This window comes from Amblyomma maculatum, chromosome 6 (genome assembly GCF_055883805.1).
Source record: "Amblyomma maculatum isolate TAMU_Amacu chromosome 6, ASM5588380v1, whole genome shotgun sequence".
NCBI classification, from domain to species: domain Eukaryota; kingdom Metazoa; phylum Arthropoda; class Arachnida; order Ixodida; family Ixodidae; genus Amblyomma; species Amblyomma maculatum.
The window spans coordinates 104,052,033-104,124,121 of NC_139349.1; the positions used below are offsets into that span (position 1 = coordinate 104,052,033).

At 44.7% G+C, this 72,089-nt stretch overlaps 1 protein-coding gene across 2 annotated transcripts; it reads left to right on the forward strand.

Annotated features, from left to right (window-relative positions):
* The first annotated feature begins 8,508 nt into the window (after nucleotides 1-8,508).
* On the forward strand, nucleotides 8,509-45,268 carry LOC146186475 (homeobox protein Hox-B4a-like). Of its 2 annotated transcripts, none has more exons than XM_084605694.1 (2): nucleotides 8,509-9,131; nucleotides 44,703-45,268. In XM_084605694.1, exons 1-2 carry the CDS (start codon nucleotides 8,549-8,551, stop codon nucleotides 45,266-45,268), a joined length of 1,149 nt encoding a protein of 382 aa, XP_084461820.1. In that variant the 5' UTR covers nucleotides 8,509-8,548. The 2 variants fall into 2 exon arrangements, with proteins under 2 accessions (XP_084461820.1, XP_084461821.1); XM_084605695.1 differs by having other exon boundaries at nucleotides 8,509-9,107.
* Nucleotides 45,269-72,089: the final 26,821 nt, after the last annotated feature.

Sequence of the window (72,089 nt, forward strand, 5' to 3'; positions counted from 1 at the left end):
CACCCACTGCAAAAGAAGCAGTGTAAGCAAAGCTATTGTTTCCCAGTAGTACGTTCGCGCAGCTCGTCCCGGGCGTTTATATACATCAAGCACATGCAAGAATCAGAGGCCCACACAGACAGGGCTGGTGGAACTGCCTCGCGACCTTGGCCGACTGCATTCAACATCGGCGCAGTAGGCAGCAGCTCGCGCTCACCCCTCCCCCTAGCACGAGCGCTTTTTCCAGCGCTCCTTCACTGCCATTAGTTTGTGAAATATCTCGCGTTGTTCCAGAGAGCGGCCCTTCTGGAGCACGTTCGTGACAAAAAGTTCCCCCAATAGAGCCGACATTACGAAACGAAGCGATTAAGACGCGCGCACCGTAAAGTCACGTTTAGACATTAAGGGAGGGGGAAGGGGCTCTGCCGCCTTGCTTCCGAGGCCGGCGGAGAAGGTTTGCGGCTTTTCTCCTCGCCGTCATCAACCTCCGGAGAAGAAAGGCGCACATGCTGTTCACTGCCTTTCTTTCTCGCGTCCTCTCTCTTTCCGCGGTTACACACTTTCTCCCCGTGAAGGGCGCAGCAAATTGAAAGATTAGGAGAGCCGACGCCGTGTGATGACTGCACTGCGGCAACACGCGATAGAGCCTCCCAGAAAAAATAAACGTTTAAAAAAAAGTTTTCGTGAAATAAAAAAAGGCAAAGAGGAAAGAAAGCAACACTGAGAGGTAACAAAGGAAGGGAAAGAGCCAGGAAACGCGTGACATCCATGTTTTCTGCAAGAAGCACAGAATGACGAGTCAAGATCAATGTCGCACCTTGGGTGATGTCAGCGGCCATAACTGTGTCAAGACTATACACCCGAGTCCGACAGCACGTGGGGAAAGAAGGAATGATATCTCTGCAGGCAAGCATGTGGAATTGCAGGTAGCCGCTGAAGCTGAGGCGAAAGGTACCGGGCATATCCATAATGCAAGCTTATCAACTCTTTCATCTTTACGCGCCTCAGATGTTCAGATAACTGTGATTTTAGTTAGCCGTATAAGTGGCTGCAGCCCCACTGCCTTTTAAGAACACGCGCAATGCGAATGCACGCTTGAGTTTTTAAGGACAGTAAATAGAATGAATAAGGGCAGACGGCAATAATTGAAGTACTGTAATGAAATTTACTAATTTAATTACTTGTCCAGTAATATATTTTAATGAGCTCCTTTCCTGGTCTAATAATTTGGTAATGTAATGCATTAAGTTAGGGCAGTAATTACGTAGCAAAATAATTATTACCTCCCGAAGATGCTTGTACACTTCTTTCTGTAGACAGCCCTACATACGCTCCGTATAGGGTGCCTAAAGCAGAAAAGAAACGCGAAAATCCTAGGAGCGTTAAGGATAGATGAAGATAAACAGAATTGAGGAGAACTGCGCGTCTGGAGACTAGTGTCCTGTGTAGTCAGGTCATCAACTGCGTGTATCTATAATTGGCAGTCGCAACTATTCCCCAGTCAGCAAGATGTAAGGCGCCGAAGTGACATATGACGCAAGACGTAATTCAGAACTATTTAGTCTGGAGCGCACGGCGATAGGGCACAGTAGTGCCATGGTTACACTAGTTGCCACGGGATGAGTGAAAGGGGAGACATGAGGGAATACCCATAGAGTGAACACAATTGCTTAGCGAAAGCTTGCGTGGTTGATTCGACCACCGAAACAATAATGAACATGCGTGCTTCGGTAGCTTCAAACATTGGACGCAGCTCTGGGCCTGTATATAGGGCACTGTCTACGCCGCTCGTTTCTGCCTTGAGCCTAAAAAAAAAGTGACGAATCTTTGACCTTGCTCTCGGTTTTGTTGCCGCCGTTTAATATTTGTAATGGGGGCGTGCTACAGGAAAGAGGAAGCGAATAGTTGCCCGGAACAGGATCTGGAAGGAAGACGAAAGAATTTGTTCGTCGCATCTGCACAGAGGATGTCGCTCTGTTCACGATATTTACCAGTTTTTCGTAAGGATGGAAACCAGAAACCAATTTAAGAGTAAGTTAATTACTCTTCAGAAGTAATTTTAATTTAATGTTATTAATTTCTGGCAGCGGTAACTAGTCGTGTTATTTATTTACACTTTCGGAATTTAAAAAAAATATATATAATTAGTAAATCAGTCAAATTCATGTTTAAAAGTAATTTTGCCATATATAGAATGAGGAAGAAGCACTTAAGAAATTATGAACTCGGGTCATTTCGGTGGATATAGAGTAATGGCGGAGCACAGAGAATTGCTGAATGGAGATCGGCTCCGAAATCAGCCTGCTGTTAATACCTATTGCCATGTCGCACCTCGTTAATACATCCCGTTCAGCCGCCAGTTACTTTAATGTAGAACCATTCTTGATTTGAGATCCGGCGAGCTGCCAATGATTATAAAAAAAGAAACACCAATACAAGTCCCACCTTTCTCAAGAATCCGTTTTATTTATGAGTCGACTGTGGAACACTGCTGTTATGAAAAATATTGGTGGAAATGGCGCAACCGTGAGATGAGTTCAGCAAAACGTGGGATGCGTTCAGCAAAACGTGGGATGCGTCCAGCTAAATCTTCCTTTTAAATGTGAGTCCTTTGCTCGCACATACATTTAAGAACATGTGGAAGAAAGCCCCTGGGTTGCATATATTGCACAATAAGTAAGCAAAGGCTACAGGTGCCCAGAGGAGAGATCTGCGGTTATATGAACTGTTACAGCGGAATTTTCAGGATATGCGAAAAATATTATGCTCACAAAGACAAAATTTCCCGTAAAAAAGCGCTTGTACAGAATTTCTGGGTAGCATCCATGGAAATCCATCTAGAATTTGCAGCAATGATAACCCCTGAATGAAACGCAAATGTTACTCATGAGTCAAATTTTTGTTATTTAATTGGTAAACAATTAAATGAGCAAGTTATAGGGCGCTGACACAAAATGACTAGAATATGCATTTTATTTATTTATTTATTTGAAGATACTGTCAGTCCCAACTGGAACCGTTACAGGAGTGGGTTGATATATACAGGATGTGTACACAATCAGACATACAATTGTAGCAAATGAAAAGGAAGATTTCGCCGCTGTCTTATACAAGCGAAATAAAAGACACAATAACAAAAACAAAGAAACAAAATCATTTTTGGCTAGTTGATAGCACTGCTATCGCAGCAAACTGTTCAAATTTTTTCATTGAAGGGTATATGTATAGAAGGTATTTATTTGACAAGCGTGAAGAAATCGTCATATACATTACCACGAGGCTAATAATACCAGAGTTGTTCATCTTTTTTTATTTTTGTTTCATTCCGGCTCTAAAACTTTCGTCACGTGATAGAATTCATAGTCGTTACAGTGAAACAAATGTTTCGGACTTAAAAGGTGCACTTACATCGAAAAGGGATGTACTCCTGTGGAAAAGGTATTCCAAACCTTACTTCAGGTTTCAGTTTTATTGAATAAGAAATACTCAGACATTGGATGCATGAAAGATGGTTACTACAAAAGGAGGTGCCAACATACATCAATTGTACAGGAAGCACACTTTTTGTAGAAAGCGAATAGTGTGTGAAAAAGAATGCGGGCCTTATGCAGGGTACGGCGATAAATAATCGACTGAGCATGTAGAATATATACAAGTAGACATTTTAACACAATGCAAAACGAGAGCACAGATGGGCATAATACAATATAAAAAAGCATTGCCAAATACTTGTTAAACACATGGTTTATATACAAACCAGCAAGCACATGAATACAATAAACATGCTTTCTCGCACTTATATTTATTGCTCTGAAAATTATATTTTGGCAAATTTAGGAAGTAAATTGCATGGTCGGACGATTGAGAATAAAGTGCACTTCTTGCTGTAATTATTAACATGGACTTTGCAAATTACATAATTTTGTTTTTCGGAAAGTGCGGCAGTATTATCATTGTTATGCTGGTAGGAGGCGAGGCTAAGGATGGTAATGTCAGCCGTGATAAATCAGAAGAACTAATTTTAGTTGTAGTAAATTTGCTATACGCAAAATATTGAGTACATATATAGAAGCTCTTTCTCTTAATTCGGTGCATGAGTTGAATCAATTCAATCGAACTTCCCGCTTTTGAAGATGACATAAAGACTTGCCAGGTATAGCTATAATATGTTAGACGTTGGTGATTAACAGTAGGTGGGAACATTCTTAATAGAATAAATGAATAGTAAGCTATAGATTACCTAAGTATTTGTTGCTCAATATAATAAGGCGTCAAAATCGGACACGTGTATCAAATATATTCTTTTCCCCATATATAAGGTGCAGAGGTTACACCTTATATTTTATTCAAAGGTGAAGTCAAGGAACGCCAAGGAACCAGGTGGGAGAACAGTGCTTTTATCCAAGCAGACTTGGTGGTAAGTCGCTTTGGTTCGAACTTGCTTTTTGCTTGGTTTTCTTTGGTTGTTTTGGCACTATAGTCCAATACATAATACAACATAATTTTCTTTGTAATTATACCTAGGTTATTCGTAGGAAAAAGAAATATAGAAGCAAAATCTCTGTATTGCAGTGAGCGATGCACACATATTAATCATTATGCACAAATATTCTTTACCAACGATCAACTCTTAATTTGAAATCTTAAGGAGGACGAGGAGGAATAAAACACATTCCCAAAGAGCTCTGATTATTTGAAATGTCTAACCGACCCAGCCATTTGAATAGGCCAAATTTCATTTCAATCGCTCGAAGATGTTCCTGTATTCATTCGGATGTATCTTCATCGATACTTTTTTTTATAGCATTCTACGTTTCTATCTTAGCTCGTCAATTGCAGTTAATAGCAAAGTCGTATCGACGCTTATGCATTTGAAGATGGAAGAAAACTAATAAAATTCCATCATGATCTTCTTACTCTGGAGCTCAAAGCAAAGCGCATTGCTATGCGAGGCTATAGATGTCATGGTGAAAAAAATAAACAGTCTTGTACTTTTCCTTTGCAGCTGTCCCTTCAGCAAGCCTATTCCTTCGGGCTATAACTTTCATGGACAGCGGCTAAGTCGACGACATGAAATGAAAGCTGCGAAGGTTAAACAGTTGTTAAGAGCAAAACCCCAGAACAGTGAATAATTATCAAGAAGAATAATTATCAAGAAGAAGAAGACAAGCTATATAGGCGAAGTAGGTCCTCGTACGTACAATTTTATTTATTTTATGAAGTCATTGGTGCATGTCTAAAACAACTGGTTTTCTTTGCAAGCAAGCCTATAAGACCAAACCCCCAAAAAAACCACCTTGTTATCAGTGACAGAATGTCGTAAGGATTAAGCCATACTGCTCTACATGCGCTGGCTTCCTATTTCTCATTGTTTAGGAAGTGAATTCGAGTTCGTTTGATCAGAACAGCAGACGGGGCATTTGGGGTACCAGAACTGCCGGCTGGAGATAAGCTGCGAATTAAAGGGTTACTTACTTATTAGCATGACTTTGAGCGCGAATATACGACCAGAAAAGAAGGCTACTTAAATTTTGCTGAACCCTCCAGGTGAAAAAATCGGCTAGCTTCGGGGTATTGTTCCTTAAAATGAAATTAACTTCCGCCCGGAGGATTTTCATAAATTCACTGAAATTAGGCCCCGAAATTATTTTCAACTTCACAGTACAACAGTATCCCGAAATGAATTTAAAGAAAAAAAAAAACTGGCATAGGTAACCAAAATCTTGTACTTTTCGCACAAGTTTGATGCATGGAACGCATTATTTTTCCCCTCTTTGTTAATTTAAGCGACAAGTGGAACTTCAAATTTATTCGCGCTCATTAAAAGTTTGACGTAGCGACTAACAGCCGAGAATGGTGTATGTCTGTTATAATGTTTGAATATTTATTATTTGCCTCTCTGCTTGAATCTGCAACATTATTTCCACTATACGAAATAAATATAAATAATGGCTTGTTACCGCACAACAACCAGGTTGTTGAATTATTTTCCGACGTTTAAAAGAGAATAAGAGATCTTACGACAACTTAGCAAGCAGTATAAAATTAATTAGATACTGTCCGAATCCTTTCTCGAACGAGAAGATTTGAGCACAGTGAAAATAAATAGAAACTATCTAAACTATTGCTACATGCCGGAATCATGGGTAAAGTTGCTTTTCTCTCTAATGCTGATATCTACTCTGACGTCTCAGCATACATCAGATGTGAACACTATATATAGCGGTAAAGATCAGCAATAAGCAACCTTTGCTCCGCAACAACGTATGTGCACTCAACGCTATTTATCAGATATATTCAATTCAATTGAGGGAAAATGAGTGCATAATATTTGTGGCTGATGCGACTTGACAAGCGTGGCGGACACGCGCAAACAAACAAAAAAGTCGCCTTAAGTGATTCCGATGATATAAATAGCGAGATAATTAGCCAATAATGCCCGATTATATTTTTACCGCTATTTTGGTTTTTGTTTTGACGTCCCAAGAACCGCGTGAACTGAGACTACTTCCGTTCCACAGATGACATCCACGTGACGTCACAAGATTGATGATTTCTCCACCTCGCGGACACCGAAGCAGTCGAGACCGAATGTATGATTCATGTCCTCTCAGATCACAATATTCGGACCGAGCAAATTGATTCTATTTTCCTCGTTTCTCCCTTCTCAGCTCGTTTGAAGATTGTATCGCGATAGCCTCAGGCGCAAGTTTTCGCCACTGCCTCAAAAAATAATACCCTTTGCACATGCTATACCGTGTCGCAAATGATGGTGTCACATACACGCTCTCCTGCGCTGCAGCATGCCAGCATCTCGTGCCTTGGAGGTGGCTTTCGTAAACACAAAATCAAAACGGGCGCGACGAGTTGGTCTTGGTATATTGCTAAAAGTTTCCCCACCCCGAGGATACGCATTTCCCATTAATTATAAAAGTAAGTGCTGCCCAGGAGAACACACTGATGTGCACAGACAAGACAATCTCACACGACTGAATGACTTCCTCTCAAGTACTATACGCCAGACGGGAGACTGCTAGATTTCTGTTTACAACTAGCGCATTAGCAACAGATGATCGACCTAGTACCATTGTTTGAAATTTAATGTAAAAAGTAAATGTCATGTTCTAACTTGGCCCATAGTACAAATTCACTTACATAGTATAAATTAACTCACCTATATATGACAGCGCCTTTATAGTACACTTTGCTTTCTTCTTTCCTAGCCCACTTCTATATTTGCGCAACCTACATTGTTATTCGTCAAAAATACACAGCCCACACATTTGAAGAGCAGTTTGTGTTACAACGCAAGCATTCCTAATCTGTTCAAGATTACAGCGAATCTCCTCATTACCCCGGCAAGTTCTGGACTTCACGCAGATACCAAGCTGTTCAACGAGGCAGCTAAGAGATTTCACAATTAATGCAGATAGTGTTAAGGAACACTGGAAATGACAACAGCTTTTCATAGGCTTTTACTGCCGATAAAGAATTCAATAATAATAATAATAATAATAATAATAATAATAATAATAATAATAATAATAATAATAATAATAATAATAATAATAATAATAATAATAATGGCCGACGTAACTGCTGAAATATTGCAATATTTCAGATAACCCCGTATATGTTTGCCGGCGCACGGTAAATATCATAGGCATAGGAACTACAGTGACGAGATAACTCTCCTGTGCTCATATTAAGTGGGAAACCGCACAGGTTCCACATTTGTCCTCTCCCCATGAGCGCGTTGAATAAGTTACAAACCGTGAAACAAGCTGCTTTTGCAACATTTTCTGGTCACTGCGTTCGAAGGAATCTCAGCTGTGTGAGCAGTGGTGGTTGATGGAAGAGAGAAAGAAGAGCTCTCTCTCTCTCTCTCTCGCTTACCGAGAAAAGAGAGGGTGGGGAGCGACGCCTTCGGCGAAGCACAGCAACCAGCATCGCTCGCGCCCGCAGCGCCAGCGCGGCCGAGCGGAGTTGCCAAACTTGTTGCCCGAGCGCGCCGCTTCGGCCGCCGTCGCTCGGGCAAGCGCCCTCCCACGAGCCCTCCTCCCCCGTTGGTTCCCTCCCTTGTCCGCCCCTTTCCCCAACAAACACTCCGGTCGCCGGCGGCAGCGCTATAGTCGGCAAGTTTGGCGCGTCCGCCCTGCCACGTGAGAGAGCGCCACTCGATCGCGACTGCTGGCGCGGGCCGCATCGGTCCGCCCGTGCCTGGATTACGCCGTGCGTGTTTGTGGACGCGTTGCCGCCGCCGCTCGGCCGACTCTGTGTGGTGTGTCCCTCGGAACCCGCGTGCGCGCCGTGCGTCGGACAGGTTAGAGCCGCGGCGTTCCGGCGGAGTCGCATGTGCGTGGACCGGCCAGCGCGGTCGCCATCCATCATCGTCGCCGCTGACGCCGGAGCGCCGCCGGGTTCAGCGCCGCGCGCGCCGCCTCCACTATTGGATGGCGTCCATCACGTGATATGCTAATCTCCGGAGGTGGGGCGGAGCCATGGCGCTGCTCGGCGACAAGCCCGAAGCAAAACTATCTCCATCATCCAATTCAGCCGGCAAAAATTAATGACCATGAGTTCGTTTTTGATGAACTCGCCGTCCTACGTGGACCCCAAGTTCCCGCCACCCGAGGAGTACTCGCAGGGAAACTACATACCGAGCCATGGAGCCGGTGACTACTACGCCGGGGCCCCGCCGCACCATCACCACCACGCGGCCGCGGCCGCGCACCCGTACGCCTCGTTCGGAGGCGCCGCGGCACCGCCGTACGCCACCGAGAACGGCGGCTACGTGTCGAGCGCGTCGCCGCACTACTACCAGCACTCATGTTCCATGACGCAGACCACGCTGAGCCCGCTGTCGCGGCCCAGCGTCGGTCTCGACCATGCGGGCGGCGGACACAGTCCACCGTACTCGGGGCCGCCCGCGCCGCTCCAGCGGTCGCCTTCGCCCCCGCCGCCGGCGACGATGCTGAGGCCTTCACCGCAATCGCCGCACGTCGTGGGGCCCATGCACAGCCCCGGAGGGACGGCCACCGCACCCACAACCGTTGCCGGCGGAGAGTGCAACCAGGCGGGCCAGCCCGTCATCTACCCGTGGATGAAGAAGGCACATGTGAACGCAGGTAAGTCACCTTCCCCGTCCAACCGTACGTGACCAGAACGCGATTTCTCGTTGGCAACTCTGTCAGCGGCCGTTATATACGTTATATGATTATACAAAAACAAAGCGCTCACGTGAACGATGACTGCTTACACGCACACGACACTGTCTGGTTCAGAAAAATGCGCGCTTTCCAGAAGTCGCGCTATGTGATGTTTTTCTTTCTGCCATCGTAACGAAGAATAAGACAGGTTACATAATGCGCTACTTGCGTGACAAACATCCGGATGGATTTCGCAACGCCTATTTAGAGCATGTGTCCAGCGTGAGCATCTGAAAATTACTGTTGGCAGCCGTGTTTTATACTACAAACGCATCAGTTTCGGTTTCGGAGGTCGTTAAGCGCGGATCCGATGGCAATACTGCTGGAGGTTATGAATGGCAATCGCGGTGCTGATGGAACACGCGAAATGTAATTAGGCCGTCATCATCTGGTGTTGTTCGCCGTGACCACGAGTGTTGTCAACTTTGAACGCGTCTGGTACAAGGAAGGCACACGATATAGGCGGCAATGTGATAACATTACTCCTGCGCCGAAGTGTAGACATAATCTGTCTATTTACTGATGCAACGCCATAGCGAAAGTTGCTTTATTGGAAACGTATAGCTTATATGTGGCAGAAATTGTTTGGCCTTCAGTGGCGGCTTTCCTGCATGCTATTTAGGCTTGTTTAATATTTGTTTACCAATACAGCTTGTAAATCAATACCTGTTTATTTACAAATTCTCTTGGCATAATCAATTTTCAGGTCGAAAATAATGTGGGTATAACGATACTGATGCCGGAGCCTTATTATATGTAGCAAAAATAAATAAAGCGATGCACTGGCAATTTATTACAAAGACGAATAAATGTGTTTATATACAAGCGTGCACGTGTAACCACTAATGATATGCAAAGTATTCCATTTATTCACCGCGGAAAGGGGAGATGGTAGTTCGCATTGCACCAGGCCTGGCGTGGTTCCACAGAGTGTAGAAATTGATGGCAGTGTTCTGCTGCGGCGTCACGGGTCGGCCGGCGCGTTTAGTCCAGCTCACGTGCGCGCCATCATTAAGACTGGGTGGCGAGCGCGATAATCGAGCCTTGAATGTCCCATGTAATCACCTGGGGGGGATCGCCGGTCCGAAAGCTTTGCGTGAACACCCGCGTCTACATCTCAGCCGAACGGTTTATTTTGTAAACTCTGTTTCCGACTCGGGCGCGCACCTGTTAATTATTCTTTTAGGTGAATTTCTACGAGAAAATTTTCTTCTGATGTCAGAAAGCAGTGATTCGTGATGCCGAAACGACAGTGCTCAATGTTTACTGCTGTAGTAAAATAACAAAGAGACTCGTCAGAAACGCGTGAATAAGGTTGCCCGCTTCCGAGCCAATCTCTTAATCCGCTGCTTTAAGTGGTCCTCAGTTCTCCGCAACTACATGCACATAGCCTCATCATTGCGCGAGGGCACCTGGTTCAATTGGAAATTAACTTGCGCGTACCCACATTGTTAAGGCTGAAAGACGATACCTACAAAAGTGTAACACTACAAACCGCAATTCAGGATTTTTAGTACTACTACTCAGACACAGGGACTGCATAATGATAGCAGCTGTAAGATTATATATATATATACATATTTTTAGAACAAGACTTCGATAATTGTCCAATGGGTACCACTGAAGATATAACTAATGTAGAAATGATTGAAAGCTTTGAACCTCTCTGCCCCCCCCCCTCCCCTTTTTTTTTTTATTCACCCAATACATTGCTGTAATAAAGGTTCATTTGTAGCTAATTATGATGTTATGTAAACGGCCTCGCTTGATGCACTTATTTGGGGTTAGATTTTATTCCACCGGAACCATGAAAAATGCATTGGAAATCGCCTATAAACTCGCACTGTGATGAACCCTTCTTCCTTTTTTTTTTTTTTTTTTTTTTGTGTAACAGCAGCGTTAATAGAGCCGCGAGCGATTGTATTGCACGGATAGAATATAGAAACTCTTCCTATTTACACGTGCGGGCCGTACATGTAAGGCACTTGACCGTCTCCCGAACTTTGGACCTGAAAATGGCAGAGTTGTATCATTCACGAACCCAAACGCCGTACAGTTGAACAGCTCCGAACACGATGAACGCGTCTTGTGCATGCGTGCATACTTGCATGCACATACGTGAGGACGTACATAACACCAGTCGTGCTGCGAAGATTGATAGACGATGATGAACAGTTCTTTTCATCATATGAGCGATTAGGCAGGACGTTAAACAGGCTATAAGGGATATACGCGACGCATCCCTCAAATGTGTCTTGCTGGCTGGTAGCATTAAACGAGATCTATTTATGCAAGTCTGTATGCATTACTCTTACGTGATTTTCATAATTGCTGCGTGATGAATTGTATTATGCGTGTATACATCGTATATGACAACAGTTTTACTGACCTTTGCCCGTAAATGTACGGGTTCAATTTGTACTATCGAGATCAGAAGTAAATAGAACACGAAGCAGATTGGAAATCTTATTTCGTGAAATTTGGCTGGCTGTAAGGTAGACGCTTATCATGACAGATCGCTCTTATAGGATTAGCGAGAAACCCCAATGTAAAATGCGTGTCTCATTTGCGTTTGCTGCGGATAATGCATGCACGCGCGCGTACAGCGCTGGAGTAAGTAAACGGAGCGCAATTTTCCAATCTAATTGCAATCCTGTCTTCAGTATCGATCGCAAGAAAACAGTATTTGTCCAAGTGAAATCGTACTGGCGTCTACTGTATACCTGTCTGCACGTGACTGCGGCAGCCAGTTTCAACAGGCAACCCGTGGAAAACGTTAGAATGAAATATCGTGATCCGTTTTACTTTCTTACGCACAAAAAATTTAATTACAGACACTCATGTGAAATTTTGATACATTTTAATCGCCTACGTTCTTTCCCATTTTTTGTTTTGGCAGCGCGCGTAAATTACCTCTTGTCACATTTATTTCCCGCCTTATTGCACGCGCTTCCTATGGCTGGCGAGCCGTTGCAAACGGTGGATATCTGCACCATCTCCCGCGCAAATTGCCTCCTTATATCACGATGCCAATCGTTTCTCCTGCCACTTTGAGAGGCCAAGGTAATGGGTTGCTGTCATGGTACATGAACTAAGAAATATATCGCAAGTGATCTGACCTGTTTACGCAAGAACAAGAAAATTCACTCTCAGTGCACTCGAACAAGACTTGCGCTGCTTCGTGGCGGTCAGTTTTTCTTGTGTTACACGTTACACAGTAATGGATAAATATGTGCATTGCGGACGCTTCGTTTTTCTGACAGAACACGTGGAGGCACTCAAATAGTACGCGCTTTTTTGACGGCCTTCTCACGTCTGCAGTTCGCGAAGACACTTTTTGGGTGGAGTAGCCGAAGTTTTCACTCAAGAGAATCACTATAGGTTGCTTAAACGACCCGCTGCACTTCTTACACTGCACCAGATCGGCTGGTGGCAAGTTTCGATCTGGCCTCCAGCCCACGAAAACAGCGAAATTATGGGACTTAGAAATGTAAATATATTAGCAAGTCCTCGTGGTATATACTGCGTCAAAGTACCCCCGGGCGTCTATAACAGCACGGGCCAACAACGCGGTCAACAAAATATTTAAATTTGAATGCTGTGACCGTATAGTCGCTATAATAATAATAATAATAAAAGAAATGCACCACGCGGAAGAGCTTACTTGGGTCCTATTAATAGCTGCATGTCCCCTGTTTACATCTAATCATACCCCAGTAAATATTTAATTTTATCTGTTCACTGCTTTTCCCGTAATTTGGCTACATTTATTTTTTTTTTATTACTTTACATCACATTTGCTTCTCGCCTCTCAAAAGAACAACATTCATTGGTTTTGCTGTCGGACCACTTTTTATGTATAGCGTGCATGTTCCAATATAGTTACTCGGGATTTTCGAAGAAAACAAAGCTGAACGTCGCGGGCTGACTGCATCAGAATATAGATGAGCCGTATTGTAAGTGATATATAAGTGTCGATTGGGTATTAAAAGCACCGCAATTTACTTCCAGAAGACTTCTTTCTTCCTTTCACCCTTCTATATGGAGCATCTCGTGATAGCAGGGAATACAAGCTCGCATTATTAACAATCGGAGTGGCCTGAGACGGAAGGTATATGCTATAGTGCACGCCGTCCTCTACGTTTATAGGGTCCCAGAAAACGCCTAGGGTGAGTTTGACTTCGAAATGAACAATTAATACGCTGTTTGCCGAGTGACTCGATCCATTTTGACGAAAGCGTTCCGCCAGACGTCGTCACAAGATGACTTCATTAGAGCCTCGGCAACCGAGCCGCTGTCGATTGGCGATACCATTAATTACGTGAGTATCAAACGAGCGCCATTAATTATTCCAAAGAACTGGGCAGTTCTGATCTCCGATACAAAAGACGCACTAGCCTTTGACAGAGGCTGCAGTGCTCATTGCCACGAAGCTGCAAATATGTATACGCTTCGCTGGAGGAAGTGCCCTCAAAGCACAGGATATTGCGCAAGAAAACAGAATATGACATAGTGCGCAAGAAAACAGAATATGACAGAATATGGCCATCCAATCTAACGTGTTAAAAATACTTTCACAATATATTTAAACAATTAACCGGAACTTACTTCCTGCCCGTACCATTCGTATAGTACATCTGCCTCACGCATACATTCCTCGGCGCAGGAAACAGCGAATAACTACAGTTTGCTGCACTCACCTCCTTCGGAAGAGAGAGAGAGAAAAAAAGTACAAATCGAGGGGAATAGCGATCCCATGCATGCAACTGCCTGCCCGTGCGTCGTTCGCCGCTTCCTTCCTTCCTGCAAGTTCCCGTGCGAGCAAGTTGGTCGCGTGGCCCCTTCTGGTTCGGCTCGTCGCATATAGCTCGAATGGACGCGGAAAAGAGAAGTCTCCCCGCGCATGCTAGGCGGCGGCACGTTTGCAATGGGCCGCCCGCCGCTCTCTTTTCTCCTCCATCTAAATTTGAAGGCATCGCTAAAACGGGCTTACCCCGGCTTCTTCTTCTGCTGTCGGGAACCGACCAGTGCTTCGTACATACTCAGCTCGCGGCATGCGCACGCGTTTCAGCGCCTGGGCCTCCGCGAGCGAGCTGCCGCCGATTCCTCTTCTTCTTCTTCGCCCTGTGGCGGCGTCGGTCGGCGGACCGATTTAGAACCCTTGGAGCGAGCGCGTTAGTTCCTTTTAGCGGCGTTGGCCAAGTGGCGCCGAAACAACAAACAGCCTATCGCCCAACCCTGCAACAACACGCACGACAGGTATACCGTCAGGTGCACCACGCAGCCGCGTGTTACTCGGATTTTCAACGAGACTTCTCGAGTTCGCGAGCTGGCGTGCCCTAAGCTGTTGCTGAGGCAGTGCGAAAGAAACGGTGGGAATGGCGATATCGCCTCGTGCACAGATGTGCCCTCTCGTTGTTGCTGCTTGCCAGTTCGGGCGAGCGATCTCGAACACGTCCGTGTGTCACCTCCATTGTTTTGTTTTCGTTTTTTTTTTTTTCCAACACTGCAGGCAGATGAGCGCTGTTTCTGAATCATCGCCTGTTTTCTGCCGTCCTCTTATAGCGGCAGGATCCTGTCGACTGCAGCAGCAAATGTTCTGGTTGATTGCGATAATTTGGGCCTACGCCTACACAGCGGCGACATCCTGTCGAGTACGCCAGCGAATTTTCCGGTTGCTTACTTCAACGAGAAGCTGCGAAGAGAGAGAGATTTGTAATGTCACTTTGAACGTATCGACGGAGCCACATTTTTTTTTTTTTTTTTTTTCAAATTCAGACTAGTTTTTTGTCACTGCGAGTGCCTTGAGATGCGCGGAATTGCGGCCACTCCACAAGCGCCGTTTCTGTCTTGCCAGTTCGCTTAAATTTCCCGAACGCACCGAGTAGCAATAATCACATACAGTAGGAAGGAAATAACTACCTTAGGAGATATTTTCCTTTGCTTGCATCCGCAAGATAAAATCGTCTCTAGTCTATACAAGCTCAAAATTTCTGTGGCGGCTATACCGCGCTGTCTGAAACGCCTGTATGTATATATATATATATCCATTTGATGTTAGATGCCGCAGCTAAGTTCTTTTTTCGTTGTAGTCGGTTCAGCTAATGCCTGGCATGTTGACTCTTTTCTAATACACGCGCACATACAAGCTGAAAATCGTGTTAGGCCCGGATACAGTCTGACATCATCTTAATTGAAGCTCTCTATCTCTACGAGGCGACATCGCCGACAAATGCGGTTCATTACAGTTACGTCAATTTCGGAGAATATGGGTAACACTTGCGCTTATGCAATACAACTTTTCTTTTTTTTTTTTTTTTCTGTAGCGACGCCTACGCGACCGCGTAGGGTTAAAATGGAAGTCAGCGTAACATGCTCGTCTGCGGCCGAAACATTCATGCTATAGGCGCGGTACTGTTGCATTCTCCTGATTAAAACGTGGGGCGAATGCCTGTATGCTCTGTGACGTCTACACCGTGGCGGGTGTTCTCTGAATTATTTTGCTGCCACGTGGACATCTATATAACGCACACTGGCGTCATTATGCGCGAGGAGAATTCCCTTCCTCCGCACTTCACCGCAACAGCTTGCGGGAGTTCCATATCTATGGAGTCGCCGCTGGGGCTTGCATGGGTTCCTATAATAAGCACAACAGGTGTTACAATCCTCATAACCAGCGGGCAAACATGCATGGCGGTCTTTGAGAGTGACACGTAAATAAAGACGATGAAGCCATCACAGCTGCAAGTTTATGCCAACTCGCTATTATGCCGTTGCACCATGTAGGAGCCTTGCTTTGTTAACTAATTCTAATAACGAGCACTCGCAACCCGTTCAACAGTAATTAATTCCCCGCTTATTTGTTTTTCTTCAGACTGAGCTAAGGGGCGTTTGTAGCTATTATCCTATGCAGTCAACCGTGTATGTGCAGTATATAATGAGGGGTTGCACTAGGCCGAACACCACGTGGATTTTACCCTTCGTACACGGAAAGAAAATATAAGATATGAAATAAACAGCTGTTCATGCTGGTTTCGACTACTACATGTACTTGCCACAGATGTCAACGAATCTGCAAGTGTCAAAATGTGCTGACTGCATTGAAGAGCAAAAAGATAAGCCGACTCGAAGGCCACTTCCGATTGGCCCTGGTCGTAATCATTATTTAATTCGGTAAAATGCTAACTGCCGCATAATTTTTACGTTCAGCAACCCTACGCGAGATTGATCAGTAATTTTAATTACAGCCAAGACGCTGTCCGGTCGCACAACACAAGAAAAGGGTTTTTATGCAGCTAACCGCGTGCCCGAGCTTTGTAATCTAGTGAGTAGTAGAGGAACAACGAGCGCGTTATAAGGCCCGTCATTCGTTATAATTACATTTTCCATTCTCTAATCGAAAACACTATATAGACCCCCCCCCCCCCTCCACACACACACACATATGTATGCCACATGCAGATCCGGCACAGAATGAAGATTTTTGAATCTGTAACGTGTACGGACGTATAGTTTCATGCAGCTGTGCCGTCGACGCTTCCAACGAGAAACGCGGGAGCAGCCTGTTGAGAGGAGCGCGCGCGAAAATCGTGACATTCGCGTGTTCTGGAGTGATTTCCCCGCCAGCGGCGTCACTAAAAGGCCATGAAGAACTCCGTGGCACGCGACGAACTCGCGCGTCCATTACACGTCTGTTTAGATCGCGGACCGTTACTACGTAGCACGGAGGCACACACACACTCGCATGCCTGTAAAGTGCTTTGAAGGACCACATGCGTATGCCCCGCGTTTTTTTTTTTTTTTTTAACCGAAGATAGATGGCGAGACAGTGTATACCCTACGAAAACAGAGAATAAAAACACTGATGTTCAGGACCCCCACCCCTTCGAACAGCATGTTAGAGCGTACACCTTGGTAAAGATTCTATTTTTTTTTTTTTTTTCGTTGTTAGCTCTGGCTGGCGGCTGCAAACGTTTTGTATACCGATTTGTATAACTACAAATCTAGAGCAGAACACCTTTCTCCCTGCTTCTGGATGTCGCATATGCAGAGCGGGACGCTTATGTGCGCAAGCGCTTAGCTGAAAATCTCGATTAGTCTTATCGGCGCGGAAGGCAGCGGCGAGGGCCAACACGAGGGAGAGAGCTAGCGCGTGCTCCCCGGCGGTGGATTAATGAGCTGGTGGAGGCACAGACGCACAAACAACGCGCGATCGCATGGTGAGGGCCCATTACAACTTTGGAGCCCGCGTGTAACCGTATACACATATACTCGCACGAACACACTCACGCGGTCTCCCCGAATGCTATATAATACACCTGTTCATCGAGAAGCGCGCATGCCTCTTACCGGCTTTTGTGAAAAGTTACGCATTGAGCACGGGGCGGCGGAGAAGAAGAGGAGAAGGGGAGGGAGGCGAACACCACGGAGGAAGGCAGCGCGAGGAGGAGAAGGAAAGCTTGTGTCGCGCGCGTGCCCCGCTCCGAAATCGGCAATCACTTGGCACGCCATAAAGAACGACCGTAAACACTCGTTTTCGGCCCGGGGGTGACACAAATTATTGCGGTCCGCCAGCGGCGCGGCGTCTGTGTGTGCGTACGCAGGCTGCCCGGCGGCGAGTGAAGCGGTGTCCATTTGGTGCCGGCCGAAAGAAGAGGGGGAGAGGGGGAAAAAAAAAAAGGGGGGGGGGGGGGGTGTCCCCTGCGAAACCGCAGTGTAATGTGGTCCGGCGATAGAGAGAAGAAATATGGTGCGCGCTCTCTCGAACGAGAGGAAAAATGAACGAGAAAGAGTATATGTGAGGAGGAGGTTCTTATGGAGTTCTCGAGGGCTCAAAAGGAAGGTCATAGTCGGCGGGCCCCGGGGTTCTAAAACGGTTTTCTTTCACTCAGACGGCGGTTCCCTTTTGCTCCCCCCTCGCTCTTTTTTCTTTCTGTTTCCTCTCAGCTGGCGCGAAAGCTTCGCTGGCTTCGCAATGAGCGCGCGCGCGCCTCGCGTCGGCACTGCGCGTCCTGCTCGGCGCTCTCTCTTTGGGCGGCCGCGGATATTTATGGGCCCGTTTGGCGGCGGCCGTGGTGCCACTGATCGCTTTTGCCCGCCACCGTCTCTCTCTCTTTCATCGCTTTTGCTGGCCGACACGTGTAATGGTTAGGAATCGTGTCTGTTTGCTCGCTGTCCTGCCGGGCCACGTGCCGCGGTGGCAAATGGCTGTTTTATCGCTCTCGCTCTCTCTTCTCCTCTCCCTCCACCCTCCTAGTTTCAATGTGCTGCCCTCCTCCATCTTTCTCTCCCCTTGCTCGTCCTAAACACACCCACTACGTCCAGTAGGCCTTCGGCGTGGTCTCTTATCGGTAGCCCGAGACCCATCAGTCTCTCGGCCTGAGTTGCGCGTCTCGTACGCGGGGTTCGCTACATAACCCGCAGTAGGCGGCAGCTGCTGTGGACATCGCATGTTTGCCGGATGCGCTTTTCACGCTGCCTGCTGCGTGTTCTGTAGAATTGCGTTCAACAGAAAATATACAAAGAAGAAAGAGGGTAGTAGTGAGAAGGACGTACCTGTGTTTTGGCGCCAGCTTGCGACACGTATACTGCGTCGGATAGTGTGTGCCGTGGCGATGGCTGGGTTATTGAGTGGAGTCGTGCTCTACTTGTCCTGGAAGATACTGCGGCTTCTCATTAACGTCGGCGCCGCTCGCGCCGGCTATATCGAGAGTGCGCGGGCGCTGAAAGGGCATACATCATGCGGAGACACGGCTGCTGTATCGTGTCGCGCTCTGTGCGGGTATGCAAATCAGCGTCGTGGAGTTGGTACCCGAGTGTCTGTTCTTTTCGGAAGTTGAAGCGATATCTGCTAGGATGCAGACTCACATTTTTGACGGCAGCATGTGCTTCATATGAGTTTGTTGTTTTACTTATTTATCGCGTGCTAATTTCTTTGTGCGGTCAATCAGTTTCGCTTGTCATGCGCATGTTATATCTCTTTGCACGCCTGTTTGGTCGATCCGTAGGCTAAACTACAAGCGGACTATCGCGTGGACGCAACGCCAAGGTTATGATGCGCGACGGAAGATGCGCAAACTGAACGCCATTTAACTAGTTCAATTTTTCAAATTCCGCTTTTGCGAGAGGTCAGTATACTTATTCGACATGCACGCTATATCCGACTGGCTGCTTTTAGTAGGAGTTCTGTCCAGTCAAATGGGAAAATTAACAAGGAACTTAAGACATGGAGCATGCTGTGCTTTTGGATCATATATCTTTTCGTACAATAGGCATTACTCACAAGCCTCTCTGGACCGGGAGGTACGATCCCCACCTTCCGCTGGCGAAGTGCGCTGTTTGTTCGCTATCTTCAGTGACCATTTGCGATTAATTTTGTAAAGTATCTTCTCTACTGAAGTTAGGAACATTGTCGCGAGATACGCATTAGCGTCACGAAAAAAAAGTAGCATGTTTTGGCTACCGCAATATTTCAGTAGTTCCAAATTACAGCCCAGCCGTCAATATGTATACTTCAGAATGTCTCGCCCTCTAGCTCAAACCAGAAGAACAGCTGAACATGATAACATACAAGCCCCATTTTAGAACAAAATTTCATCTTCGTTATTAGGTGGCTCCAACCATCATTAGACCGGCGTTTGTTTTTCTTAAATGGCGATATCACTTCCGTCTGGAAGGACAGATGTCTAAGTACGTCCATCAGTGACAAGTTCAACTGCTCGCGGAGAAGAAAACGTTAGATATATACTCGACTTTTGTCGCACGAAGTTTCAGATTATATCACCGAAAGAAATCGATAATTCACCCGCAGGAAATATTATCCGCTTTAAAAAAAGGAAATAAATTAATTACAAAAATAAAAATCGAACCAGCCAGTTACTTAACAGAGCGTATACCTGAGCAGTAAACTTCGTATTGGATCTCAACTTGGTCTCAATACGAGGAAGTATCTATATGAGATGCACAGTCTAACATGCGCGACAATTATAAATGGCACCACGAAGCATAAATCATGCTCTAAGTTCTCGCAAAGGCTCTGCGCCGATGTTCGGCCAGGGCGGGGATGGCGAAAGCCCCGAGAAGGCAGCACGGCCACACAGCAATGGCAAACGGCCTTTGGGGAGGGGCGTCACCCGTCAATCAAAATAACCGACCAGTGAAATTCTGAGAGGGGCTTGCGCATCACGCTTATGCACTCTAATCTTCTCGTTTGTGGGCGACTTGAGCGGCCTGTACTAAAGGGTGTGGTTTGAAATTCTGGCTTTTTTTTTAGTTAGTTAGTTAGTTTGTTTGTTAGAGGTCGTATTGTCTTAATACTTTTGCAAAGACAAACCGAAACCTTCCCATCTGCACTCTACGTGTTTTTATTTAGAACGTTTTCACCTGGTCACAAGCCTTTTCGCAAGATGGGAAGGTATGTGCGCAAAAAAGACGACCACGAGAAAAGAGGAGACAGGACGGGACGAGCGCAGACTGCAACTGATGATTATTCGAAACGGAGGCAGGTTTACATAGTTATATATATCGCAAAAATGATAATAATCACAAGCAGGGGGGGGGGGGGGGGGGGAGGCAGTGGCAAGTCATGGTAGGGTGCCTTCGAGAAAACGCTTTTCACTATTGTTTTATTGACGTATATCACTGGCAAGGTGTTTATGTACGCGCACGCCAAGATTATTTGTTTGTGTTATTGGCGTGGATAGCAAATTTGGCTTCCCAGTTATAGGCCTTATATCTACTCTTTTGGCGTGGATGATTAATGTTTGCTCAGTCTACCCAACGACCGTCATGCCTGCGTATTTTTTGTCCCTTGATCATGACGGGGGCCAGACGCGGCCTCAGTTTCGACTTAAGTCGTGCCAGGCTACCACCGGCTATATATGTCAAGCACTATCAGAACGTTAGTGCGCTCGGAAATTGCAAGGGAATGTAGAAATAAACGTTACCAGTACGAACTTTTGAGCATTTAATTAATGTATAGTCAAATCATGTATTGGTCGCTGGCGATAATTTCTCGGCTTGTTAGGTTCATTCCTTCTTTTTGTTTTCTTTTTTTCTGCTGTGAAATGAACGTTAGTTCGGTGGGAAGTTGCAGCTTTCGCACCGTAGTGATTGAATTCATAGTCGCGGGCTTTTGTCTATGAAGAAGCGAAAAAGAGCAGCGTAGAACTACGTAAGCAGAAGTTGGCCTCGCCGCACTCAGCTGCCTGTCACCGTCGCAGACTACACTCTAAATGATCGAATGCCTCAGCATGTGTACATTACACGCTGATTAAGTAATAGTTTATATATTGACGCGTAAGTGGTAGTGTTGTCGATCAATTCGGTTTAAGTATGACAGGCACGGTTAGGCCCGGCAGAACGGCATAGTATTTCACGCCGTAGCAGAGCTATGACGTCATGTGTGACATGAGGGTGGCGACTAATCATATGGCTGCTGCATGCCGCGATACCACCGGGGCGGGGCTTCTTCGCTTCTGAGTGTTTTCGTCTCCTGCTTTCCGCCCACAACTTTCCCAAGAGAAATAGGAGTGGCCATGGTGAGCGTCTTACCAAAAAGCATTGTTTGCTTTTATTGGGCTATAGGACTGTTATATCTCTTCAGAGCTATATTTGAGCGTTTCATTCAGTCAGCGTGCTCATGCCAGAAATTGTCGTCACTTACTGCAGATTTTTCTCAACTATATGGCCAGCCAGTATGGCCAATATGGTTACATTGACTCGCCATATTATTCTTGGTTGTTGGTTGTACAACTTTTAATTCCATCGGAAACGGGGAGTCGTGCGCCCGCGGATTAGAGGCTGGCAGGTAGCTCTTGGCTTGTTGCGGCCTCTTCCGCCAGATGGACGGTGCGGTGCTGGATCGCAGGGTTCGCCATATTATTCTTAAATACGATGTGATGAATGATTATCGTTCCCCAGAATATATTATATTGGCCAATACTGCCACGGACAACTGCACGATTTAAAAATGCGCGATTTACCCGGATAAATCGCGCATTTTTAAATTTGACATATTGGTAAACTGATCCTTCTGCGTAATTGCTGGCACGCATGCTAACCGAACAGTAGATGGTTTCTCCAAGGTCTATGGGAAAGAACGAAAGCTATTAAGAAACATATATGGCTGTCTATAAAATACATGTTGTTGCATGGTGACGCGTGCAGGTGGTGCTTCCTGTAAAAACCGACGCACGCTTTTCAGAGAATTTAACACTTTTTACCTCCACAGTTAAAACGCCCGTAAAAGGGGTAATGGTAAAATTGGAAGAGCATTTTTTCGCCTTTTTTTTTCTTCGCGCACTAGGTTTATTGAGCGCAATTATCCCCCGCTTTAGTTTATATAAAGCATTGTACGGAAGGTATAACCTGTATATTATTATTGTGAGTCAAATATGATACCATTCTTTTGTTCCGATCCTATCAGAGTATTGCTGTTCGCCCGTCTGTCTATAGCAGTGGCAATAAGGACTTGGAGCAGTCGATGTGCGAAAAGAATGAGAATCAAACGGGATTGGAATGAAATTATCATATTATCTTCATCGCCTCTACGTGGATACCAAACAGGTACACGAATTCCGCAATGAGACATGCGACCATACACACACATTTAAGCATAAAACTAATTATGTTTGAAATGTGCTTGCATCTTATGTGTTCTCCCTGCTCAGAGATCATTTTCAACTGCAGGGCCTCGTATTTGGTCGGCCCGTCTCATTCCGGCCATTCTAACATCATGATCAGATCAAATTATAGGCTTTAATTCTAGACTGGGACGTCGTGATAGTTGTTGTTGTTTGCTGGGTTTAACGTCCCAAAGCAACTCAGGCTCTGAGAGACGCCGTAGTGGAGGGCTCCGGAAATTTCGACCACCTGGGGTTATTTAGCGGGAGGTTAATTTTGCAAGCGTATATAAGGTGAAAACTTATTGTTCCCATTTTCTCTTCCTTTCCCTGCAGAAAACTCACGAAATGGCGGTGGCTCTTAAGCATTCTCGTTTAGACGCGCGGCATTTATTTATTTATTTATTTATTTATTTATTTATTTATTTATTTATTTATTTATTTATTTATTTATTTATTTAGTTATTTATTTATTCGGAATACCTACAGCGCCCTTAAGGGCATTAGTGTAGGGGGGATGCAATGAAACACAATGATAGTACAGATGGCAATATAAAGTGACTTGCGAATCGGTGTCGAAAAAGGAAGTACACAAGTGTTAAGCATGATGATTGCATGTATCACTTACACTATTGTATGCCACATGGCAAGAGTTAAAATAATGAAAAAAAGAAATAGACTGTAAAACGATACATGGAATAAGATGAGCAAAAATAAAAGCAAGCGTCATAATTGCTGAAACAGGAAAGTTTTCAGTTCTGAGGTGAAAGATGGTGGAGTCTTCATGAAAACTCCCTTCAGCAAACCATTTCGTGTATTGTCTTTGCAAAGAAGCTGTTCTTGAATATGTTCACTCTGCAAGCGTATTCACGTATTTTCAGGGAATGGTCCGTGTGCGCAGATACATACGTCGTTTTTTTTTTTTTTTTTTTTTTTTTTGTATATTTCTTTATCAATGCCAATTCTTGAGTTTAAAATATTTTGAAATAGTGATAGGCGCAAGCATTTTCTTCTTACTTAGAGCAGCGGCCAGCCTAGCTGCTTCGCGAGATTTCCTCGAGAAATCATGATCGCCTGAGACGAAGCCAGTAGCCCGCGATTGTACGCGTTCGAGCTTTGCTATGTTTATCTAAGTTGACGGTTTGGTTTGGTTTGAGGGATTTAACGTCCCAAAGCGACTCAGGCTATGAGAGAAGCTGGGTTGACGGATCCCAAGCCCTGCATACGTACTCAAGGATGGGACGTGCGTTCGAGAAGTATAACATTTGCTTTGGAATAACCGTTGGCTGCTTGAAATCTTTTCTGAGAAAATTTAACATTCGACTAGCCTTTAATGTTGTGTGATGAACATGAGCATTCCATGAAAGATTGGCAGAGAAAATAACCACCGAGTATTTATAATTGGTTGCAGTGGATAGGTAGGTGCCGTGTATGACGAAATTAGTGAGCATTGGCTGTTTTTTGGCTTTATAAACCTCATCAAATAACAACGCTCTTTTTAGTTGGGCGTACATAATAAGTGCGCGTAGTTATCTCTCACTGCATTTCGTGCGTGCACATGTAAACAGCGAATAATAGTTGCATTACCAGCCTCTTTTTATTACAATATGAAAAACTACACAAGGTGAAGAAAATGAACGCGCCAACAAAAAACTTGAGATTGCATGTCGTTGCAATTATCACCACATACACTGCTTGTATACAGCTATAGGCTTACCAGCTTGAAAATCGCCACATCATCTAGAAAACAAGGGCTATTTGTGGCTTCTGCCTTGTCATGCTAGAGTGAGCGTAGTAAAAGTGAACACCAGCATTTAAGCGAGCTATCGCGTCTTAGAAGACAGCGGCGACATGTATTCGTTCCGAAGCGGGCGACCAGCGCCGCCATGTTGGCAACGCATCCCACGTTCTGCGCATGCGCATTCGTTCCCCGTGTAGTCGCTGCGTACGTATGCCGTCAATGGGTACGCCCAACTAAACGTGCATGCCTACTGGTACGTTGTCATCGGTCCCCAGGTAACAAGTGCCAGCGTACCCGCACACGTATGCGGTAGACGGGACGAGAATTCAAACGAGTTTGGTGCTTATGCTGGCCACCAGGGAGGAGAAAGTATATGTAAGTTTTATGCGACCTAGTACATACCGTGGCGCCATCTCTTCATAGAGAACGCATCACATTGAAAGGTAGCTTACCAAGATACTTTGTTGGGCGAGTTGGTACATATTCGTTATTAATTTAAACAGCGCGAACACGAAGACAAAGGACGAGATAAAAGAAAGCCACAGTACAAGCGTTTAAATTAATATTGAAAGGTAGCTCGTGTGTTGCTCTGCTGCTTAGCAGTGCGTCGGAGATCATTTATTTCTCTTGCTTGTGTCTTTGTGGTCCTGTTTGCAATCAACTTGAAGCATTACTTTGATTTCTTTGGCAACAAAGCATGTCACCGAGCGAGCGAACTAAGACTAAGATGAGTTTGTTCCGCCGCTAAAACGGTGCTGAGACCAACATTCCGCAGCTTTCATTAAACGCGTGCATTGCCGTCGTTATACGCAGAAACTGCTACGGGAAAAATCAGAGGTGAGCGTTGTTCACCACTTCTCACGAAGAGGATACTTTTTAAGAGTTTCAATATACATTCATGAATCATGCCAATGCATTGCTTAACATACGCGGCCAGCTGGTATCGTGTTTGAGCCGCTATAGATGCGGTGCCATTCGACTATACCCCTTGAAGTATTCTAGAGAAGGTGAGAAGGGCAGTGAGGATAAATACTGGATGTTGTGCGACATACATGAATCTTTATATGCTTCATTTGCGGAGGTGTGGTCCCGACAGCTCCATCGGCATCGGCATGAATCTATACTGTCTAACCAGTTCAGCAACAACTCCATGATAGTCTTGCTCCCTTAAATGCAGTGCACACACGACATTTGGTAGCTTCCTTTCCTTGCGCATGCGTAAATGTATACCATGCCGTCGCTCTTGTAGTTTCCAATCTTTCGGATTGAAATCGAAGCTCGCAACAAGTTCGGTCACGTATACGCACGACTGGTACTGGCGCATTAATCAACCTCCTAAAAAAAAAAAAAAAAGAGCATGCAGTAACGTGCCGTTGTTGCCATGCCGACGCATGGTGACAATGTGCTGAGCAGAAACTCGCTAACGCGTAAAATAAGCAGAATAGCACGACCTGCGTCATTTAAAATACACAGATTATTCCCAGCAGCCTGTGCTCCCGCGAAAAATAGAGTCACTTGATCCCTCTTGCGTTCCAGTGGTGGAGCTCGTGCTCAGCAGATGCCCTGACGTCTACGAGAAGAGCCGTGTTTGAAAGGACACGGCTGGAGGAATAGTGTCGATGCTCCTTAATTGCGATGATTATAACTGCAGTGTTAATTAGTTCCGAAGTTTGCTTTTCAGAGGGCCGTTTGTATTACGCGAATGTTTTTCACTCCCACTCGTATCAGTTGTTTCGGGGCGCCTTACATGGAGCTGCACATTTCAGCACAAATCATATATGGTTACTGTTCATGAAAGATAATCGTTAATCTAAACTATATACTCTCTTATTACGTCTGATGCCTGTCTAAAGGAGGCCTTCCGTTTACTGCGCTAACAGAATTAAGTTAGATGTCTTCGTATAGTGCCTTAAAATGGTATTGGTGTCATGAAAATAAAACCTATATCTGCTATACACATTCAAAAGAGCTATTATGCATGAACACAAACTGCGATTATGGTCTCGACCCTGTAAATGCAATGATGGATGGTTCCAGAGTCACACAGAATTTGGAGTCTTAATCGCCACCCGTGCATATACTGTATATCTATATGCGCTCTTGGTAACATCCGATCGGTATTAATAACGGTTATGCGTATAGCTTTCGGAAGAACTGCATCCATCATCATTGAGTTGCCATCATGCGAAACTCAATGGATCACATACCAACAAGGCAGCCTATATCCGGTAGTTGCGTTCAGTAAATAAGGATAGAGTTACTTTCTCTTTTAGGATGTCGGTAAAACCTTCGTGTTCTAGCGAGCAATGCTGAATACATCCGTTCGTAGCCAATAATCTATTCCTAATCACATTTCGAATAGCACGTGGTTTGAGTACCCCGCGGCATTTGTAATGAAAACTCTGCGTGTGCTATAATATATATATTGATAAATTACGTTGGAATCTTATGTTTTGTATTTGTGTGTCGTAATTTAATTTTTCATAGCCTTTATTGGCATCTCGGAATATTAGTGAATATCCTCCGGTTTTCTACTCCCTTCTGCATATCTGACGCCTGTACGCGGGCAAGAGAACGACTGCAAAAATGTGAATCCTTTCCTATAAACTCAGTCATTATAAGAAGAAAATAAATGAATTTTAAAGGCAAATAACTGTAGCGCGAAATTAAAACGACAATTACTGCGTGATTCATATCGAACAAGCTTTATGGTCGGACTTTATGCTGGCCGGAAATGGCCTTGATTTACGTTTTGAGTGAGATATTGGGGCACATCTAAAGCTATAGCGTATAGCCACGCAAAAATATATTATTGCATGCTACTGTGAAGTGTCTCGAACATCATTCTTAAACCAAATAAAAATAAAAGGACCTGCCACTAACGAACGTGTTCGAACGAGTTGCTTGTATAATTAAAGAGCAGCGCATCAGGAATACACACAGACGGGAAGAAGAAGGGCAAGCCCAGAGCTTCATGTGATATTGCTGTGGGGCTGTTGGCTACTGTACCACATTTATTCTGACACGCTCCTGAAAAAAAAAAATAATAAGTTTTAACACTTGTCCCACCCGTGTGTGTATTTCTGGTGCGCTGCTTCTTAATTAATGGCAAACAAACTAGTCCAGTCTTACGCTTTAGTTATTTTCATAGGCGACTTCTTCTGATCCAATAAAAATTACGCGGGCTTCGCAGACAAGTTCGCTTTTCTCAATGATAGTCGTAGCCTTTTTAATTTTTTTTTATTACACGCTGAGAATTTCATTACGCATTGCTCGTATACGCACGGAACTGACACCGATGCCGTTGTTATAACAAAGGCGCCGTAATCATGTCCGAAGACACGTACCAAACCCGCTGTCTTTGAAACCCTTCCACGGGAGGTACTAAATATTGCAGCTCTATATGCATGGAAACCAGGATTAAACGTGTTGTATAAGAAAATGTTTGAAGCAGAACTGAATGCGTCATGTGCTTAGTGATTTGCCAACGATAGAGGTACTTCCCTCTGCATGGTGCCCTTCAAAATAGTTGTGATTTGGTCTGATTGAGCCTGTTACGAGGTAGGCATATATACAAGAAAACTTCGCAAATGTGCTCTAGACGACGCCGGGATCGATAGTGCGGTTGACGTACAAGGCAGTGATAAATACATATTTTTCTTGGTGCAGCCGTTATATCTGTAAACAGATACGCATGAAATACGCCGCCTGCGCATACACGAAAGCTGTAGCCTGCAACCTGAAGGACTGTATATAGTTCAGCGGATATTCGACTTTTAAGAATGTGTAGTTTCACTGTGGTGTGAATGTACACGGCGCATTGTAATGTCTCGATTATTCGACGCCCGAGAAACATATTTCTTCCTCCCATCGCACTTACTCATTTCGCCTTGCTAAGCCGCAGCAGAACTAACTGACAGAAAAAAATAAGAGAGAAAAAAAAACATTTGCTCCACTGAAATGATTTTAACATTCTCGTATACAAAGGAAAACACGATGCATTCACCCACAATTCAGATACATCATCATCATAAGCCAGACTATACGCACTGTAGGGTGAATGCCTCTCTCATATATTTCTCCAATTAACTCAGTCCTGTGCTAGCTGCATCCACTTGACCTCTGCGAACCTCTTAACCTCATCCGCCCATCTAACTTTCTGCCGACTCCTGCTACGCTTTCCTTCCCTTGGAATCCAGTTTGTTACCCTATAAGCCACAATCGGTTATCCTCTCTTCGCACTACATGTCCTGCCCATGCTCATTTTTTCTTGATTTCTACTAGAATGTCAGTAACTTGAGATATTTCTCTGACCCACTCTGCACGCTTATCTCTTAACGTTACAACCCCTACCTATTTTCGTTCCATAGCCCCATTCTAAAGTTCGCTTTGATCAGGAATACGGTGCCGTATCTTGCCTTCCATTTCTCGCACTATTTCTTGCTTTATATATTTCTGGGAACATATGGAGGTTACTCGAAGAAGCTGTTATTAGCCAGAAAACGAGAGAAACGTACGTTAAACGCCATAAACTAATAGTAATGACATCGGTCGCCACTATACGGAAAGCTTTTAAACTGCGGTATGTTCGGGGCGATCTGAAGCAGAGGCATTCAGAATTAAACGAATGATTTCGTGCCGTTTTTCTATTCTTTTTTGCCATAGCCATAATGGTAGTCTACGCTTAATTATCCTATAATTAACCGAAAGAAAAATAACGAAAGCTATACACATGTCAGACGAAACTAAAAGGTCTGATGCGCAGACCCTATATCGACGTACTCACCGCCGTCAAGGTTTTAAGTCAAGATAGGTGCAAGGAAACAAACAAACAAATATTACGTCTTCAAGCCCTATTTTCTCAGCGGTCAAGTATCTCTGCGTTTTTTGACAAAACTATCCAATTTTACTAACAGCCCCGGTGTTATTGCTATGCTCAATATGCTTGTTCTATAGTGGCCGCAAAATACTAGGGTTCATTCCATTAGGCTTTTCCTGGCTTTAGAGCCTCAGAAAGAGAAAGTAAATGTGCAACTTTGTGTTCTCTTTACATAAATAGAGAAAAGAGATATTTATTTAATTTGGTGATTATGCGCTTGCTTGAAGACATTGTCATTGTGATAGCAGTAGACTTGATAAATGCAATTTAAGTTTTTCTTTTTTTTTTTTTTTTCAATTCGAGCCTTTCGTCAGTTTATGGAAAGAAAAGTTCTGCAGTTTCGACGAATCCTTTGTTTACTGGTCTCTTAGCTTTCATTTAACACCGTCCCAAAATTTTATGATGCCAGATACATATCTATCAATCAACCTTTTCATGTTTTGGTATACGCGTTCAAGACGGGCTCAGAGCATATAGTCAGCCAATTGCCCCGCCGTCTTGGAAATAATACGACACACGAGGGGACAGCCTCAGACGGATATCGTGTTTGCTTCTCAACGCGTGCGATTAGGTTACGTTTTTACGTCGCTACACATGACATCAGCGCAATTTGTTAGCAAGTAGAAACACTATATAGCACAAGCTGCAACTCCGCAGAGGGTGACGCGTTCAGAGCAGACATCGTACAGACACTTTCGAGTTTTATTGCGATAGCACTACTGCGCCAGGTTCGAGCCGTCGCATGGTCCCGGCGGAGGCCACGCTTGGCCTTGAGGAGGAGCAGAAGAAGAAGACTGGTAACTTACGCTCTAGCGTCATACTCTTAAAGGATGAGCTTAAGCGTCCACAATAGTATAGCACTTTACGCTGATAGGGCGTGATAGGGGAACAATGTAGCAGGCAAAAGAAGCTTCCACCGTTGCTATCGCAACTCAACTAGGGTTGACCACAGTTAAACCACATATATTTTTTTAGCATAGGTAATTCTAGTGCTAGTAATTAGCTAAACACGTCAAAAACTGATGAAAATCTACCATTCAATTGTATGAATACATAGCCAGTTGCAAACGCGGCGTTTTTGAAGGTGCAACACACACACACACACACACACACACACACACACACACACACACACACACACACACACACACACACACACACACACACACACACACACACACACACACACACACACACACACACACACACACACACACACACGCGCGCGCACACACGCACGCACACACACACACACACACACACACACACACACACACACACACACACACACACACACACACACACACACACACACACACACACACAACCCCCCCCCCCCCAGAAAAAAAAAAAGAAAAGAAAAGTTTGGAAACAGCTTACCGCGGAATGCGCTGAAGATCAGAAGTTCCAAGAATAATGGTATGGCGTTATTCATGCATGCTTTAGCTGAAGTTGTCCCTCCCTTTGTTGTCATGTAGGTGTAATAGTGGTTATAAACGCAGATTCCTAGCTGCGATGTGTTTCCCACCGAACGCGCAAATGCACTTGTTTTTAGGCTTCTTTAGTATCCTCAAGCGTAGTATACTGCAAATACAGGAATATATACGCCGCCGCTCATAACGTGGGCGTGGTTGCAGGGCTTAATGAACTTGCTAAGAGAAAGGCAGTGGAGTAATAATTTACAGGAAATATTAAACTCACGTGTGAGCAAAAGAAGGAGTATGCAGATGCGCTTGCTTAAGCTGATTGAACGCTCATACTATAGCAGTGCGTCAGTGAAGTGCTGTTAAATCCATGTACAATTCACATGCGACTTAGTCGACCGCCCATGGTGCCTATAGCTTGTCGAGAGATATTGCAATTCCTAGCTCCATGAAGTGGCCCTTTAAACTCGCATATTCCTTCGTATGCGGCTGCCTAATTTGATGTCTGGATCATGTTTACACGAAAGAGATTTTTGCGCATATCTCTTTTTTATAATATGACAACGCACTTTAATTTCCTTATTCGCAACATAATTTTGTCATATTTTATGTTGGTTTGCAGTAACCTTGTGCAGCTTACTTTACTGCGCGCTATTGTAGTGCTAACGATGCGTCACATTTGTTTTAATATTGCTCAGTTTATGCATGCTTTAATACATGAAAGAGTGTGTGTGCACAATTTTCCTAAAGCTGCTCAATTTTCGGCCATGACATTTTATTGTATAATCATACTCTTTTCAACTGTGCTATATATACGTGTATAGTTCAAGTGTTGCTAATATTCTTAGGAAAGTATTCAGAAATATATATATATATATATATTTAAGGCTGGATCGAGGCGTTGCATTGTTTTCATTTTTTATCGTATGTCTTATTATTTGTTCTGGGATTGGTCGCGAGTTGTACTTAAACCTAGTTGGATCTTATTTCTTGCTCTGCGGAAATGTACAGCGTTCTTCCAGCATGTATATACATACAGTGAGCAGCACAGACATTAAGAACTGAACGGCCGCATGTACGTCGTCGAGAGCGGCGGATGTGTCAGATGCATTTGGGTTGGCAGTGCTGCAGCCGGCTTAAAACAGGCCGGGCTTGTGTTCGCCTCGCCGGTCCTGCGGGTGTTACGCACTTCGAAGCAAGGATCTCTGACATAACTTGCTTGGCTTGGTCGGGTTTGTGGGGTTTGAACGTCCCAAAGCGACTCAGGCTATGAGAGACGCCGTAGGAGGACTCAGGAAATTTCGACCGCCTGGGGTTCTTTAACGTGCACTGACAACGCACAGCATACGAACGCTTTGCTTTTCGCCTCCATCTAAAAGCCTCCGCCGAGGCCGGGATTCAATTCCGCATCCTTGGGAACAGTAGTCGAGCGCCGTAACCACTGCGCCACCCCGGCGGGGCTCTGACATCACTTGTGACGAATTGGAAATCTGCAAACTGATGTTACGGATAGCTCCCCAGTTGATATCGTTTACTTTCACGAGCGGAGAGAGTGGGGAATATTTTCTTGTTTAATCTCCACCGCACCGCTTTTCAATTGTGCATTTGTCTGGAGCAAGGTGCACGGGCTAACCCCATGCTTGAGTAAATGTCTGCGGATTCTTCCTTGTGGTGGTCAGAAAGTTTGACTTCTGCAAGTCGTTGCCAATACTTTGTACACATTTCCTGCTTATATAAGTAGTTTGCTATCGATCACTCTCAAGTTTCCTTAAAACCCACAAGTCAGAAGAAGACAACGGGAAAGAGAACCCACCTTTACGTTATACTTGTCCGTTAATTCTTCTTTCAACTAGGTGAAGTTCCCTTCCGAAGTAATTGCATGGATGTCGTCTGTGACGCTTTACGTCTTTGACGTTAATGACGAGAGCCTATTGAGAAAACTGAGCTGTTAATTTTTTGGACTCACGCACAAGACTCAACGAGATTTCTCTTGTAAACGGTCGCATTCATACCGCAGGCTTTTTCATTGAATTGTAGAAAGGAACTTCGCAGTTGGACAAAGTAAAACAATAAGAGGGGTATCACAGAAAGTCTCTTGAGTGGTCCTTAATTTAATTTAAAAAAATAATAATAATGCCACTTTGTTGATGATAAAAAGCGGTTCAGGCCCGTTAAAGCCAGAGGAATGCATGTCCCCCGCAATCACGGCCAAGACGACAAAAAAATGGCAATGGGTATAGCAACAAACAACACTACTCGTTACATTCCAGCAGAGCAAACAAAATAAAAATGTAAAAAACACTGGTTGACAGCATGGGCATTGAGAAATTCAACTGTAAACTCGGAGTAGACAAAGCTAAAAAAGATTAACCGATATTTTTAAGCATAACTTCACGCTAACCAAAGACAATAAAAAGATCAACAGAGGTCTTTTAGGTGCATCTTTAGATCACGAATAGAAGTCACAGCAAAAATTTCATCCGGCAACTCATTAAAGATTTCAGTATACATAAGCACAGCACCTTGCTTTCCCGTATCTAGTTGAACTCCGTACTATATAATAGCGAAACGTTTTTCTTATGTTCCGTTTAGAAGTATTATTAATTAAAATGTCTGAATTTCAAAAATGACGATGCACAACTGTAATTATAATAATAATGATGGTGATGATGCACTATTATAATGTATTCGTCGGGACAACCCGCACATGTCATGCGCAGCTAGGGCTATTAAGCAATGTCAAATCCCTCACTCCTCGCCACTGTTTGCTATCAGTTCTTCCCAGCACTGAAGATATCTCACTGAATACTTAAGTTGCATTATTATCGTAATCTAGCTGCAGTAATTGTTTTTTTTTTTTTCTCGTGCATCTACGCTTCATACGTAGAAATGTTGCCTGAAAGGTAAAAAAATCTCATACAAGGAAAGAAACGTGGGTGAAAGATGAATTGGTCGCTCTATAGCATGCAATGACTAGCTGGTTATTGATGTGACTGTATAATTTTTAAAAAATTATGCAGAGAAGTTACTCTGCATGAACGCGGGAGCACACACATGTGTTTATTAGCAGTTCACTCCCCGCTTATATCTTTGAAGCGACATTGAGAAACTGTGATTCGTGACCGCATTCAGGGCTTAATAAAAGCCCGCTTTGCCCATTTCACGAGACGCAAATGCATTTTGATTACCTCTTCTCTAATGCTTTGCGTTGCGGTCTTACTCAACCGCTCTCCATTTCACCATTCAGGTTTTAATAGACTCAGCAATACTAGTCAAAAAACGTTGATCGATGTAGTGCTTGTCTGCCGGGATGTGTATGAGGATTTCAGCAAACACGTGTCTTCACCGCGAGAAAGGAAAATGAGGCACGGTGTGTTTTTTTTTCTTTCTTTTTTTTTTTTTTTTAACTGTGAGTGATGACACTTATCCGATCGACGCGAAGCTTCAATAGCTGTGGGCCGGAAAGCGTTTAGAACTTGTTTGGAGTGGTGAGGAAAGAAGAAATGCAAAATGCTCGTAAGCACATTACGTTTCTCCAAAGAACAAAAAATGTATGTGATTGTGTGTGTGTATTGCGTGGGTGTGCATGGGAAGGGGTAGGGGAGCGGTTGTCATATAAGATAGGAGGCATAATGGAAAGCAACCTTATTATTGGCTCTTGACTACTAAGGTTCTCTGGACATGAGACTTTCAGTGTTTCGTTGTCGTTTTTCTTTGAGCTTGCCATCAGCATGAATTCGTCTTAGCATTATGATGAAAAGCGAGCTGAAAGGGTTAAGGTTGGTGACGTGTAGAAACGAGTACAAAAAACGTTCACTGCCTCAGCCATCTCAGCCGTATATACGCATGAATTTTAGGGTTTCAATTACGACGAGGGCCGTGTGTGTGGGAGGTAAACGAGTCTATAACTAGAGTCGTTGTAGGTTGATAGATTGCTTAAATACAGATAAAGAAGGGCGGGTGAACACGATGGAGACTGTCACCACACCGTTTCAAAAGGCACGTTTGTAACTGTCATCCATACATCCTTTTTAAAGGCCACAGTTTACGCGTTATAGATTCACTTTCCTGCTGCACATAACAGCTGCGTACACCTAACGTTCCCTTCTTCAATTATCAATGATTTCTGAAATCATTTAAGTTAAATGACAACTCTTTTGAGGCTGAGCTATATAATATAGTACTTATTTATTTATTTAATCATTCATTTATTTATGTCGTCATCATCATCATCATCATGGTGATGACATAAATACTCAGTTCGAATACTCCCACAGTTCGATTATCTCATAAAATATTGTTACCGAACTGTGCCACGCCCATGAATTGCATGTGGCTCCACCGCTCTTACAGGTAATGTTAAGCTAACAAGAAAATGCGATTTTATTTTCAATATTAAGGGAGTGATTACTGGTATCACGTGCACTTGGAAGTTACGACATGCGGCGGCTATACAGTGTGCAACACTGTAACAATGGCATCTATTGCTCAAGAAGTCTGGGGGGATCCCCAGCGGCGGAGGTAGTTTGTATTAAGGAATACAATTACTAATTAGCATCCACCCATGCGCAAATACGGCTTTCCTTTGTAGCCGTACGGCAGCCCTTGTGTGGTCGTTAATGAGTAATTACACTCCTATTACATGCACGTTAGTGTAATGACACGCATCTCCAAACAGGAAAGAACAATAAGGCTTTCTTCTCTCCCTACATGTAGATGCATTAATAATAATTCAAGAAAATAGGAAAGACAATATGCGAATATGTTGCGTAGAGTTACGTTAGTAGAGCAAAGTCGTTTCGGCAAGGGTTTTGCTGTGTAATTTGGATGAGTGGATCTTATAATATACATGATCAAGCTCACGCATGCTCGTTGGCGTTTCAACATCCCCAATTGCAGCAACTGATGGTGCGGCGTCTTTTTTCTAGCTATATTTGTTTTAGATACCTTTGTAAAGCTTTGCATGATTACGCTGTCGCTTTATAGTTCTCAAACATCGTTAAATCCATGCGCGAATATCTATTTTCGGAACGCTAAAAGGATAGTTATTTACAGACATTCGTCCTGATGCACAGTGTCCGACGGAAAAGTACGCCACTCAGAAGTTTAGTCCTCTGCTCACCTCCTTAACGCTTTCATCTATACTTTGTCCGTACCTAAGTACGATTAGCTCTGCAGTTGAAATGGAGCACATTATTTGTGTTCATTTATTGTTACTCTCTAAATATACTCATGAAAAGATCGCTGTTCAATCTATTGGAAGTAGTTCTCCTGTGGATGAGTAGTGCAAAAGTTATTTCCAACTTAAGCGTATAGAAAAAAACAACAGAGTTTGCTTTTTGTGAATGCAGTCTGATTATCGCCTGTACATGAGGCTTGATAGCCGAATTTAATCACGCGTTTAAATGATGAGGTTTAAGCAGTGCTGCCTATGGGGCTGTGGGCCAACGTACGCGACGTCCAGAACACTGAGGTTTAATTTAGGCCGCATTTCACGGCTATTCAGGCACACAGAATGCGACAGTTACCCGGTGTATAAGTGGGCAGCGTCTAACTTTTGCCTTTTAAGCTTAGTTACTACGTCACGTGTAAGTTGCTCTGCTTGTGCACTGAGCATTACGCTGGCGTAATGCCTCATTGAGAGGCATTATACGGCAAGGCTGTGCAATATATATGAAAGCTTTTCTCATGTGATGAAACTTGATGGAATACAAGTAAACGTCGCTCATGTACAAACAACAGAAACTGTTTTTTCTAAATTGATTCATCAAGCTGAATCATAACAGCTGTGTTCACGTAAGAAATAATGATCTCTAAAGAAAAAAGTACAATTTTCATTTCACTTCACTTCACTTTATTACCTTAAAGACCCCACATTGGGGGTATTACAAGGTACTTTGAATTTGATCAGCGCTATACATTAATAACTATTAGTCTGTATAGTCCTGATGCACAAGGGGCTCAATATGCGAAGTTCTCTGAATATGTTGGCCGTATGCGAATACTTCGGTGGACAAGCTTAAAGTGAGTCCGCAGGCGTTTATGAATGCGAAATTTTAGGCTTGGGCATTATCGCGTTTTTGCGATAGCCGTCATTTAGTTAAAATCCGTGCTACTGAAAAGCGCACGAGTGCATGCCCAAAGAGGAAGCATCCACCCTTTTCTGTTCTTACTCGCAGAGCTGTCCCACTCGCCTATACCTATACAAGCTTCCAGTTTCCGGGAAATATGTAAGCCAATAAGCAACCGTGGCACAAAGCGTAGCTTCAAATGAATTGTATCTGACATAGAGATGAAGCAAAAAGCAGGCAAACAAATAAAAACCGATTAAATATACTTTCGATGCTTAAATTACGCACTCCAAAATTGGACGACAAGGATAACATGAAAACTGCAGGGCTTTGGTTTGTATAGGGTCATGCCATATCGCAAGCATTCCGCATATGAAATGACTCGATGCATTGTCCGTGCTACATGACAGGCGGAAGGATAGTGTAGTTATGGGAGAAAATACTGGCTTTTCCGAATATCTTGTTCACATCGTAGAAATATGTGCGCCGTTACAAACTAATGGACGCTGCAGTGTAGCCAACAGTGCGAACGAGAAGGTTGAAACGGGGGCGTTTTGTGATTTGAATATAATGATGTCATAACAATTACGTCAACGACCGCGTTGTTGAGTAAATGATGAAAATGATAGTTCTAGCATAAATATACACTTTTTTGGTGGAAACAAAAATTGCATCCTTATTTATTTTTCCGGGAAATAACGTTTGCGTGCATATAGTCAATGTCCATAAGGCCGATAAGTAATTTTGATGTCAAGAAAGTCTGCATCTTAAAGGCACAATTAGGCCAACTCCGTCTATTTATTTTTGCAAAAGCTAATTCTCAGGCCTCAGGGGTTTAGTAAACAACGTTCTGGCGAAGACACGTGGCTTATAATATGTGTGCAGCTATAGGGAATTTATGCCTCCTTCAAATGCACTGTATCATTTAAACAGCTGCGCATTAAAATTTCAATATAAAACTATTTAAAACTGTATACGCGATAGTTCTAGAGTAATTTACGTTTTCACATAACGTCACGGTAATTTTGCAACTCAACTAAAACTGCCCGTTTTTCAGTTCATATATATTGTGTGTGGGGTCGCCCACCGAATCCACCGTATACCCTGTTTACATTATAAATTGTAATACATCTGTCACTTTGTAAAAGTTAGTGCATCACGTCTGTAGTCTAAATACTGCCTCAAGTCGTAAAGTACTCGTAAAGTTCGTCCGCAGACCCAGCTTCGCAGAAAATGTGTACGTAAGCTGCACAGCCTCCCAACTCCGTTTATTTGTGTAAATGAGAGTTGGCTTTATCGTTGTGTTAGTACTTTCGATTTAAATGCGCACTCTATTCGCATATATTTTAATATACGCCATACGGAGTATAGTTTCACGTCCCTGTTGGCATGGAATTAATCCATATAAAAGAGGACGCATGCCTGGAGAATTCTCGTACAGGGAGAACTGTTGTACATATACGTATACAGCTACAAATGTTTTATGTAGTGCATTTATGGGATTACAAGATTTGAGAAATGTGTTTGTATTAACTTCGACCATTCGAATCGCTGCTCGGCTATGACGAGGATATACTGTCATAATGCTGATAGACATAAGCGCTCTGGAATTCGCAGCATTTTTTGCTCGTATACATACCATATGATATTGCATATGGTTAAAAATGTGGCATTGAAGCTGCTCACGGAAAGTGCGGACGTTATAGGAATCTGCGAACGTGAACTCTCTATCTAAACTATCTATATACGTGTGAACTTGCTGATTTGCTTACAACGCTGAGGGCGCGCTTACTGCAGCGCGTGGTATTTATCGGTTTACTGCTTTTATTTCGGAGCTTCTGTATCAGAATTCGTTTGTCGTGGCAAAATTGGGCGTTCTATTTGCTTCATTTTATATCAATTAAGAATAATGAGCTATTTGCTATTATGCAGCACATGTAATACATGATAAATGACCATACATGTTCGTAGTTTCCATTTCATATAGGTATTTTTAGACATAAATCAGAAATTTATTTGTGTAATACAAAAGTGATGCAACTGATTTTAAATATCTATACACTGCTACGTTCATGACTCCAAACGAAAAATATTTTTAAAATGCCGAAAGTACAAAGGAATTGTCTTATTGCATAAGCAACCTCTAAAATGCAACTGCTGCCATCAGGCTATAGGCTGATGTGACACTCAATGTAACAGATATGCATGTTTAAAAGCACGTATACAGGCACAGAGTATGCATTGAGGATAAGCAAAATTCCTTGTGTATATTCCTCTAGGAGGAAGAAGAGAAATACAGTTGGCGTATATCTCCTCTAAAGATGCAGTTCTATGTATAGGAGCTGGATGATATTCTTGTAATTGAGGATGGCTTTGATTGAGGTGCCACTGCATTGGAGATCATTTTTATTGTTTCTAGTCTTTAGCTCAAACTCTTTACTCAGGATAGGCTTCCAGAAGACATGCTTATTTGTGCTTTCTGAAATCTTATTTTCTTCCATGGAAAAATAATCCAGAAAATATTGCTTCCTCTCCTCATATGTTTGGCTTTACGGCACAGTTTCATTGATCTCACTGCGCAGCGCCATATTGGGGAGGGGTTACTCGATTAATTTCTTCGGACAAAACGGCTGTTGCCTTAGAGATGGCGTATATATAATGGACAAATGGAAAATAATGGCCGTAACACGGAGAAAGTTCTGGTTATATACTATATAGGCGGCAGAAATAGGTCACTAAATCAGACGCAGCAGGCTTAAAACAGTGCTAATGGTTGGAAAACAGGCGATACATTAGGCTGTCTTTTGTTTTTCTCGAGTTATTTGTCGACCTAACTGAAATAATACTATCTAACAATATCCGAATGAGGCTAAGCAAAATAATAGTCTTGATGACCAAACAATCTTGGCATTACAGTATTTTGCGATAATGTTCTGCTAGCAAAGAGTTTGGCACGCTCGTTAATAAAAGGTGGGCACTGCTCTGTCCAATCCCACACCACACCTCTATAGAGTGAGTAAATGAAAATAAAATTGACCTCATGGACCATTATAAATTTCATGACAGCCTACAATGTCGGAATGTGCAGCGGTATATATATTTGGAACAGAGCACGACATCTATGGGTCTCTCTTATTGGGTGCACTAAATGTTGGTCTCCACTCTGCATGAATCAACATTTTTTTCGACACTATAAAGTCAAAATCTTTGTGAAAAAAAAAAAAAAAGAACATCACCTTTGTCGTGACCTGTGGCATGCATCACATTTGGTAGCCACTTAGGATTCGGTGCGCACTCTAATCAGTCCGCTTAGCGCGGTTCGGCTATTAAGTTTAATACAATGATGGAACCGTGAACCGCCGCTATTGAAGAACTGGCCCTCGCGCCTTTCCGTCAGCACTGTGTACCTGTTTCGTAGAGATCAAACTGTACTAGTTATTTTAAGTAACGGTAATGGCATGTGCTTTTGAACTGATATTTACACCGCTATCCAGCTCAAATGATGGTTCAAACAATATTGATATCGACACTCACGTGTGCACCTGCTCGAGACATACTTGTTGGCGCGAAGAAGCAATTGTACGTCGAAATGTTTGCCGGTGAGATTTCAATCTTAAAATATTGATAAATTTTCAACGTTTTTCCTTCCAACTTGATTCGTTTCTTCCGCAGTGCCTAATTTCTTAGTTATTTACTGCAGGAAATTTACCTCGTTAACAAGTATAACAAAAAGACAATTAATATGCATTAAGCATTGTAGTTAAAGGGGTACTATGCAAATTCATCGCGGTAAAGCTTTTTCTGCAGCATCCACGTGGGGCCAGATGATTGTAACTATACGTTCTCCATCTCGCACGCATCGGGCGAAAGCGTGTGGCTAGGAGATAAAATGTTTCCCTCCTGCGAAATCTGCCCGAGCTTTGCTTTTTCGCCCCCCTTTACGTCGTTTTCTCTTTTGCCTTAGGTGCTTCGCTTCGTCTTTCTCACTCGCTGGGCTGCTGCAGATTAACCTTGGAAGCGCTACTGCTGTGGCGACGGAACGGCGCTGGGACGTTGTCAGTGGAGCAACGCTAGCGACTGCCTGCCGTCGGAGCGGCTCAGACAATGCGCAGATCATTAACTTTCAATGCGTGGCCTTGAGGCGATGAACAAAAGCGCAAGGCTGCTCAGCAGACACTGGTTGCGCTACTGCAAGGGAGCGCGCACGCGGAATAAAGAATGCAAGGGGAACAAGTCTCGCACCCGCTGTGCGCTGCTGTTACGTAATTGCTTGGCGAAGGGGGCGGAAGAATGAAGAGAGGGAAGTGTGCGCCGAGGTGCTGTTGCTAGAGTGCGTTGGGACACAAGACGCCACCTGTGTTCGTGGCGGACTCGATATACTTTTGGCATAATAATTAGACTTTCGATACACCTTTGCACATTTGGAGCAACATTCCTGACGTTTTGTTTACTACCTTGTGATGCGCACGCCGATTTAGTTTAAAATGAATGATTTTACGGTGCAATACTGAAAGTCGGATTTTCGGAGCTCGATTAAAGGTAACCATGTGATGGAACTATGAAGCAAGAGAAACTATGGCGAGAAGAAAATACTCGCGGTGGTTGGCGCAGGTGAATGTACATTCCATCTCGTTTTTGTGTCTCGTACAAAGCATTTTCACATCTTTAGCAGGAGTCGTTCTGAAGGCAAGGAAAGTGTAGAGGCACACAAGAAAAAAAAATAAAATAAAAACTGGGATTGATGAAATGAACCTCAGCTTAGATCTCAGCAATTTTTTTTCTCGTTGCTCCTATAACTTACTTTCTTACTCATTAACTTTTTCGTCTTTTTTAACCACTTTAACATATACACAGGTGATTTCCCGCAAGAACTTAAGTGCATTATTGGTAAAGTTATACATATTATTAATTTCCCAGCTATCTTGCTAAACTCTGCATGACGTTTAGCACGGCTTCTGCAAGCACCGTTCTACTGAACAACGTTGGTTTGCAAATTGAACTTATTATACAGGTTTATAGATGACAGCATAGCATAGTATGAGTAAGATAAGTCAAAAGCCTTCGATTCATTGCAGCACGAAGGGCTCCTCGTTACTCTGTCATTGTATGCCGTATGCGCGGAGTCACCTATAACATCTTACTAAACTCAACACGAACACTTGCTTCATTTGGTAGATTTTCTCCATATACCAAAGAGATGAAACAGGTATACACCTCAAGGCAGTATTCTGAGCACTCCGCTGCTATTTTGATTATTTAATGAGGATTGACGTGGGCCTGTTTCATAATCCGCATGTGTTTTTTTTTTTTGTTGTTTCTTTTGCTTTTTTTTTTTTTTTTTTTAGTATGTTAAGCTTACAACGCAAATTTATTGATCACATGGAAGATGACACAGGAAGTAGGAAGAATTTGTGACGATGGACCCCTTGCAAAAATCGTTAAGTAGGCTTTCCCACGCTGCTTCTTTCCCCAAACATCGCGTCACTGGCCGCCAGAAAAATGGCGATATAGACCTGAAATCGCATGTTGCTTCTACACAGATGCATGTAGTGGTAATAGAGCAATTATGCAAATATGTTCTGATGCATAAATGATATGAATTATGGCCATAATATAATGTTTCAATACATTGCTGTTCCGCCATTAGAGGGGAATGCAGCATAGAGGTGAAGCTGACTTAACATTTATGAAAGGGGTCTATTCCTTGCATCATTTCATAGCATTGGTAAAACAAAGTTCGATAATATTAAATGCGGAAAAATTAATACTCTCCTATTTCGACGAAAAAATCGTGTACATTTTCTCACTTAAAGCTGTACCTGATAAGCACCCGATCGAAATAACAGATAGTATCGAAGTTCTTCGGTTCACTTTCCCAGCCACTTGACTGGGGTCACAAAATTAATGAGCCCTCAAGGAAATGTGCCGAGCTATAAATGAACAAATTCCGACACATCCTACACAGACAGATAAACCTACTGTTATAGAACTCGCTAATTCTCATCTCACATATGCCCTGTTGTTATGGGGGAACAACTACCAAAACAAACTTAAAGAAATTGTTGTTTTTACAAAAGCAAGAAATAAAAATAATATCGAACATATACCACACAATTCTCACACACCCCTCTTTGAATATTTGACAGTCATTGCTGCTTGTGAATGTTCCAACCCCGACTATAGTATTAGCAATGCATAAGGATTTACTGCTTTTCTGAGAATAATATTTCCAAACTAAAAGAAAACGTAATCGCACAAATCACACACGTCATCCGGAAGTGTGGTGCATACCAACTCTCATTAAAAAATACTCGCCTTAATCAATAAACTATACACACTTCCACGATAAATATACTCTCGCCAGCCTGTCAATGTTACCAATCGATCCAGAAAATAATTGAAACAGTTGTTTTCGTGATATAATTACTTTATGAGCCTAATTACTGTATCTTCCGCATGCTATAGTTACTGGCTGCTTGTGTTCTTTTTCTTACTTTCCTTCTGTTTACTCATTTTTAGCCATTAATTAATTTTTCTTATTGTGAAATACTTCTGTGAATGAGGTGTCATATAATGTGCCAACGCTCCTTCAATGAGCGTGGCATGCAGTTGCCTCATCAAAGTGCTGGCAGCAGCAGCAGCTTTTCGTGGCTGCTCCTTTCTTGTACCTTGCCCTAAAAGAAAACAAAACGATACTATATTTTATTTGATCTCTTTTTTTTTTTTAATTTCCTGTGGCCTTTTCAAGCAGCTGACACTGACTATACGTATAGTTCCATTGTTAAGCGGTTGTAGTTAAAACCGCAATTGAAATCCATAAATGACCGATTGGGACGAGAATTATTGCAAAAACAGTTCAAGGATATTATTATTGAACAGGATTGAATACCCGGTTGAACGCCGATGCACGGTGGCAATAAGCAGAAAACCCACTTTCCGCGTGATAATCTGCCAAGCCGAGCATTTGACGCTCCCAGTCAGTCTCCTGTACCGTGAACGTTATAACTTTATTATTATTATTATTATTTTTATGGGCTGCACGGAGATCACAAAACCACGAGGAATAATGCGATGATATACAAGTAATCACTGTCTTTACATTGCTTGCTCTATCTATTTTCCAACGCTTCCATGCTTTGCAAATTTTTAGGGACATCTTAGTGGTACGTTATGTGCGGTCATTGTCATTGCGATATATTATGCAGAGGCTTATATTATTCACGGAGGTGATCATGTGTACTGGGCCATATTACTCAACGGTCGCGTAAAGTCATAAAGATGGTGTTGAAATATTGGTAAAGCGTGGGCAATGTTGAATTACTTGATAGTGATGCAAACATTAATTGACTGTCAATAAGTATATCTGATCTGAAACGGCCCTTGTGGTATGCGACAACAGTCACAAACGGCCTGTGTGTCAAATTAGACGCAGCACTAAGTCAGCCTAAGTGTTTTTTCTTCACGTGCATCAAATGAAGATATATGAATTCTTGTCTGCACATCCTCCTTCCCTAACCTAACCTGTTTACGCGTTTGAATAAAGGTTACGCCCTGGCTTCGTGAACGCGACGGATAAACTGAAAACATTCATTTTCCTGCAGCGTTTAAATAGCTCTTAAACTCTGCCGGGCTCAGGTAGTGCTTTGCAGCAAAAAGAAACAATTCACGCAGTGCTCAAGCCACCGTAGCTATCAGCGTTGAGGCTCACCCGCCTTTATTTTTGTCACAGAGCGTCGTCGTATAACAGAGTGTCTCTTGTGTCTTGGCACCGGCGCAGGTCGGTCGTTCCTGTTCGCCTCCGACCCGACGAACGGCACCTTCACGGGCATGGAGCCCAAGCGGCAGCGAACGGCCTACACGCGCCACCAGATACTCGAGCTGGAGAAGGAGTTCCACTTCAACCGCTACCTGACCCGGCGACGGCGCATTGAGATCGCGCACTCGCTGTGTTTGTCCGAGCGCCAGATCAAGATATGGTTCCAGAACAGGCGCATGAAGTGGAAGAAGGACAACAAGCTACCCAACACCAAGAACGTCAAGAAAAACAACCCCAACAGGGCAGCGCAACAACAGCAGCAACAACAGGGGCAACCGCAGCCGCAACATCCGCAGCAGCAGCAGCATCCGCAGAACGCGTCGTCACAGGAGCCCCATCCACCACCGCACCAGCAACCGTCTCCGACGCTGCAGGTGCCCAATCCTCTCGCGTTGGCACCGCACCAGCACGCCCACCTGTTGAACAGCCACCCGCTGGGCCACCCGGCCCAGACGCATATAATGTCGCCGCTGCCGCCACCTCCCACTGTGGACACGAAGGGAGACTACGGACTTACGGAACTGTGAACCGCGTGGTCTTCTAGTGGGTGACGTGTGCCTGTGAGTGCCCTTGCCATCCGCAGAGACTCTTGATAGCCGTGCGGCAATAAGTGCGCGCTCTCCGGACACTATAACGCTCAAACCGCGAGCTGCCCGCAAAGAAGCAATCTTCGAGAGAAAAAAAAATCAAGTTCCTTTCTCAGGAGAACCCGGAGGCGCGTCCTCATTGTGGTGGTGACATCGCCGCCGCGAAAGCTGCCGCTGTTTATTACGAACACATATGCCGCGCGCCCAACGGTGTGGTGGTGACCGCATACAAAAGTGAGAAAGCGGTTGTTCGCGGCTTGTGCGGTGTATGCTGCCCCCGGGTTCGTCGTGTGTGCGTGTGCGCGTGGACCACATCCGTCGACAAGCTATAGTGCAGGTGTGTCATGCTGTTCTCTTGTAAATACAACTCAGGTTTCACGAGACATCCTCCGCGCCGTGTGGCTTTTGCAGTGCTGTGTAGTTGTCACGTCGTTACACTAAGGAAAAGGCGGTGAGGGATGGGGAGAGGAAGAGATAAAACGGGGGATATCGATGCACTCTCGAGACGCCTGACTGCTGGCGCCGCGTTTTTCTGAATCCTCCCAAGCGGCCGGGGAAATGCCTTTCGCGAAGTCAGAGAGTTCCCGCCGTGATGCCTGAGCGCAAAGCGCTGCAGACTGTTTGCAAGCCGGAAAAGCTCCTGTCGCTTCGAATCTCCTATGTAATTTAATTTTGTTAATTTTGTTTCTACTTAGGCAAAAAACAAAATCCGACCTAACGAAACGTTCTTTGCACATATGGATTGTAAGAATTAATCTCCACGTTCTTTCCTTCTTTTTTTCTTCAAGCTCAATTCAGGCGATAATTGAATCACGTCGATTTTAATGCGAAGCGTTGGATTCAAAGAAGACTTTTATTATGCCTGTATGACCGCGTACATTTCGAAATGAAGGAAGTATAGGTCATGTAAATTATTTGGTTGCCTTCCGGCAACGAGTCTGTATCATCAAATTTGGTATAGTCAAACATTGAAAATCCAAAGAAGAAAGGTATGTTTATGCTTTGCTTGAGGCTGCACACGTCTAATTATCACTCATGCTCCGCCGGGTATCTAATCCGCTGATTCAGCAGATACTGAAGCATCTAGCACGAAAACAAAAGTAAGAAATGTCTCGGAAAATATGCGGATTGATGGTGTGGGTCTCACACAAGGACAAATATATCACCTCTGCAGCATACGTGGCACGTACTTTTTCACTGAAACTACCTCACATGGAGACTGCCTATTAGAACGTGACAGGAGCTTTGCGGTTTGCGAAAAGTTCCGCAGTCCAGAGATTGAAAGGTCGACGGCTACATGATACTCAGGGGCATTTCTCTCACGTATGAGTGCTGTCACTGTGCACTGGCTAAGCATGTAAGCGTTACAACACTGTACTTGAAGTTCGCAGCGCTGAAAACCAGCACAAATACTCATGACAGGCTTAAAAAAAGAAGTGAAATGCAAACTACATTTCTAGCGGAATTGATCCTTTGTCGAGGCGGTAAGCAATCTGGCCGGGAGCATTACGGACCTCGCACATGTGACGGCGCATCTACAGCGATTGCGCTGTAGGCGTCGAGGAAGAACTGGACAGCGCTGCCAATATTCCTAAGCCTCGTTGTTCTCGCCCCCGCGTTTGCGGTTTCACCCCGTTAGGTTCAGTTTAACTATGTGTCGTTTTCCTTGTCCGGTGACCGTGACACGTCAGAAAGCTCCCGCCCATGTACGGGAAACGAGTGTGCAGTCTGCGTTGGCAGTGATCTTACATTCGCCTTGATCTTGTCCATTGAATCGGACACATGGCAGTGAAGCTTTTTCGCTCGAGTTCTTCGAGCTGATTGAACACACGGAATTCTATACCGTATATCGACAGCAGAGATAAACAGTCTTTTGTACAGTTCATTCCTCTTACTTGTGTTTGCCTTAAGTTATGAATGCTATCTTGTGAGCTCGACCACGAGCGAAATGTTTTAGCGACGTTACAGAAATATTGTCACCGTCCTAAGTGTCCTGGTGGTAGGCCTAATTTATACTCGAGTTAGATCACCTTTTTTTTTGGCGGTGTTGAAGATATTCGAAGCTCAAAAACGTCCCCATTTCTCTGCGCGTGTTCACCACTTATGCAGAGAGACAAATGGACCTTGAAAATTATTGCGTTCAATGGTTTTGGTTACGGTCTGTGATAGCTTCTGCATAGTGAATACAGAAAATTTGACAGTCTAGACATGAAAACAAATTAATTTAGCATTGAAGTACAATGACACAGACGCGCGTTCAGCGTTGCCCTATCATGAGCCACTAGCGGGAAATCTGTGATATTTTTTGCATCCTGTTTATTGTTGTCCTCCTTTTTTGTGTGTGTTCGTTGTGCTGTAGGTCGCTTCTTGAATTCCTTGGGCTATCGAGAAATATGTTTGGGAATTATATTAAAATGGTATACGGTGCAGAATCACCGCACCGCATTTTTAACTTCTGCAATTGAATGGATTAAGTCGGCCGTCATGGGAGTGAGGCGGCCGTTTCAGCGTAGCTGGGAAGGTAGACAGCAGCTTAGCAGAAACAAAGTAAAAATCCTGGTTCGGCCTTTAGTACAGTTGACAACTGACCTTAATCAGCGTTAAGCGCATACGTGTCCCATACGTAGAACAGTTTTTTTGGGGGAAAACCTCACAATTGTACGCAGGCCGGATAGAGAATTGAACTGTTATAGCTTAAACTTCGATGCGTCTGTGAAAGAAGGTGTAATATATTGCGTCATTGCAAGATTCGAGTCTCGCTTACTGTCTTGTCGCTTCTTCTTCTTCTTCTCTCCTCAGTACGCATGGCACACGCGCACAGCCGTGGACTGGCCAGGGTTTAGTGCTGGCGCAAGAAATGAATACTTGATCCGAACTTACGCTGTGTTATATATAAATTACTAAATTCGGCTTATTGACAAATCCTCTTTTTCTCTGGTATTACCTTCCTATGGGAATCAGTGGATGCCAAGAAAAGATAAAGAATATGCTGTATTGGTCTTTCTTCGGAGGCTGTATCGAGGTCGCGAAGAATGCGTGACACGAAGAATCTCAGTCAAAACGTTTCATCTTTCGTCTGCTCGCAATATTGATTTAATATCCCTGAACGAAAACGGCCTTCTATCCGGCTTCAGGCAGGTGGTCGATGATCACCCGAAGTGCTATATAGGCGTAACTCCACCATCCCGGCTTTCTCGTCAGCTCCGAAAACATTTAGGCGGGCGCCTTTATAACTTGAGATTGGTCCTTCTACCGCCAGGGAACGCCAGTTTTATTACAGCAATTGAGGTCGGCTCACCGCCACTTGCATGGGTCTATTGGGCTGGAAATTACGGGCTTTTACCTTTTATTACGCACCCGCGACGTTTCTCGAAGCGGCCTCACAATAGCGTTTGCGACTACAGGGCTTAGACTTGCAGGACCTGGCTAGCGCCAACTTTTTCTATCTCTGGTTGATTTGATTGAATGCTAGCTAAACTACTGATTTGTGCGATCGCATGTAAATTACCACGAAATTAGTGTGAGCGCACATCTGCGGTTTGACACAATTGTAGTCACAACGCGAGCGCCGATAAGAAATCAGCAAGCTGAAATGTAGGGGGTACGGCAGTGCCAAATCATGCGCGCGTATTTTGTTTCGTATTTATTGCTATTGGAATTTAAGTATTAAAAGCGCACGTAGAAGCATTTGGGTATTGGGCACTAGCCAAAGTGTAAGGAAAAATATATTGTCAACTGATATTTCTATTGTCCTCACTTGCTATTGAGCAACAAACTTAGAAAACGACTTTGAACACGACAAGCAGTATCAATCTTACTTTTCAACAGCCGTACGGTACAGTTATAAAATTTTCGGACAGACCGCCAAGAAATGTATTCTAAAACAATAGGCGGAACACCACGAAAAAAAATTGCGCCAAAGATAATGCGTGTCTACTTCGAGGTCGATCATTATTGACGGCGTCCGCATCGAGTATGGGGGCCTAATCAATTATTAAAAAGGCTGCAACATCGCTTTGCGACCGGCCTGAAAAAAGTTCGCGATCCGACAGAAAAAAAGTGAAGTCCTGTTTGTAATGCTCCCCCGTTAGTCACCGTTCCCTCTACGTTTACCTGTTCTCCACTTCTGTAAGAAATCGCTTTATACTTTTGAGCAAAATTTCCATGCTTAATAATTCCCCGTGCTGCCACCTTGTTTTGCATGAAACTCCAGAAGACAAGTCACCGTTTACCAAGCCTGAATATGCATCTTCCGTAAATTTCCGTCACAGCGCGTAAAGTTTAGCATTAACGGTATTTCCGGAGTAAACAAAACAGGAAGACGCAGGAAATGAGCATTGCATGCGTGTGTCGCTTCTGGTCTAAACATGGTGACGAGGCCCATTTGCTCTCAGCGCCTGGAGACGAACCCTCGCGGGAACGCGTGAGTCGCATGCGGAGATATATGTGACAGTAAAAGGCGCAAAGAATATTAGCGTGGAGGCGCAGTTCTTCGGACGTCTTTAAACGCGGCCGAGGACTGTTTTGTCCCCGCACCTCCTCACGTACGCATCGACCTCATGATTGTGTAGCGGTGAGGCACACAGTCGCCTGCATGTGAGGCTGCCATGTCGAGCACAGTGATCTGGATGTGGAATGTATATTTTGTCTGGCTGAAACATTTTTGTAACGTTCCCGGAGTGAATGGTAACAGCAACAACAGCAGCAAAAAAAAGAGACACCTCTATCGGCCGGCATCGAGTGCTTGTGCTATTATATATCACTGTAAGTGTTGTAGCCTTGTTATTAGAAATGAACGTTTCTTTCACATTTTTTTTTTCTTTTCTCGCTGTGAATGTTGTATAAAAACTGAGTTCATTTGAAAGAAGCGCCAATAAAAAAGAGCTGCTCGTCCCTGTACCTTCTTGGACTTGTGTTTCTTATTGGGTCTTGTACTGCGTTCCTCGTGTGCCCTCTATATACTATATATGCACACACATAAGACTTTAATGTGTCGCAGACGCTCTCAGCTACTCGTGTACATATATATGTACAGGTCGCCCTATGTCGTCAGCACAGTGTGTATTGACTGTGCATAATAGTAACTTGTAAGCTTTTACCTGAGCGGCTCAAGTATAATCGTCGTTATTACATCATCTGCAATCGTACTCTTTATGCCAACCTTGCCAATGCACGAGACCAATATCTACACGATGTAGACTAACGAGAGCATATAACGTCTCTGTGTGCCGCGTGTTCTACATATCACACAAAATACTTGACCATGCGAGCGGCATCACCGGTAGATTCATTTTAAATGGCGGATTCACACTATAGTTTCCTGCAGGACTTCCGAAGCCTCTAGTTGCTTAACCCGACGACTCCATATTTATGCCTCCATTAAGCAGGGGACTGTTGCGCAATCTCAGCCCAGGGCCGGATTAACAGAGATGGGGCACGGGTCGAAAAAATTCAGAGGGCTCCTATGACCCCCTCTCCCAACCATGTACCCTACCTCGGCTCTGCTGTCATGCTTGAGACTTGACGCATTTTAGAAATTCTACAGAGAAAACAATATTTACTAGAAGACTATGCGGACTTATGAGCATCGCCTGATCATATACTTTCCCACAGAGCACACGAACAGGCTGGCATCTAAACTGAGCTATTCTAGGAAATGACAGGACGCAAAATATTCCTCAATAATCACGACCATAAAACATAAACTTCTTGAGTGGTTATTTCTTTGGCTGATTCGATAGCGCAAGACGATATGCTGCATGTGGAACAGACTTACAGATGGTTCTTGTTCATAAGCTTTTCGCAAATGCTTGCCGTAAATACGCTTCCAATCAACTCTGTGAATGGGCCAGCAGGGCGAACTGAATCTCGCCTATAAGGCAGTGCCTCTCCAGAAACACGATATTATGATGGTTTAAAGTACGACAAATATTGATGACTGCGGGCAGCTAATTTTTTTCGAAATGATCGCACCTGTGAAGAATGACATCGTTACAAAACTGGCACAAAATTAGTTTAAACGCACTCAAATAATCAGTAGTTTATATTTACAATTACTCAGATTGACCACATTGACAAAAACAGTATATTTACACTTTGAAAATAATTTCCACATTTAAAACCGCGGAAGACGCACTTTTGCAAGTATTACACACATTTTCTGCGTTCAATTTACAGAATAAATTTGCATCTTACGAAATATAGTATCCATCTAATTGCACCGAGAAGCTACCGCCTCCGCCCTATAACGGCGGACGGAAATTTGGTGGGCACAGAAAATAGGGTGGGTATACTTAAATTCCGTCTTTAATTATATTATAGGGCAGCGTTAATGGCTCCTGTTCGCCTTCTTCCCATGCAGATCCTCATTCCCGCAGATGCACTTTCATTTAAAATAGTGTAGACACTGTGAATAGGGTGAGTATAGGGTGGACAGCCGTGCTATATCGTCTACAAGGCGAAAGCGCCCTTCCATTGTTCTTTTTGCAGAAACATTATATGTACAGTCAACCAAAAAAATACTATACCTATGTTTAAATATATTACAGGAATTCAACATTCGGGCATGTGTTCTTATAGCATGCCTGCTTTTTCATTTCCACTTTCCAGCGAGTGAATGAAGGCATTTACGTTTCTATAAGCGTTTTCAAAGCCTTTTGCTTGGAGAGTTTCTTCGGTTTCTTAATGAGAGCTTCAACATCTGAGAATCTCGTGCCTCCCCTCAAAGCAATGACAAATTACACGGGCAACTTTCAGCTATAAGCAGCCATAATTTATAATTATTAATTTATTACTTTTCTCACAAGTTTCATTGCTTACGCTCAGTTTAATAAAACACACAACTGACCTCAACAGCAGTACAGACAGAGAGGTCAGTTGGTTTGTCGGTTGGTACGAGTTGACGCCCAACTGAAAGCCAGCTAGAACCCATTGATTCTTCTTTACCATCAACTGGGACCCGCTTATTTCCAGCTGCTAGGCATCAGGAACCTGTTAATGCCTGTTGAGTACCAGCTGAAACCAGCTGAAACCGGTGAAGACCAACTAAATAGATTTGAATTTTTTTACCTATTTGGACGAGTAGAGAGTTGTACTTTGACTGGCGAAATGTGAGGCGTATAATGAGACGAACAGCTTTTGAAGCATTTGGCATTGCACTACATAAGCTCTATATTGGAATCATAGAAAATCGCGTAGAAGATGATTTGAATATTTTTCAGAACAAACCTCGAAATTCTCACTTTTTCCCAGCTCTCGGGGGGCCCCTGGGAAAGGAAGGTCCGGTTCATTTGAACCCAGAATGTCGCACCGTCTCAGCCCTACCGTTATATATCTCATATCTGCCTGCTGTATGTATGCGTGTATACTCCTTTCAAAGCTGTGGCAGGAATCGGTTGTTACTCACTTAATAAATCCTGCAGATTATTTGGTTAGACATATCTCTTTTGCGAGGACCTGAGAAGGTTGCCATGGCTTTTCTTCGCCTCCTTTGGTGGAAATGGCTGTCATGCCAACCTACTGCACCAAGCGAATGTAGCCGAAGGCTTGGATTACCTGGACCTTTTATTCTGAAAAGGCCAATCAGTGGGAGCGGAGTTAATCCGCGTCGGTATGAGACCGATTTGTGATGTGGGCCTGTCCTGTAGGCGGATGCTATTGAGTGTTCCATGGAAAAGAGTGAGGTGAGAATATATGTTATTTCCAGTTGTCTCCTTTCCGAACTTGCAGGTATCACAGCAACTCGAGAGAGGTCAAAGACAAATTACTTATAGACAGGAATATGCATGTACAAAGTATTAACAACGAATTGCGATGGACAAACTCTCTGGTCGCCCCTCAGTCCCTCTCCGTGACAGAAGAGCGTGGGGTCTTACTTAAAAGTTCTGCGGTGGCAGTTAAGTATAGGGGAATATACCCCCCACTCGCCGCACATAAAGTAACAGACTACAAGCGAGAGCTCTCTCTGACGTCACTTTGCAGCTTTCCAATTCTTCAAAAGTGAACTTAGGGTTTCTCACTCTCCTTCGTAACGTTGCCCGTGGATTGCGGAACGTCGCCTATCACGCGTGCAAACGTGCATGGGTGCCGAAGAAGCGAACATGAGCCTTCCAATACAACCAGGGTGCCAGCTGCCAACACAAGAGCACCTGGCGACTCCGCCATACGCTCGGCGGCCGATGCGATCGTTCAGTTCCTATGATATCTGTGTGCCGCTCATCGTAAACATGCTAGAAAGAACGCTGTACGTTGCCATAGAGCGAATTATTATTTATGTCTGGGTTTCTGCACAACTGGCGGACAATCCCAAAATAAGCAAAGAGACGGGAACACTAAAAAATGAAAACGACGTCGACGGTCGAACCATTACAGAGAACCATATATCCAGGTTGACCTCTACTACGTGGACTGCAGTGGACAGCGAACTCTCCCGTGAACGGGAGAGTTCGCTGTCGTTCCAGGTGGGCACGGTACGGTACAATTGTGCACATTTTCGCTCCCGAGTATTGGCAGAATATGTCAGAGCCTTTTCTTTAAATCAGAGGCATTTCTCTAAATTTCTAATGCTTTTGGTCTCTTTCCGGTAATTATTTTTTTTTTATTTATGGAATATGCCATCTCATCTGTGAGACATTGCATTTTGGACAAAGGAGGTGTTAGGCACCGCGAAAGCAGGAATGTATATTTTAATAATTTATGCAAGGCTAAACAACGTGGACTTAAAACCACTGATGATCGAACGTATTAGGTAGGTGCACCAGAAGCATTCAAATAATTCAAGTCCTCAATTTTGCAGAGGAAGAACTCGAATAAGTGGCTACATTGGCTTTCTTTACTTTACATGGTGTCCTAATCGTGTCGTTTCTCAGTAAAAACAAGGATAAAGTGTTCAACTTGCAATATATGGCGACACGTCTGCACACTGTTCTCGTGTACGGTAACCCCATGTATACACACTGAGATAAAAAAAAAAAAAAAAAAAAAGCTCGAAGGTCGATACACAAGAAGCCGAAAAACCGATCGGTGTTGGTCTGTATTCGTAATTCCCTCTCTCACGAAATTCCTGGGTGCGTTTAATTGCGACATCTCGCGAGCTGCAACCAATATATCCTGAGCGTACTAACGTGGGCACAATATTTATTTTATTTTCACACATCGAACACAATCATATGTAGAGAATTCAGGTTTGATTTGGTTTGTGGGGTTTAACGTCCCAAAGCGACTCAGGCAATGAGAGACGCCGTACTGGAGGGCTCCGGAAATTTTGATCGCCTTGGGTTCTTTAACGTGCACTGACATCGCACAGCACACGGGCGCCTAGCTTTTCGCCTATTGAAAAGTAGCCGCCGCAGCCGGGATTCGATCCCGCAACCTTGGGCACATGCAGTACTCGAGAGTCCTAACCACTGCACTACAACGACGGGGTATCTTTACACATCCAACACATTCAATTCAGGGTCGCCATACGATTTACGAAATTCACGTTGAAACCTATGAAACCAGTCACAGACACCATTCAATCGCCATTAAAGTGTTAATTCGTGCTGTCATTCAAGCATGCAGTTTGCAACGTTCCATAAACGCTGAAAGTGCTGCACTGTTCTTCAGCTCAGGTATATGGAAATCCTCGGCACGTAACGTGCGACAGGTAAAAGCGCGGCAATGAGGAATCCATTAACAAAGTAAAGAAAAATGCGCGCTTAATCCATCACGTCTAGATGAAGCGCCTGATAGAGCGGGTAAGATTCTGCGACGCATGCCTATTAAAAGAATAAATTATTGCTGCCATCGTTAAAGCAATCACTTGCAGTGTTTCAGCGAGTCGGCATTTTTAAACATTTTGTGCTTATTTTGTGTACACTGTACAGACGCAAAGAATGGACGCGATTGGCGAGTTATGGATGATCGCACTGAAACTGCACACATCGCATTATATATAGAAGGCAAAACCAATGGCTTAGTTTATTCGGCACAGGGTCTCCTTCACGTGGTGCGCACCCAAGCAGTCGCTATTGTTAACTTCTTCCGCGTAAATCCAATCATAACTACACTCGATTACTAGTATTTAGGCCTGCTGTTATCGCAAAGGCTGTTTAAGATGTGGACAGTATAGAAACTGTGTGCTTGGACTTAATGCTAGAAAATGCAGTATAGGCGCATAAGATATGAGAAACATAATTTACGCAAAAAATAACCATGGGCTAAATTTGAAGCCATATGCATTCAGGGGTTGTTGCCTAAAGAAAAGAAATACTGGCAACTAATTCAACCCATTTAAAATACACGATCTGAAAAGCAGACATAATAAGGCACTTTTTGCACAACAGGAAACAGCCCATACTTTTTGAAGAAAGCTATCAATGTTTCTGATACGGAGCTCAACCATATCGATGGGCAGCTTTTTTGTTATTCTTGATGTAACCCTAGCATCGACAGGCTCGTGTAGGTTTTTAACAGTGTGCGTGGTCCTCCTCGTGAAAAGTAACGAAAGAAGGAAAGCACGAAGTTGAACCATATACGTAACACCGTGCTAGGTCAAGGCTCAGTCCGGAAAATACTATACCCTAAATCAAGATGCCATTTACGTCCTTTTGATATTTCTTTTTTTTTTTAACGTGAATGGTTGACTCAGAAGGAACAAGGATTAAATTAACATATAAACACAAATTGACAAACAGTAATATACAACAATAACGTAAATATTGGTACGTGGCAAGGTGAGGGCGAGAGATTAGTCCATGATGACGCCGCACGCAGCACACAGAAACATAGCAGCGTCAACCGGGCACCAACCGACACTACTCGAACGTCTTCACCGAAACTCACGAGATTCTTCTTCTTCCGTCCTTACGCAGATATATCAGCGCATGCGCTGCCTAATGTAACAATATTATGCAGAATACATCTGCATTACCTCAAAAACACACACACGCACGCACGCACACACACACACACACACACACACACGCACGCACACACACGCACACACACACACACACACACACACGCACGCACGCGCGCACGCACACACACACACGCGCGCACACACACACACACACACACACACACACACACACACACACACACACACACACACACACACACACACACACACACACACACACACACACACACACACACACACACACACACACACACACACACACACACACACACACACACACACACACACACACACAAGGTTAGGAAGAAAATGCACCTTAAACAACACGACATCAAGCGCAAAAACGTTTACGTTTCAACCATGACATGGCGCGCGACATTGCAAAGAGAATTAAGCGAAGGTGAATGTGAGTGGCATCCATTAGCGTATTTTGTGCCATAGAAAAAATAACTGGGCACATTTTTTCTAGCTGTTCATGTGGCTTCATGTGGCCAACTGGCATCGACCGCCACTTAGACAACATCGAAATGAAGAATATGGGATAGATTGGTGCATGTTAATGTGAATATACATTATGCGCTGACAAAAGCCGTGAAAATGTGAAGGCTCTACAGTTGAAGCTGTACAACTGCACAGAAGGCTGTAGAGTAGAATTTTGAACTTTAGACGCAGTGTCCTAATCATATATATTCTGGATAATTGCATTTTTTTTACCAATGTTATTTTATGAATGCTATATTTTCGCTGATTGCAGAATTACACCATAGGCAGTCAATATATCCGCACATAATTCCTCGTGATTAACCCCGAAAACAAAAATTAACCGAAAATTAATCCCGACTCAAACGACATCAAATTTCTGTGTCCGTAATGCTGCGAAGCAATTATTTCAGCAGTTTTGCATTTTGATCTTGATTACTGCCTGAGTGCTTGACTATACCGCAGTATTACTATCCTCATACATCCAGAAATGTTCAAAAAAGCTTAATTTATTATTTATATCATGATATTTCTCTTTAAAAGAATTCCTCAACTTTTTGCATTTTTGTGTTGTGATAACCATGAATAAAGGAAGTTTATAGCATTGCCTTGAGATTTTTTTACTCCTGGGCATTATATGGCTAAAAACGTCAGACGGTTAAAATTAATCAGTAGCTCTCCGTATGCAGCACTTCTCGCATTCCGTAAGCCATTCTTTGATATTTTAATTTTAAGCCCACTATGCCATATCGTACATAGTGCACCATACCGGTATGCTTGCGAAACATAAAGAAGTGTAGCGGTTTTCGTTAGATTTGTAATGACACAACGCTGAGGCAGTCTCGCATCCATACTGTACGTTATCTTGTGCTTGATAACTTGACGCCAATCAATCGAACGGCTTCAAGATTTCAAATTAAGAGTATATCGTGAGACGAGATACATGCTCGGTGTAACTATATAACTGGTGGCATCCATTTGGTTAATATTTGAGACTGGAAATCTCACACCAATGCCACGAGGTTTTGTAATAACTACGGATTCCCCCACCAAATACGTTTTTGTGTACCACTCTTTGTATGTATTACTGCTATATGCCATGAGGCGCTTATTTATCAGAAGTGCAGTATAATTAGTAGCGATAGTTCAATAATATCGAGAACTAGCCTCATTATGTACAAAAGTTCCTCTTTTAGGATCAGCAATTTGTAAACACATCATGCTCTTCGCACACAGCAACTGTTTTTACCATGAGCCGCATTGATATGAATGCGACAGCCGCGTTGCGTCACATCACGTCAATATTGTAGTGCCGTACATTGGATGTATTGAGCTATAAAGCGCGTTGCAATAATGCACCAGACTGGAGATTGTTATCACGTGCACGCAGTGTATGTAAGCAAGACTGGTTCGCATTTTATAGCAATTAAGAAAAGGGAATTTTCTGCTGGCCTCGTGGGAACGCAATGGGCAAACGGTTGATGTTATAAACATGTTTTAAAACAGCGGTCGATGAGCTAGGCAGTAAGCCAAGAACGACAGAAAGAGAAACGGAAACATGTTGCGCCGGAAGAGTTGATTTGCATTCGATTTGCGATACCGTTGCCGCCACCATGACACCAGAAATATATATGTATTGTACGTAAACACTGGCGCATCATATTGCTCTTGAGACGCTGTGAAATATGATGCGCTACGGCATCATTCTGCTGCATTCCTGTAACCGCGGCTACGGATCCCTTGTTACCAGACTCACCGTGGTATATACCCGTAAGCAGACATTTCTGTTTTCTTTTTGCCCCTCTTACGCTGCAAGACCCAGAAAATTTCCCGAAAAAAAAAAAAAAGAAAAGACGTAACGCACAACAGCCGCCGCTGTGGCAGGGGTGTGGGCGCGAAGCGGTGAACCGCGTCGAGTTTTCTTTTTCCCTCCCCCTTTGCCTCGTGCGACTCGATTGAATGGGTCGCGTCATCGAGGGCCAAATAAATGATATCTTACGTTCCATTAGCGACGGAGAAGGTGCTGATGCGATTTTAATGACGGCATACAGCGGAATTTCTCTCGTCGGGAGAAAATCTTATCTGGAGAGATGGGAACGGCGCACTTACAGATCGGCGCGCGCGCGACAAGGTGTGGGGAACGCGCAAGTCGATGCTAGATTGCGCGGAAGTGAATACGAATACGTGAGCGTGTACAAGTTTGTAACACCGTGTGAGACGCCGTCGTCTTCTTCTGAGGGGCTGAAATCGAAACTTTACTTCATTACTGCCTTCTTGATGATTCTCTTTTACTTCCGCTCGGAATCTAAATACAACCTGGCCAAACCACTGAGCTTGCTATACAATGGCAGAACGATATCAGAACGCTGCGGCGCTGAAAACAAGCTGGTTCGCAGGTTGTATTGCTCGATTTAAAGTTAGCTGCCTTTTTCTTCTTCTTCTTCTTCTTTTTTTTTTTTTTTTTTTTTCAGGTTCGGGTGTCGTTTCTTTACTATCAATTGTTCCTACCTGTAAGCAGACTCCAATTACCTATAACTGAGTGAACGGAAGCCTGTTGAAGCACGGGTTTTCGGAACACCATGAAACAGCTGCATTTCATCGCTTAACATATAGGGGCGCACGGCCAGGCATTGAGGGGCAGTATGCAAGTCGAGCAGGGAAGCTATCAATGCGCACTTCGCGTCGTGGTTGCATGCTTAGAGTCCTGAGCAATCGAGCATATTTAAAGTTTACCTGTTCGAAATACCTTTCTCATTATTTTGTGCATGTTTTTTTTCGAGTTCACATGATCATTTTCCCGCGCCCTACATAATGTTCGGGCGGGCCCTTATAACGCATACAAATGAATAGGGAATAACTAAACGGTAAAAGACCTAATATGACTATGGACGTCCGCGAGCTGTTTTAAATATCGTTTTCCTACCCTCTGAAAACTTCCAATTTTGCGGCATGTAGGTTGAGGTAAGCGCGCATGGCACGCTCGCAGAGTTCCAGAAAACGCAAAATTTTAGTCAGAAGGACGCATACGCTTTTCGGTTAAGCGCAGGCCGAATTATTCACCCTGCGTATTTACTGCGCATTGTATATAAATATAATTTAGCGACAATATTACCAAGTTTAAGGCTTCTGATGTCAACCGTTCTGGATGGCGTTTTGTTGAATGTTGTCGTATTTGCAAGACGAATAGACAAGTGACCAATGTCTGTTCACAAAGTTGACAAAAACTCCTCTCAAAATTCCATAATGTGCAAGAAGAGGGCCACTGAAGCTAAGTTCGTTTTCCCGGTTTACAATTAATGAGGTGCAATGAAACGATCTTTGGTGGTATGAAATCGCTTTAGCAACAATGTACAATTAAGCTTCTTGCTAGGGATCACGTATACTAATTCATTGGTGCTGAGGCTAAAGAAGCACCTTAGCACGTTCTTTGCTCAGCTACTGCAATTCTGAAAAAATATGACTTGCTCGTGTGGCCGTGGAGGTGGTCATTTAACGAAAACATGTTAATTATCACTTGTTTACGCTCAAAATACGCGGCGTTCCGTCCAGTTTATTGCTATTTTTCGCTTGCGTGAGAAATGCGTTGAAGCAACAGACGCTAGCAATACTTTTTTTTTTTTTTCCTTCTTCTTTCGCTGAGCTGGAGTAATAAATATTTATGGCAGATAAAGTACGCCGAAATGAGCTGCCAAGCAGTTACTATGCCACCAGAGTATTTAGAGGGATGGCCGTTTATAAAAAAGTGCGAAAGTGTGCCCTTATTCACAGACCTCATATAGTTAGTACGACAGTCCAAGTTATGTATGATAGACGGTACATATAACTTGTACAGAAGGGCCTTCAGAAGTGTTATACATACCTACCACTAGATGGCGCCTGTGCAGGAGCGCAGCTTGATAGCTATGAGCATGATAGCTACTGCTACCGCCCCGTTTCAAAGGGGACGCTCCTATATTCCATCCATCCATCCTTCCAGCTTGGAAACATCCTTCCTCGGCCTATCTTGAAAGTAATTAATTTGGCCTATATAGCGAGTATTCGAGCCATCGACATGTTCTGACCTTACGCGTAAGTAGAAAGCAAGTCAGTAAACACTGGTGAAGTGGTGATCAACACAAGACAGGTGTTGCGCTATTATTCCTTGTATGCAGTAGACTCTCGACAACAGACCGACCACTTGCTCGTGGGTATGAAACGCACTTGATGTTGGCGAGGCTAAAAGGCTCTGGCTTGAATAAGTCCAAAGATAGAATTAAGCGAGTTAGGACAAACACAGTTACACTGCAGTTATACAGTTCAATTAGGCATACAATGATGTCTCTGTTTGCCGCCATGCAGACCTGCCATACTCGACAGAGTCACGAACACAAAATAAAGCCGTAAATTACGTAAACGAGGCACACGTTCGAGCGTGGGTGGAAAGCTTGCGCGTCAGATTAGTTATATTTACTAGTCAACCAAGAACGCAGCAGGCAAAGTAAGCCGCGAAAGCCAAAAAACAATGTTAGAGCCGCCAGCTCCCGCTCACACTTGAACGTGTCCTGCTTTCCCAACGACGACCACGCGAGCACCACACCCACGCTCATAAAATCACGCTCGGCGAGGAAATAGCTGTACGGGCACGTGTCTACAGGGACTGCAAATTAAAAGACGTCTCTCACACGCGTGCCAAGCAAAGCGGCAAAAAGAAGCGGCTCCGTAAAGGTCACTGTGTCTCGACGAGCCATGCTTGGCAAGCATAAAAATATATGCAACACTCTCTCGAAACACTTCTCCGGACGTGTATGCATATGCATAGTTATCATACGTGGGAGACGCACACTGAAGGTGTATACGTGCAAAACGGAGGACAGCATCCATAGAGATAAAATGGATACGCGTCGACACGCGGCCGTACGTGGTATTTTTAATTAGCAAAAGGGTGCTGCTACTCATGCATGCACGCTTGGTCGCACACGCTCCTCCAAGCTTGTTGGCCGTTTTGCTTCTATATGTGCACTAGGCGAATAATTTATCAAGTATAGCGTCAAAAACCAGCATTGATGGGCTCCCCGCGGGTCGCCACACCGCACCTGCCCGCATGAAATATTGCTTTGAACGCGCGCCCTGCAAAAGTTTCGAGTGGTAGCGGACTTTCTAAAAATATATATAAATACAGAACAAGCGATGACAAAGCAGGCCGGGTGTATCATTGTATAAGTTAACTTGTTGAATAACGAGAATGGCCGATGGGAAGCAATTTGTTACATTGGACGTCCGTCGATGGGCTGGGCTCTTGTGATGATGAACTTTCCTCGTGTATATATCTTGTTCTCAGGCGTAACGGGCTCCTTGCGCAATTGACTCTGTAGAACACCGGTATACTAACAGGTTTCACGCTGATTATCAACTGACTTGACTCGGCTAGCCAACACCCACGGGGTTACACGCAAAGGTATTTTAATAGTATTCAGGTGCTTGCAGTGTTAAACGACTGTAACGAAACTGGTTTAACCGTGGTTTTATTAAGCAGCGCTACATTTCTCTTCCCAACGACGTAATAGAACTTTTGATCATGCCGCTTGAATTCAAACGAGTTTTGCATATCATCACTTTGTTTTTCGTTTATTTTATTTTTTTTTTTCTGCGGTGGCAGCGAAAGTAATTGAACGACCGGCTAAATCCTAATTGACATATGATATGCTTCACTTGGGCGCCGAAAAGGAAGAAAATGTTGGGTTTCAAGACGAAGCGAAATGGTTAGGATGTCTCCTTGAAAGCTATAACTTATCTGCGGTTGGGTTGTGGTCGGTTTGTGGGGTTTGACGTGCCAAAGCAACTCAGGCTATGAGAGACGCCGTAGTGGAGGACTCCGAAAATTTCGACCACCTGGGGTTCTTTAACGTGCACTGACATCGCACAGCACACGGGCGCCTTGCTTTTCGCTTCCATCGAACAGCTGCCGCCGAGGCCGGGATTCCATCCCGCGTCCTCGGGAACAGTATTCCAGCGCCGTAAGCACTGCGCCAGCCCGGCGGGATATATAACTTATCTGCGGTTGTGGATATAGTTTGAGTTATACCCCATTTTCAAATATGTCGTCATGGCTGTTGTCATCAAATGGAGTCCGACAGGCGTAGATTTGTGTGAAAATACGGGTCGAGAGCCCCTTTGGCTACCAGTCTAAGATCGCTTTCTAGTGCTCGCAGCCTAGTGATGCTGCTTTCCGGAAGACTCTCGTGCGCTTCTTCTAGCTATAGGATTGTTGACTCTTGACTGTATGTCTCTGCCCTGTTACCGTTTCCCGTAAACCCCTGTCTTCGTGACAGTTTTGGTGGAGCCAGCTGGGTAACTGACCTCTCAATGTCGCACAGCCCTCCGCGAACCAACTACACCGAGATTTTGCCTGTGGACACACCAGTACATCGCGTCAGCCGGAGAAACCTGGGCCTTCCTCCCGAACACGGGCCCTTAGAGTCTTCAACTTCTTCGTCTCTCAGGCACTACCTCAAAACCCCAGGTGGCAATATGAAGGAGTCAAGGAATAAGCACTACCGCTACTCTGCGTCCTAGTCAAAATCATGTTTTTGCTTCACATCCTTGGAGAGGATAGGCCGAACACGGACGGCATGCTCACAGAACTCTGCAGACCGCACTTCATACCACTGTGTCTTCGACAGAGTTAAGCGCAGAATGTGCAAGTAATAGCAGAAAGCATGGACGTCAAATGTAGGTTTGGAGAAAGATCCGACTCTCTATGCCTAAACCTCAAGCTTTCAGAAGTACACGAACTATGCATGTCGGCAGTGTGCGCGGCTCAGGAGCGCCCATCGCGCGGCATCCAGTTCCGTTCGCTATGGTTCTCCACACTGCAGTGCGTTCGGTTCGGCGCCTACGCAGCGCCTTCGTTGGAACACATCGGGTCGAGGCTGCCCAGTGCGGCTGCGGCTGGCACAGCTCGACCGCTCTCGGGCCGGCCATTGCATGCGAGAGCTGGCCGGCTGCTCCCCCTGACTGCAGGGAAAGATGTGCAACCCTTGGCAGGAATCTCCCTGGCTCACTCTCGTTGCTCGGGGCCGTACACTGGCTGGCCCGATGGCAGCAGCAGGCCGCCGCCGCCACCGAGGAAACCCCGCGATACAAACAAAAGCTGAGCCGCGCTGCTTGCCTGCTTGGGGCCGCGCCACCGCTCTCTCCCCCTTACCCTCGGGAGCAGAGCACCCGCTCTCCTCCCGGGCGCTGTCGGAGAGTGTCTCGCCGATGATAAATGGTTTTTCGGAGGCGGAGCTTCGGCAGACATTGTGCCCGTGCGTGTGGGCTTTGCTGCTGCAGCGCGAGTGTGCGTGCGTGTTTGTGTGCGTGTGCGTAGAACGTGTGTGCGGCTGCCGCCTTGTGCGTGTGTGCGTCGATGCGGGTGTGCGAGTGTGTGTGCCTAGCTGCATGCGAACGGCACGGCTGCAGAGCGCGGCTAGGCGCAGTCCTTCGTCGTAGTCGCAAAAACTTGAAAGTGCAAGGGCATATTATGTGCATCGCCTTTTGTGCGGGCACTTTTCCGGTCGCCGCCGCGCTGCACGCACTCCGCTGAGTTTTCTGGATGTTTCTGCACTCTTTGCGTTTTGTTACTTTTCTTCGCTCTTTCCAGCTCGTCCTGAGTTCCTTCGCCGTTGTTTTTGAAGCGCTGCCTCGGGGAGTTTTCCTCTCGTCTTCGCCGGTACAGTCGTTCTCCCTGTGGCATTCGTGTCGTTCAAACCTCGTTCGACAACATTCCCTCAGCTTTTTTTGCTGGTTGGTTCGCTTCCTCATTCTTCGTGGTTAACCGCCGACTACAACCCGTAAAAACAGCGCTTTCGTCCCTTGACGTTATTGTAGCAGCAAAAAATTCAGTCGCGCTTGCTACGTTATGCTTTTCATTCTGAGACTTTCTAAGACTGCACGTACAAACATCGAAAGACACTTGGACAGCATTCCAATAGAATTGCAAGCTGTACTATCATTCCAAATCGATAATATCTGAGTGCTCATATTGTATGGTCATAACTAATAACATAGGATCAACTGATTCTACGTACTGTATGTCCTTCCTAAAGGTAAAAAGTGCCAGTGTCGTTTGCAGGTTTTCACTTCTTTGCTTTCGTGAGAATAACGTATTAAGGCCAATTTAAGCTCCTCCCAGCGTAAACAGAGAGAGAGAGAGACGCACCTTACGTAAATCGCTCCAGTGGACAAAAAGCGCAGCTAAGATTACATCTACGCATCCGTAAATATATTGGCGACCACCAGATACAAATCCGTCTGTAAGCACCCTCAGCTGAGCCTTGTTCTTCGAAGTTATCGAAGTCCGGCACACGAAAGTAAAACTCAAAAGCGAAGGTCTGAAACAGCTCAAAGCGCATTGCAGTCCGCCCGATGCGAATCGCTTTCCATCGTCAGTGGCTACAAAAGCAGCTACGGGCGCGACTCTCGTCGACGGGCCCCGCGTTCCCGTTACAAGCGTGCGCCGCTACTCCGGTACGCGCCTTGTCGCGAGGCCAAAGCGATAAGGACGCTGACGGGAAAGGGCGAAAACTGCGAGCAAGACGCTTCGCGTACGGTCGCAGAGACATATATCACGAGGCCACCATACGCGCACAAGCTGCGTCGCTCGTTCGCGGCCGAGGACCACCACCGCGCTACGGTGTGCGAACGGCAAGGCGGCGCGCGCGGAAGGCCGCCGAAACGTGAGGCCCAATCGCCGATAAGTCGCGACGCTCTCCTCCCGGAACGAGAGATAAAAGCCAGCGCCGGCAACCGTGAATACTGCACGCGGCCGAAAAGGACGGACAGAGACGAGTCGCTTTCGAACTGGCCGCCGTATCTGTGTGTGCGTCTGTGCTGCGGGCCTCGGCCCCCTATCTGGCCAGAAATCGTTCGAACGAGTCCGCGCGCGCAGGCATTGGTGGCGTCGTACGGGCGCTTACATACATACGTGAGCCGAACCACCATTACGAGGAGCGAAGGGCCACTGCTCTGTAGCCACCGAGCGACACGTGTGTCCTAGGCGACCAGTGTTTACATGTTCACTCGCGGCGCGTTCATATTTTTGCTCGCTGTTTGGCCGCCGCAGCCTTGTCATGGGCGGCCGTGCATGCGTCGGATTAAACATTTAAAGATCATTACGAGGCGAGGGAGAGAGGAAGGAAGAAATCGTGCTCCGCAGCAGAGACTCGCGTGATCTAGGTTTGAGCCTAACGTTACGAGAACCCTGGTGCACCAGGCGAGAGTTGAGGGGCTTTAGGCAGGAGCGGATCGACTACAAAGGGGCAGCGGGCCCGACGATGTGTTGGTGGCCGGCGGGCGACGCGTCTTCTCTTATAAAGTGGCACGCACCGAATCGGGTTTCAAGTGCTCGGATGTGGCGCCGCGGCCGGCAGAAGCGCGCGCTCGACTCGAACGAACTCGCCGCGGCGTCAACGGCGGCGTCTTGCGGGGAAGAACACGCGCGTTGGAAAGACGCCATTAATCAGGCGACGGCGCGCCCTTTCCCCTGCCTTTTCTCTCTGTCAGTGCATGCAGACTGCCGTAGGCGACGGGGGTGCGCCGCGATGCGCTCGACAACACCATGTTGGCGCAAACGGGCGAGCGCTTCAGCTTGGAGCGAATTTGATTCCATTTTTATTTGTTTTGGGTAAGGCATTTTTTGCCGCGACGTCAACTGCACGACGACGAAAAGGCTTCGCGCCGGTCGCGTCGCGTATTCGCGAAACGCTCACAGGTGATCCGCGTATTATTTTGGCGAAGGTATAGGACCAAAGTGTTGAGCAGGAAGCGTGTTGAGAAGCGGTTAATGTATTACTTAGGAAAAACTACGGCGCGACGCATACCATGCACTTATACAGCGCGCTTTGAGCACTGTGATATCAGGGGCTTCTTCCCGGCAGATTCCGGCACGGAAAAAGCTCGGAGGTACGTGCGGACTGCGAGTGAACATTATACGGATGCTGGTGTTAGCGTTTCGTCCAAAAATATCGTTTGGGGATAGGTAATAACCCTTATAACTCCAATGTCCAATATGTCATATCTCTATTTTCTTTTTATAGTTATGGGATATGGTAGCAGTGTTGCCAATGACAAGTCATGGTGGTCGAACCCGGTACTGTTTTGCAATTCGCTACGAAAGCATTGTCTCTAGAGACGTATAGAAGCCAAGGACAGTCGTAGGATAAAGCAAGTTTCATGGATTTTTACAGAAACGACGTGGAAGTTAAGGGGTTGAGGATATCCAGATGAGAAGTGTTTCCCGACTCTTTCTGCTTACATCCGTGTATGTGGAAGATTTTGCTTTGTCCCCCCTGCTTTTAAGAAAGTTTGTGGTTTACACGGACAAACTCAATGGGGAGTGGGTTAAAACCTTGGAATATCACTAATGGGCTAAACATCAGAAAAAAAAATTTAGCCGCCAGAGCAACTTTTAAATACAAAGATATTAGCCGAGCCCTCAGTCATCGCAACGCTTCCCGAAATGTTTACATACAAATAAGATTTAGTAACCAGTAAAATAGTGTTGGCGCTGCTGCGCTTGCCGGTATTGAAGCTTGGTCGCACTTTTTTCCTTAAAGGTTCGTGCTACAGCTCCGTGTTCAGCGAAAATTACGCCCAAGGTAGCAACCACCGAAGAGCCAGCGCTGATAAATTTGCCAGCGATGCCAAACTCGACATGTTAAAATGACTGCAGTGGACAAAATAGTGCGCATAGGTATCTAGAACGTTAGATGCAAGTTCTAAAGGTCAAGAAGTTGTAATTGTTAGAGCAGCCGCAATGGCCTGTACACTTCGAAACATGCTTCGAAACATTAGAGAGTTTTAGTACTGCGTAGTGAGCGCTACGTACGCACAGCCCACGTACTTTGCGGAACGCTACGCCACGGTCGCGTACATGCCACAGAAAGACTTTTAGTAGGGCGGAAGCGCGTACGTACGTAGGGGTCTGAAAGCTAACGCGGCAAGCGCAGTGGCTTGTGCAGTGCCATTTCGCAGCCATTCAAGAACTGAATTTTCCAGCGCAGGAACTCCTGCTTCTTTGTTTTTCCGACAGGCGAGAAATGGAACCAATGCTGCAAAGGTGCTGATTTGGTTCGTCGTTCTTGCAGAGGATGAGGATATAATGAATAACTTTAACCGAATCGGAGCACTACCTCCAGCAAACGTAGTAGAAAACGAAAATTAACAATACAACCCCGTGCAAATTTTAAATCCGAAGAAGCAAACCGATTTTCCGAAAGAAACAATGTCATGTCAAAGCAGTTTTCCGAGATCACAGTGCGCCTATGATGTCATCATTCAATGCAAGGTAACTATGAACCTCGGAGAATACACTTCAAAACTATACGAAGTTTCATTAGAGAGGCGGAGTATATTTAAAATGCCACGCAACGTATGCCGTAAAAGTCAGCACCATGGCCCATAGGCAAAGAAAACTTACCAAAATAATTTTCTGGTTTAGGCCAGCCCCAATGAACACGGCAGATGGTTAAAAGTTAGCGAATGTTTTGAAGAAAAAGTATGACAAAATATGCTACGGCTTTTTTGGAGCCAAACAATATTTAACGCGCCTCAAATAATCTGCGTTGTAAAAACTACATACGCATGAAATCTAGCTGTCTGCTCTTCCGAAAGTTTCAGCGTTCCCTCTTAAAGGCGGCCGCTCATATGATACGAGCTTTTAAGCTAAAATAGTCATCACTCGGCACGAAAAACGAACCGTGCACAACAGCAGACGACCAACAGTCCGTCTACTCACACGAATGTCATTCGCGGTCGCCGGCGTCGTCTGCGATCGAATAGAGCGTCGGCTGCGCCGCCGTCTGCTACAATGGTCCGTTCCCTTCCGAAGTTTAAAAATGCCATTTGAATGTACATTTGTCTATGGGCTGCTTACTTTGAATGAAAGGTATCAAGAAAAATTAGTACATACGGAAGCTGTATACGAGAAGCTTCCGCGATTGGGAGAAGCCCCCAGCACATAGCGAGCGTGTGTGCGGTATGTACGGCTCACAACACATGTTTTGGCGGTGTTTATAAATAGATTACCCGTGGAATGACTTAGCATACTTTGTCACACATTCATTCAAAGCACTCGCCAACATTTAATGATAAGCAGTCTCCATTGATACTGTACTAAACAAGAAAGATACTGCGGTAAGTTGTGTTTACATGTTTTCTAAGGTCCCTACCAGCTCGTACCTCTAGAAGTCACGCAATGTTATATAGATACTCCGCCTTTGAAATGGCATTTCATATTTTCACAGTCTGTTCTAGGATGTTTGTAGTTGCTCTATACCAAAAACAAAATCATAGGTGCTCCGTGAAGACATAAAATGGCTTTGAAATCTTTCGCTTCCACATATTCTCGTGTTAAGCCTATACATTTCACCCCCAGTCTACGGCGGGGTCGCGAGCGCTCCATTCGTTTGTAAACACGGCGTTTGTCCATAGGTGTAAAGCCCACGGGAAACTTGGTACTTACTGCTTCAAGTTTCAAAGATCTTGGCGACGAAATACACCAGCTAGAAGTTGGAGCGTTCGCGCAGCGCATTCATAGAAAACAATTTGTGCGTCGCATAAGGCAATCCGCGCCCTGTACTGCGGAGCAACAAATGGATTAGAAGTTTTTACTTCTTGCGAAACGCCAAATCGCCTGCAATGAAAAGAAAAGAAACGAGCAAGCGCTGCGTGTTTGCTGCTTATCATGCGCGGCCATATAGCCAAATGTGTCTGTCGAGCTTTCTCATACGCGAGAGCAACACGCAGGCGGTTCAGCGAACGCACGCAGAGGTAGGGATTTCTGCGTACGCGAGCAACGTATACGCAGTACGCAAGGACCGTGCTGCGTATGACGCATGCGCAGTAAGCAGCACGCAGGCCGCCTACGTACGCAAGGGTTCTGCGTATGCCTACGTACGCAGTACTAAAACTCTCTATTATGTCCCATCTTATGAATGCAGTCCAGACATATAAGAAGCGAATACGTTACCGACATTACCAGCTCCCCAAGTGGCCGAGTGGTTAGCGTAGAAAGCTACGGAGTAAGAGGCACCGAGTTCGAATCGCGCCAGAGGTGCAGTTTTTTTTTGCTTAGTTTTAATTTTTTTTATTTTTTAGCTTTTTTTAATGTAGTTGATGTGCTTCGCTACGTTTTAGCTTTTACTTTTTATCCAAAAGTGCTCATTGGTCAACACTCCTGAACAACACACAAGAAATGCACACATTAGGTACCAACCAGAAACACGGTGGCCAACTTTCTTGTGAAACTCATCAAAAATGCATCAAGAAAATGCATAGAAATGTTAATGTACATGATGGGAAATGTAATTAACATTTAATCAGAAACTCATTAAGCTTTTTTGTAAGGGAGTGACTCGAGGGGCGACGCGCATTCAGTGGTTCTACCACAGAAAAACTGAAACGCTGAACTTGTCCCGCAAAACGCGACTAATTCCCCGTACGTGTCGTCTTTAAGGCTTGGCGATAACAAAAGCGAGCACGATATCGAGACAAGGGTGACCGAGATCGAAGAATCGTTCCTCAAAAAAAGAAAAGTAAACTAAGTGAGAAGTGGAGACGAAAAGAGAATGAAAAATCTTCCTCCGGGTAATAAATCAACCCTGCCGGGCAGAAACCAACAGCAGAAAGAAAGGACTAGGGCGTACGTTCGTGTTTCTTTTTCTTCTTTCGCTATCTCCGCAGACGACATCGGTGAATCGAAGCAACGCGCGCAGCGCATCCGGGCTGAGGCCTGCAGCCGTATAGTCTGGATGCAGTGGCAACACGCGACGTCCGGAAGCCGGCGTCGCGAGAGCTGCTCCCTCGCCAGTGTGATGCCGCGGCGCACGAAATTACCATAAAGCCCCGCGGATCGGTTATTGAAAGGAGGGATTATCCCCGGCTTAGCCTGAAGGGAAAATAACGAAGACACGCACCACGAGCGGCCCCTGCTTGCCACCCCCCCCCCCCCCCCCTCCTCCATTTAGCTCCACTCCTTTTTCCGAGCACCATAATAAAGGAGAGAAAAAATGGGGCTTACGGATGTCTGCGCCGCCAAGAGGGAAAAACAGGCAAAAATGGCCATCGAAGAAAACGAAACAATGCAGAAATTGATAAGAAAAAGAAGATGGAATATACATCGCGATGCAACTTCCAACGCCGCGCCAGTATCACCGCATAAATGGAAAATATAAATGAACGTGCACTGGTGAGTGCTAAACAATATGGAATAAGTAAAGAATGGGAAGTCGAGTGAAACGCGATGGGTGCACGTCAGCGAATAAAAACAATAAGAAAAGAGGGCTGCTTCGTCTGATATGGAGGATATGCAAGCTCGTTTTCCAATATGCTGACGCGTTACAATACAGCGCTCGGCTCCCGGCGTCGTCCCAAGAAAGGACGATGAGCCCCTCATATCGCCGCCAGCAATCGATACATATAATGATATGCACGATCAACTCTCTATCGCTACTGCATCCATCACCTGGCGGCGACGCGGACGGTCTAGACTCTGTCCATCCCGTTTTGCAACACCTAACTCCCTCTCCAGCTCCTTTCCATCCCCATCACCTCTCCCCGGCACCAACCCCTCGATCTCTGCGGCTCCTCCATCTTCTTCACATAAGCCACCGGTGCAGCTGCAAATGCCCGGAATAAGCTTGTGCATGATTCTCTGTTGTGCGTATGCATCGCGCCTACGGCGGTGCATGCTTATATAAATGCCTCGGAGGTTTCTCTCGCGCATTCAACTTGGCATCCCCTCTCTCCTTTTCTAACGCCTTGATTCTTTCTCCCTAAATCGGGCTTTTTGATTTTATTTATTCTCCGTCACCGCCGCACACGGCTTCGTCAGCAGAGTGGGGTGGAGTTGGTTGTTCCTTGCGCGCTCTTTTCGTTGGCTTTTCAATATTTTACTTTGGCGTCGTCGGCGCGGCTTGGATTTCCGGCGACGCTCCCGAAGGAGGAATAAAGGATGTTCCGGCGATTTCACAAACACTTCTGAGTGTCGAGGAGAGTGACAAAAAAGGAAAAAAAAAAAAAAAAGGCATCGCACGGGATTGGAAACGCGAGACGCACCACACGCTCGTCCCAACGCCGGATCAGATTTCCCGGAAAAAAGAAAGAGCGGAGGAGGTTGGGAGCTATTCACGCACTTTTCCATGCAAGCTTTCGCTCCATCTCTGTGTCTATCCCTTAGTTCTGCTGTCAGTTCGATATAGCGTTTTGTTTCGTACCGCAAGGAAGGGTATATTTGATCGAGAGGTTCTAAACGTATTCCTGTTTCGCTTAAGGAAACAGGCAAATCAAGCCCCCTTTTCATTGTTTATTTCCACTGAAAGATATATATATATATATATATATATATATATATATATATAT

Coding starts and splice junctions, on each gene's coding strand:
- LOC146186475 (XM_084605694.1), top strand. CDS start 8,549: ATGACCATGAGTTCGTTTTTGATGAACTCGCCGTCCTACGTGGACCCC. Junction 9,132..44,702: donor GTCACCTTCCCCGTCCAACC/GTACGTGACCAG, acceptor GCACCGGCGCAG/GTCGGTCGTTCCTGTTCGCC.